Below are 71,773 nucleotides of genomic sequence, written 5' to 3'. Positions count from 1 at the left end.
TGTTTGTGTCTACGTGTGTGTGTGTGTGTGTGAGTGAGTGTGTGTGTATGTGTGTGTGTGTGAGTGAATGAGTGTGTGTGTGTGTGTGCTCATGTATATGTTAGAGGCCAGACAGTGATGTTTTCTTCTTCAGTTGTCCATTTAATTACTAGTTTGATTTTCACGTGGGCTCAGGGGATCCAAACCGAGGTCCTTGTGCTTGTGCGGCAGATACGTTTCTGACTGAGCTATTCCCCAGCTCCTCTTCAACTTTAACTTTTTAAATATATAAAGTAATGGATTTCATATGTCATTTTCATACATGTCATACTTCACTCCACTGCTACCCCGTTTCTCTCTGTAATGAGGATTAAACTTATGGTCTCATTTATGCTAGTCTAGTGTCATTCCACTGAGCCCAAGATCTCACTGCTGATGGCCAGAGTCCTGGTACCTGGTACAGTGGTATGAATGAGAGTGACATCATAGACTCATGTGTCTGAATGCTTGGTCCCCAGTTCGTGGAACTGTTTGGGAAGAATTAGGAGGTGTGGCCTTATTAGGAGGTGTGGCCTTATTAGGAGGTGTGGCCTTTGGAGAAGGCATGCCATTGGGGGTGGACTTTGAGATTTCAAAAGCCCAATCATTCCCATTTAGTGCTCTCTCTCTCTCTCTCTCTCTCTCTCTCTCTCTCTCTCTCTCTCTCTCTCTCTCTCTCGTGTTTGTGGATACGGACTTGAACTCTCAACTACTGCTCTAGCACCATGACTGCCTGCAGGCTGCCATGGTTTCTATCTTGATGATCATGGACTCAAGTGCCCCAAGACACTCTTTGTGCTGTAAGCAGCCTTTGTCGTGGGGTCTCTTCACAGCAATAGAAAAATAACTAAGACATCAGGGGAGTGTTCTACCGCTGTGGTACATCACCAACACTGTTCTCATTTTGTTTTGTTTTTTTGAGACATGGTTTCTTTTATTGCTTTGGAGCCTGTCCTGGAACTCACTCTGTAGACCAGGCTGGCCTTGAACTCACAGAGATCCACTTGCCCTTGCCTCCTGAGTGCTGGTATTGAAGGCATATACCACCAATGCCTGGCATCACCAACACTTTTAAGGATTTAATTGGACATAAGTTCTTGCTAAGTTTTTTGTGCAGGGATTGGTGCTTACCTCAGCCTTCCTAATGCAAAGATGAGAAGCATAGGTGGCCATGCCCATCCTTAGGCCTCACTTTTTTTTTTGGTTTTTATGAGACAGGGTTTCTCTGTATTGTTTCGGAGGCTATCAGTCCAGCCCAGGCTCGAACTCACAGAGATCCGCCTGCTTCTGCCTCCCGAGTGCTGGGATTAAAGGCTTGCGCCACCACCGCCCGGCAGGCCTCACTTTCTTAACAAGACTTTACGAGAGAGAGAGAGAGAGAGAGAGAGAGATGGAGTGAGGGAGAGGAGGCAACAGTCTTCTTGTGAGGTTCAGCCAATGCCTGTCTGATGCTGGCAGCAGAGCTATACTCCAGTGACTGAGGAAAGATAAAGGTTAGGAAACCATGTTGATGTCAGACTTAGAGTCTATCCTTTTCTGACTTTGGCAGGGTGCCACAGTAGACTTCAATGACACCAGGACCTTGGTCCTGTCAAGCCAGGTGACCTGGCACTGAACTTGGGTCATCATTACAACTCAGGTTCCCAGTGGGAGTCATGAACTTGCATTTCTGAAGTAACTGTCACAGTCCTCACACTTTGGGGGAGGTATATAGCCTTCACCTAGTAAAAAACTAAAGGACATAGATGTAATGAACCTTCATCTGAGGCCACATAATGGATTAGAACTACATGGTACTCATGATAGCTACTTCCCAAGCATGACCATCACATGCTTGAAATGTGCCAGGTGTGGTAGCACAGACCTATAGTCTCAGCATGGGGAGGCTGAGAGGAGAACATTATTGTTATACTCCAGTGTCTGAGGAGAAAAGTCAGGAAACCATAGTGGTTTCAGGCAAGTGTCTGTACTTTTCTGACCTTGGCATGGTGCCATAGTAAACTTCAATGACACCAGGACCTTAGTCCTGCTAATGGGATGATCTGGCATTGAACTTGGGTCATCATTCCAACCCAGGATTCCCAGTGGGAGTCATGAACTTGCATTTCTTAAGTAACTGTCACAGTCCTCACACTTTGGGGGGGGTATATCACCTTCACCTACTAATAGACAGAAGCACATGTTAGGAACCTTTATCTTAGGCTACATAGTGGCTTGGCCTGCATCAGACTGGGATACAGAGGGAAACCTTGTCTAAGACAAAGAAACAAAGAGACCAACCAGTGAGCGCATTTCAAATGTGATATAGTTAATCAAATATTAACTTAAATAATCTCAGTTTTGAAATTAACACCCAACTATTGGAAAACTTCAGCTATTCTTGTAACATCAGGTTCATGGAGTTCCTATTTTCTAGCATGGGGATTCATGATCTCTAAATACAAATCCAACATTTTATAAGGGGAGTAAAAGAAAGACAAATAACAAAACATCTTTGAAGAAAATTTAGGTTTCCGATTAAGACAGGCTCTCATTGCCAAAATGCACACCAGATTTCAAGCACAGCATGAAGAAACAACTTCAGAAGTTGAGATAAGTTGACCAATAAAGGCTACTCAGAGCTGTAAAGTAAGACCTAAAACCAACAGCTGGGGATAGTGCCATAAATCCCTAAGTTGTAGCTGAGTTAGTAGAGTTGTGGCTTACATAGCATACCTGGAACTCTGTGTTTAATTCTCGATGCTCCTTAATATGACCACGGTTACTCACACTTGTATTCCCAGAACCTGGAAGATGGAGGCAGGGGGATCAAAACTCAAAGTCATCCTTGGTTACAAAGGGAATTCAAGGTCAAGCAGGCCTACATTACACTTGTCTCTAAAAGAAGGAAGACATCACAGTGCAATATTAGCATTGACCTACTTATCTATCAAGGGGACCATATGCGTGAAGTCAGCCTTGGCAACTGAACCATGATGCTGATGATGGTTTTGGGTCCTTGATAACTGAAATTTCTTCTTTGAAAATATTTGAGAACACTCATTGTAACTGAAAGTGTGATAATTGTGTATTTCAAAATGACCTTAAGTTCCTGCTCCATTTCCAGAGTGAGGGGATTGCAGGCATATGCCACTTTACCCACTTTATGCCATGTTGAGGATGAAATTCAGAACTTGGTGAATTCTGGGCAAAGACTCTACTGACTTAGCTGCATATCCAGCTAATTTTGTCCTATGATGCCACTGTAATTTGAAACATTTCTGTAGAAGCCGGTGTTGTTTACAAGGTCCCTTCTCAGTTTCTCCCCCCTCTTCCTCTGCAGGGGAGTCAACACAACCTTCCCGTTCCTCATTTGTCACCAATTCTGCTGTGGATATCAGGATAAGAAACAAGTCACCAGAGACAGAGGACAAAGTTCTCATCTAAGCCATAGACATATACAACCTTCCATGATCCACATACATGAACTATACAAGCTTATACCAATTCATATTTTCCCACATGAATGATGAATAATAAAGTCCACATAGTGAATGGTTATAGGAAAGATTGTCAGTAAAATAAAACTTGGGGATTATTGGTATGGAATGAATGTATTTTTCATGTGAAAGGGCATAAGGGTTGTGTGTGTGTGTGTGTGTGTGTGTGTGTGTGTGTTTGTTGTGGTAGGAGCAGAGCAGAAAGCCATAGCTTGAATATTATCTCTAAAACGCATATTGAAATTTAAATGTCCTTATAACAATGCCAAGAAGAGAGGTCTTTAATGTGTGATAACGGCATAAAGTTTTTGCATTTGTTACAGGTTGATGGTGAATGTTATCTCAAACGTGTTTCTGAACATCTGGTCCACAGCAGGTAGTTCTGTTTTGGGGAATTAAGGAATCGTTCAGAGGCGAGGCCTGCCTGGTGGAATTGGGTGACTTACAATGCACTATCCTTAGATTATATGATGTCTTAGACCTGGGCCAGATTCCTGCTTGTCTCTTTCTCTTGTTTCCCATCTGCCACCGTTATGTGACCAGCCATGAGCTCCCCTATCAAGCCTGGGGCTCCAAACGACAAGGATTCCAGCCTTTGAGTAACAGGGCCATGTTTATCCTAACAACCCAATTTGGGACCATTTTTCTGCATTTGTTGCTTTTCTTGCCACCATGGACAAATTCCTCCTTCAGAGCAATTGAAAGGAAAGATGTCTTTTCTGTGAGTCTCTTGGCAGATTCAGTGTAGCCCTTGGGGCTTTGGTCCAAGAATGGGAGCTTGTGTTTATTCTTATGTATGGCAGATGGAAGAGATGGTGGAGGATAAAGAGGAGGAAGAGGATTCTCTCTGTCCCTGTCTCTCTTTCACACACACACACATACACACAGATACATACACAGACACAGAGAGAGAGAGAGAGAGAGAGAGAGAGGATCAGAGAACTTCTTACTCTGTGAAGATAGCAGTAGAATAGAATCATCTGTCTTTAGTCACAATGATCAGAGAATATTTTCGTTAGGGTTTCTAATCTGCGGCAAAACACCACGACCAAAAGCAACAGGGAAGGAAAGGTTGTATTTTGTTTGCATTTCCTCTTCGCAGTTCATCATCCAGGGAAATAAGGGCAGGGACCTAGACCTGGAGCTGATGCAGAGCCTAGAGAGGGTGCTACTTCCTGCCTTGTTCCTCATGGCTTGCTCAGTCCACTTTCTTATAGAACCCAGGACCCCAGCCCAGGGACAGCAGCACCTGCAGTGGACTGAACTCTGTCAATCATTATTAATCACTAATAAAAATTGCCCTGCAGTGTGATTTTATGCATGCATTTTCTCAGCTGAAGCTCCTTCCTCTCCAATGACCCTAGCTTGTGTCAGGTGAACATAAAAGCAGCCAGCACAACACCCAGAGCTTCCCACCGCTCCTCTGCAGGTTTCAGCCTCTCTCTCCTCTGGCTCCACAGCCTCTGCCCTCCTGAATCTCATGCCTCTCCTCCTCTCTCTTCTTTTCTTTCATCTGTGGCTGTCAGGGACTCTGGAGAAATCACATCTGCGGCCCTTCAAGGACATGGGTTGGGGGCTGCATAGACACACAGAGACACACAGAGGGCCATGGGACAGTCTTCTTGTCACTTCAATGTAACCACGTTCACATATGAAGCTAAGCACACGCAGAAGGACCTCCACCATTGAAGACTGTATCTGCAAACACACCCCACACGTGCAAGAGTAGACTCGCTAATATGTCTAGACTCAACCGCAGAAACACACAGCCTCACAGTCATAATAGAAATGACCTTTCACATATGAAAAGTGTACAGTGCACACACTCAGGTCCATGCCTGAATAAATAATCTGATAAGTCTGAGCTGACATGTGTACACTCACCCCAAGAAATAGATATTCATCACTCCCAATGCCCTTTTGTCCTATGTATCTGTTTCATGGTGTCCCTGCCAACATCTAGGGTGGGGTTAAGAGGATAGGGAGTGAACAGATCACTGGCAGACTAAGCAGGAAGTATAGGTGCTCACACTCCTGGACAGGAGGCGGGAAGAGCTGAGGTTGCATAACTGGGTGGAGAGGCGGGTTCAGCATAAAAGGTCCTGCTGGAGTGTGCAGTGAAGTAGAAGGTGTTTAGACGAGGACCATGGAGCCTAGTGTCCTGCTCCTCCTCGCTCTCCTCGTGGGCTTCTTGCTCCTCCTGGTCAGGGGCCACCCAAAGGCCCGTGGCCACCTTCCTCCAGGACCCCGCCCTCTGCCCCTCTTGGGGAACCTCCTGCAGATGGACAGAGGAGGCCTCCTCAACTCCTTCATGCGGGTGAGACTTATGTGGGGATTTAGTGTGGGCTTACCTCTGCTTTTGTCTATGGAGATCTCTCATTAGGATGAGGAACGGACTCCTTCCAGGCCGTAGGTTCAGGTGGGAAGTTCGCTGAGTGTAAGGTGAGATGCTGGTTGGTAGTGGATGGTGCTCAGATTGACAGGCTTGTCCTCGCTATGCTGGAATCATGTGGGGCGCTGCTCTTGGAGTATGGAAAGTATCCAGGTATTGAGATCTAAGTGTGTAGAATTTCACTCCAAGGGGCCCGTCTGTTGCACAAAAGAAAGGAAAATGTCAGAGGCATCAACAACAGGTTTTGCTCCTGTCAACAAAAGAGAGAGCCAAGATTAGCTTGAGGTGTCCAGGGACAAAGGCAGAGCAGGAGGAGGGGTGAGTAGGGCGTGCTTATCTGTTTCTTCCAGCAGCTAGCATTGTATTTTCCAGTCTGCATTTATTTTCATGCTTGGGACTTAATGCTTAATTAGCACTGTTTATTAATAGTTAATCATCATGCATCCACGGTCCCACCTTCCATGAGAGAGCTGAAGCAGGGGCTGTAAGTCCCACGCCTCTGTCTCTCCCTTGGTTGAGGAGATCTCTCTCTGGAACCTTGCATTAATTACCACCTGACTTTTAAAAGATTCCGCCCTCCCCATCAACGGCAAATTTAGTTATTTTAATTTACATTGTGAGACAGGGTCTCCCTGTGTTTTTTAGGTTGGCTTCCAACTCATGATTCCCCTGCCTTAGCCTCATGAATGCGATGATAAATCCTTTTGTTTCCCCCCACTGAATTTAATTAGGCTCATTCAGAGTGGGCTATCTGTGACTGACTGCTTGAATATCACTAACCACAAGAGAAAGGATGCTTCTAGGCTCTGTGGTCAGTAGTGAAGGTTGGTGAGGAAAAGTTGAGATGCTGACCTCCCTCCATAAGGATGGGTGGAGCCTATTTTCTCATGAGCATCTCATGAGTGACTACACCACCAGAGACTCTGACACCTTCCCCCAGCTCCACTAACTGCCCACAGAGAGGGTCTGTCGTACTGGGACAATGCTGCATCTTTCCTCTCATTACAGATGGTTGTGAGCCACTGAGTGGTTGCCAGGAATTGAACTCAGGACCTCTGGAAGAGTAGACAGTGCTCTTAACCTCTGAGTCATCTCTTCAGTCCCATGGGGACAATGATCTTAATGACATGAACACACAGGGTCTATGAAATGTGCAGTCAGCAGGAAATTAGAGCTGATACAAGCTCTGATGTGATGGTTGGCTGCCTTTCTATCTATATATTTTGAACAATGTAAAATCCCATGTTCCACCACATAGCATGATGGGGGCAGAGTTGGGGAGCAGGGCTCCATCCCTGACACCCAGGAGCTGACAGTCTGGTTTGAGTGCAGAATAAACACACAGACATTAGTTAGATAAGTCACCTGTTCACCTGGATGATACAGGCAAAGCAAATGGCTTTCCTCCCTAAGGCTGATTGCTATTTCATGTGTGTGAGTGTTGCCTGCATGTGTGCATGTGAGCCGGGTGCTTGGTGCTCAAAAGAGGCTGGGGTCCCCTGGAAATGAGTTAGGATGGTGTGAGAACCATGTGGGTCCTGGAAACTGAACCCATTCCTTTGCAGGAACTTCATCTTTCCAGCTCCAGGCCTAGTTGAGTAGTAAGGTCATTTAAGGGTCTATAGGGGTCTCCATAAGAGGTAGGATCTTATGAGATTCCCAAAGACTCTGGAGGAAGAATAAATGGGGAAAAGCTGTTTCTGAGGTGCAATGGGGGAAGCCTGGAAGGAACAGTCCCAGGTGAAAGAACATGATGTCATGGTGGAGAGGTAGGTGTTGAATTTTGGGGTCTTGGGGAGGAACCAGCTTGACTGAAGTCAAGAAGGCTAAGATGTGAAATAGTCCACCTAGGCCAGAGAGAAGGGGTCTCCTGGTGACTCTGTCCTTTGTTGTTAGAACACTAGACAAGAGGCTCAGTCTTTTATAAAGTAAAGAGGTTTATGTCCTGGAAAGATGGATCAGTGTAAGGATGCTTGCTGCTTTTCCAGAGGACCCAGTTTGGTTCCCTGCACCCATATCTAACAGCCAACAAGACTTTCAACTCCAGCTCCAGAGAATCTGATGTTTCCTCTAACCTCTGGGAGTACCCACACCCATGTGGCACACACACACACACACACACACACACACACACAAACATACACACACACAAACATACACACCCACACACAAACACATATATGCACAAATACATAGACATACGCAGACAATGAAAATTAAAAGCAAGGCTGTTTATTCAGCTTATAATTATGAACAGACACTCCAACATTGGGCACTCCTTTATCCAGCCTCTGGTGCGAAGCTTTCTCATGTGTCACAATGCAGTAGAGGACAGAAAACGTCTCCCATGCAGAAGAGGCTAACCACAGAGCATGGTCTATAATAACCTATTCTCTGAAAATGCAGCCCTCTCTATGAGACCAGCATTAATCTACTCTGGGCATCTGCCCCAAAGACCCAACTAGGCCCCAACTCCCAAGGGCTCTGCCACCTCTCAACACAACCACACTGGGAACCAAGTCTCCAGCAGAGAGCCCACTTTAACCATGTTCAAGGCATGTGCCATGGAACAGGCAAGGAGACAGAGCAGCTCCAGATGATGGCTCTGGATTCCAAGTGGGATTGATGTCCCGGGAGCAATCAGCTCTGCTCTCTCAAGTGTGTTGCCAATGAGCTCAGAGCATGACTCAAATTCACCTGTTGAAGACCATATCAGCTCCATGAGTCCCAGCTCAATTCCAAATTGCTTGTTGTCCCCACATGTGTTCTGGGAAGGTTTACTTGCAGCTCATAAAAAAATCTACTGCCTAGCCAGCTGTGTTGTTGGAAGTGAGTGTGGGCTTTTTTCATGTGTGTTGTGTTTTTTTCTTAAAGATTTTTAAAAATTTGCTTCCCATGTCAATCCCAGCTCTCTTCCCTCACCTCCTCCCATGCTCCCCCACCAGCTCCCGCAACCCCCTTTCCAATTCCCACTCTGTTCCCCAGGGAGGGTGAGGCCCTACGTTGAGGATATCCAGTCTGTCATTTTGTTCAGGGCAGGTCCTAGGTGCTCCCTCAAGGGTCCAGGCTGAGAGAGCATCCCTCACTGTGGGATGAACACCCAAAGTCCATTTGTATGCCAGGGATAAATACTGATCTCCTCAAGGCCCCATAGATTGTCTAGGTCTCCCCACTGATACCCACATTCAGCGGGTCTGGATCAGTCCCATGCTGGTCTCCCAGCCATCAATCAGTTTGGGGTCCAAGAGTTCTCCCTTGTTCAGGTCAGCTGTTTCTGTGGGTTAAACAAGCCCAGTCTTGACCCCCTTTGCTCATCAATCCTCCCTCTCTGTCACTGGGTTCCAGGAGTTCAGCTCAGTGTTCATCTGTGGGTGTCTGTGTCTGCTTCCATCAGTCATTGGTTGAAGGTTCTAGGATGACATATTAGGAAGTAGTTGATATCATCATTAGGGAGGGGCATTTAAGGACAGTTTGACAGATCTCTGGGGAGACAGTTTAAGCATTATCTTAAAGCTCCTAGTACAAGTCTTAGTTTCATATGTGGAAGCCTGTGTCTACTCTAAAGCTCCTAGCACAAAGTCTAATTACTGTATGGGCAGCAGGGGAAGAGCTCTAGCAGGGAACCATGCCAGAGGCATCCAGGCCTAGAGAGCTTCTCCAAATAAGGGCAGGTAGAGAGCAGGACATCCCACGGGGGGGGAGTCCTCCATGTTGTCCAGCCTGGAGAGAGCTGCCAGACCATGGTAGACCACAGCCTCCAACCAGCAAGGCTTCCCCACGGAAGAGGGACTAGAAAAGCTGCGGATGAGAGTTCAGCACCATGGTTAGGGGAGGAGAAGCACAGAGTGGTCATTCCTCCCTAGTGAGATCTGCTTGTATTGGTGTAAGTGAATCAGCCTTCCCCTGGGCAAGTCTCTTGGCTGGGTGATTGAGAGGTTCAGTTGAGTTGACTCTTAAGGGAGGAGTCAGTCTTTGGAGAAGGTATTAATATCCTGTCTCCACTGAGGACCAGAGGGATGAGGGAGGAGGGCTGAAGGATGATGGATGATGGATGAGGGAGAAGGGATGATGGATGAGTATATGCTAAACTGCTTTTAAGGCTCGTTAACATTCTATTAAGAATGGGACTCTAGCTGAGCAGTGGTGTTGCACACCATTAATCCCAGCACTTGAGAGGCAGAGGCAGGTGGATCTCTGTGAGTTTGAGGCCAGCCTGGTCTACAACAGCCATAACTGTTACACAGAGAAACCCTGTCTCAAAAAAAGAGAAAAAAATGGGGTCTCTAAACAATTTTAGATGGGCTGAAAACTGGTGATGGAACATTTCCAAAGCTGTGGATTGATTTTAATCACATGTATCTTCATAAAGAAATGCTCATTTAGGAGAAGACATAAGAAGGACCAGGGACTGGTGGTGGTGGTGGAGGAGAGGTGGAAAGAAATGCAATTATTGTTGTTGTTGTTACTGTGTGCCTGTTTGAGAGTATGTGGAAAGAAATGCAATTACTGTTGTTATTGTTACTGTGTGTCTGTTTGAGAGTATGTGGAAAGAAATGCAATTACTGTTGTTATTGTTACTGTGTGTCTGTTTGAGAGTATGTGGAAAGAAATACAATTACTGTTGTTGTTGTTACTGTGTGTCTGTTTGAGAGTATGTGGAAAGAAATGCAATTATTGTTGTTGTTGTTACTGTGTGTCTGTTTGAGAGTAGTGCATTCTGTGTGTAGATGCATGCACCTGTCCTAAGGAGGCCGGATGGGGGCACTGGTTGTCCTCTTTCACTCTCTGTCTATTCCTCTGAGGCAGGGTCTCTCTCTTAGCCTGGGTCTGGCATTCTCTCAGCTGGGCTGGAAACCCTGGCATTCTCTCAGCTGGGCTGGAAACCCTGGCATTCTCTCAGCTGGGCTGGAAACCCTGGCATTCTCTCAGCTGGGCTGGAAACCCTGGCATTCTCTCAGCTGGGCTGGAAACCAGCAAGCCCCGTCATCCTGTCTCCACCTCCACTTTGGAGCTGTGTTTACAGATGTGCTTGGGACGCCAGGCTAATCACTGGGGGACTGGGGTACAAATCCCAGTCATTGTGATGTAGCACTAAGTGCCAGGCCACTGAGCTACCTCTCCAGCTTCAAGTACACCTTAAAAATGATTTCTTTTAATTTTGTGTGTAAAAGTGTTTCACCTGTACAAATGTCTTATATCATGTGTGTGCCTGGTGCCTGCAGAGGTCAATAGACAGCATTGGATCCCCTGTAACTGGAGTTGAAGATACTTGTGAGCTACCACGTGGGTGCTGGCAACCAAAAACCCAGGTCATCTGCATGAGATCTTAAACTCTGAGACATTTCTCAGCAAGTCCAGTTTTAAATTTCAAGCTATGATATTAAGTTGATCACCAGCCTTCCTAATGCTCCAACCCTGTAATACACTTCCTCATGTGGTGGTGACGCCCAACCATAAAATTATTTTCCATGCTACTTCATCACACATCTATTGAAGTTTTCTTAGCACTATTTCATAAATAACAGTAGGCACTGACCAGTTTCATAGCCTTTCATTTCTGTTAGCTGCTCTGCAATCTAGAGTGAGTTAACATTTACAAGAGGATGAAGGTGGGTTACTTCCAAATACTGCCCCACTCTCCTCAAGGGCTCTCAGCACTGGAGGGTTGTGACATTCCTGGGGCCAATTCCCTGTAGATGCATAGACGGTCTCATTGCAAGGTATTTCCCCAACTGTCTGTACTGTAGTCGTGGCTCACACTGAGTACCACGTCTAAATAAATGACAATCACTTCCCGTCCCATGTAAACCAGTGGGTGGGTCACAGCTATTGTCTTGAATGGTGTCAGGAGGCATTGAACAGGTTGAAGCTGGGTCACAGAAGCATGCTTCTTGACTGAGATTCCAGAGCTGTCCAGACTGAAGGTTATGGGCAATTGTATATCTGTATTTACATCCATCTGTCCATCCATCCATCTATCTATCTATCTATCTATCTATCTATCTATCTATCTATCCACATCCATATAATATCCATATCAGTGTTTGTATCAATATCTGTATCCGGTTAAGACCTCTCCCCTTACCAGTATGGATTTACTTCAAACACCCAAGAAATAAGAAAAAAATCTTTCTTAATGCACGTCAGTTTCTGGCCAACCTCCTAGAGACTCTCCTTAAAAGAGAAAATTTTAACAGCATCTGTAGGTCTTAGGCCCTATCAATTCCCGCGTTCTATCATCTGTAAATATGTTTTAGGTTCGTTCCATTAGACTTGGAGGTGTTAAATATATGTTACAGAGTTAGGAACAGGAATGCTGGCTGTTTCAGATAGATGGAGAGTTCTCTCAAAGTTATTGTCACCATTACTTTAAAAGTAGACCAGTGTTGTTCCTTTTGAATCATGATGTCTGTGTCTCAGTCACTGTTCTGTTGCTGTGAAGAGACACCATGACCAAGGCAGCTCCTATAAGGGCGCATTTAGTTGGGGCTCGATTATAGTCTCTGATGTTTAGTTCATTATCATCGTGTTAGGAGCATGACAGCAGGCATGGCAGGTACTGGAGCAGTAGCTGACAGCCACATCCTGTTCCTTAGCCAGAGAGAGAAACTCTGTTCTGTAGGCAGAGAGAGAAACTCTGGGCTTAGCATGGGCTTTTAAAATCTGAAAGCCCACCCCAAGTGAGGTACTTCCTTCAACAAGGCCACACCTCCAAATCCTTCTAATCTTTTCAAATAGTGCCAATCTCTGCTGACTAAGCATTCAAATATGTGAACCTACGTGAGTCAATCTTATTCAAACCACCACCCTCAGTGCCATCTGCCCTCCTGGCAGGATCACACCCTTCCTGACATGAGAACCATCACTCCGCGGTGGTTGTTACCCAGTGCTATTCCCTTTGAGCCTCTCAGTAGAACCATGTTCTTTGACATGGGAATGGAGCCTAATTTGCAACAATCTTTTTTTTTTTTTGGCTTCTCTGTATTGTTTTTGGAGGCTGTCCTGTAACTCACTCTGTAGACTAGGCTGGCCTTGAACTCACAGAGATCTGCCTGCCTCTGCCTCCCAGTGCTGGGTTTAAAAGCGTGTGCCACTAATGCCCGGCCCAATTTGCAACAATCTTAACAAAAATATGAACATAAATATGGTCTCAGAAGCCTAAAGTGCAGCAAGCCTAAGTTACGTCCAAGGTACAAGTGATTCTTACAGTTTCTAACATCTGATTCATTTACTCCTCATCACCAAGTCATATTAGAGGCAGCACTGCTTTAACCTTGTGTGGTTCAGCATTTCCTAAGGAAGTTTGTCTTTGCTGAATCCATTGTAACTGCAAATTAATAGCTCAGTTTTCCTATATCACACCTATATCTTGTTTATTTCTTTGAGACAAGCTTTCATGTAGCCCCAGGAGGGCCTCCAGCTCAATAGCAACCAGAGATGATCTCAAGCTCCTGGTCCACCTCATTTACTTGCCTAGTGTTGGTCCTATAGTATGAGTCCAAACATACAGCCATACTGTAATACAGCACTGTTCAGGACATCCAGCATCCATGAAGACCTTCATGCTGGTGGTTTACCCTGAAATTGCTAGGTTCTCAGAAGGAGAAGGGTGGCCAGGAGAGGGGTTCCTACTTACCAATCTGTGTCTAGGTGTTTTCACAGTCTGTACTAACTAACCAAAACCCTGGTGCCCTTATGTTTCACAGCTTCGAGAAAAATATGGAGATGTGTTCACAGTGCACCTGGGACCAAGGCCCGTGGTCATGTTGTATGGGACAGAGGCCATAAGGGAGGCTCTGGTGGACCAAGCTGAGGCTTTCTCTGGCCGGGGGACAATTGCAGTGGTTAGACCTGTCTTCAAGGACTACGGTAGGAGTCTCAAAGGTTGGGATGAGGTGGAATGGAGAATGTGCACAGAGGAAGGAGCCAGGCTTATTTGAACTTCCTCTCTACGTCACCCATTATGCCCCGACTTTCTTAGGTGTGATCTTTGCCAATGGGGAACGCTGGAAGGACCTTCGGCGATTCTCTCTGGCCACCATGAGAGACTTTGGGATGGGAAAGAGGAGTGTGGAGGAGCGGATTCAGGAGGAGGCCCAATGTTTGGTAGAAGAGCTGCGGAAATCGCAGGGTGAGTCCCGGAGAAAGGGCATTAAGGAAGATGGAGAAGCAGGAACATGAGTGCACAGCCAGAAAGAGTTAGAGACACACATGGGCAGAGAAAGATACACACCAGACACACACAAACATGTGTGAACACACAGACACACACACACACACACACACACACACACAACATTGGGGAGATGATGCGGGGGAGAGAGAAATATAGCAAGACAGAGAAAGAGATATTAAGTTCACAGTGTCCAATCATAACTCAGAGACATAGATTGAGTGATTCGCATGCTGGCTACTTATGATCAGAGAAATCAATACCCCGGATAAGAATATGTGGCAGTCTGGCATGATGGCACAAGCCTGTATTCCAGTACTCATGGGGCTGAGACAGGAGGGTCAAAAATTCATAGGTAGTTTGGAACATCATGAAATGTTGCCTAAAAGATAAAAAGTGGTTGATGCTGTGGGTGGAACTGAGGCATGCTGGGCTTGCCCGACACACACACAATTCCCATTCTGCTCCCTAACACCATAATGTTGGCATAGAGATACATACCAGTCATCTTGTTATAAATAAAGTACAGGTGGGAGTTTGGATGCTGACTGAGGTCATCCTTGATTTTACATGGTATACAAGGCCATCTTAATTATATCAAATAGTCTCAAAACCTTGTCTATGTCCAAAGCGGGTGTTGGAAACAGGAAACTGTGGTTTTATCTTGTGAGGGTCCTGATGGTGTTTTACCTTGTGGCAGTCATAGCACTTCTGGGTTCTTACAGAAACTTTAACAGAGGTGCACAGGTGACCAAGTTTGTTTCTAGCACCTCAGGCCTCCACCCTGGAGTTTATCCTAAGGTTTCTCAGGAGACGCTGAGATGTCCATGCAGAGGCTGGAAGGGAGCAGAAAGAATCAAGGTCTAAGAAGAGAGAAGAGAAAGAAGCTTAGATGGAGTATGAGGAACCAAACACAGCAGAAAACACTGGGGAGCAGGAGTGAGGGGAGCAGAGGGGCAGGAGAGAGAAGAGAAAGACTAAAATGCAGTGAGACATTTATACAGGAAACCAGAGAGACAGATAAAGACTGACAAATGCCAGGGAAAGATCTGCAGAGGAATCAGGGACAACAGACAAGTGAGACCAGAGAGAGGGACAACAATGGCCCAATATTGCTGGGCTGCCAACATCCCTCAACCATGAGAGCCCATGGTGGAACCCAGAATTCAAAGGCAGCAGGCACCAAGTGATGATGGTTCTTGGACACCACAGAGCCTGGAATCAGAGAAGGAATGAGGAAAGAGTTCTAAATCCACATAAGCAACCAGTGGGAGATAGCTGTGTTAGCTCAGAGTCAGAGTGTTGTCCTTGGAGGAGGTGCAGGGTGGGGACTAACTTACACATGCTCTCCTTCACAGCTCCCTGGTGTGACTCCTGGTCCCAGTCATGAGTAGCTGTGTTACCTTGGAGGAGTTAACTACTGCCTTTGTGTATACTAATTGCATTGCATCCAGGGTACAATATTGAGAGGAAACTAAATAAAATGGTGTGTGCCCTCTTGAGTGCAGGAACTGGTGCATCTCATGTGCAAATGAGGTAGCTTCTGTTGCTATTATATCAGTAGTGAGTGGTGAGGACAACTTTACAGAGATGAAGCCAAGGCCAAATATTCCTCATGATGCCATGTCTCCTGTCCTGTCTCTTCATCCTTCAGGAGCCCCCCTGGACCCCACCTTCCTTTTCCAGTGCATCACCGCCAACATCATCTGCTCCATTGTCTTTGGACAACGCTTTGACTACAAAGACCGTCAGTTCCTGCGCCTGCTGGACCTGTTCTATCAGAGCTTCTCGCTCTTCAGCTCGTTCTCCAGCCAGGTCAGTGTGTGGGGAGAGAGGAGCATCCAGGGCAGAGGAAGACCAGGCTGCTCTGTGGGTGCAGAAGGGGTGTGCTAGGATGGAAGAGAGGCAGAGACAACATGGAGAGGGAAGGAGGTTAGGAGCAGGAGTGACAGAGGAATGGGGAACAGGGTGGAGACCACATGGAGACAGAGGGAGTCTGAGGCCTGGAGGAAATGAGGGGGAGTGTTTATCAGGGTGGAGAGACCTGAATGCAGAAATACAGAGCCATCCAGACATGAGAAAATGATTATATGTGGATGTGGCTGTAGCTAAGAGGGTAGGGGACTCGTCTATCATGTTTAAACTCCTGGGTTCATCTCCAGCACAAAATAAGGCAGGCATGGTTGATACCCATATGCAATCCCAGTACACGTGAGATCAGAATTCAAGACCATCTGTGGATAAGTGTTGAGTTTTAGAACAGTCTGGACAGGAGGCCCTGATTGAAACAGAACAGACATAAATTTGATGGCTTAGGAAAGACGGATGGAGAAGACAGGACAAGTGTGGAGAAGGATTCATGGAAACAGACTGACCGCATGCCCTGTGTGCATGTGCACGAGAGGGAAGGAAGGAAAAGAGAAGACGTGGACAGGAGGGCAGGAAAACACAGGGGGAAGTGCAGAGGACAGAGGAGAGAGCGCAGATCCTCATGAAACATGGGGACCTAGGAACACATCCTGCTTCTCGAGAGCTGACAGCTCCAGGTGACCTTCTGGACCCCTCTTTCCTGCAGGTATTTGAACTCTTCTCTGGCTTCCTGAAATACTTTCCCGGTGCCCACAAACAAATCTCCAAAAACCTGCAGGAAGTCCTTGACTACATTGACCACAGCGTGGAGAAGCACAGTGAAACACTGGATCCCAACAACCCGAGAGACTTCATCGACACCTACCTCCTACGCATGGAGAAGGTAAGTCCCGCATGATTGAGAGGGGGATGAGTGAGGGTGAATCCTGAGAATGTGAGAAGAGGAAATGAGGGCAGCGGATGGGAAGGAGAGACAGGAAATGGAGTGGAGGAGATGCAGAGCATCTGGAAAATGAAGAAAAGAGAAGGGAGGAGAAATGAAATAAGGGGAAAGAAGACTGTGGAGGAAACACAGGGCAAGGACAAAAAGCAGAAAAGAACTCAGAGGAGGAAAGAAACCATGATAAACTACCAGAGAGCAGTGTAGAGAGAGCAGACAGAACACACAGGGACCAGGTGACATTGTCAAGGTCTAAGAAATGCCGTGTGGTCCATAGAGTGAGACTGACAGACAGTGCCCAGGATGTGTGTCATCTCCCTGCAAGGCTGCAGTCACCCTGACCCTCCCTTCTCTCCTCTCTGGAACCAGGAGAAGTCCAACCCACACACGGAGTTCCATCAGCAGAACCTCATTATCTCCGTGCTGTCTCTCTTCTTTGCTGGCACTGAGACCAGCAGCACCACACTCCGCTATGGCTTCCTGCTCATGCTCAAGTACCCCCATGTTGCAGGTGTGCCCCAGGCAGCCAGTTGGGGAGCTTCTAGCTCCCTTTTGTCTGTGGAGGTTTGTGTGAACAAGAGAGACCTGGGTCTCTTCCACCTGGAACTCTGGAGGTTTGGTCTACTTCTAAACTAGGGCAGTGCTCTGGGCAGTGTGTGAATGAACCCTTAGCTGAGCTGTTTTCCACTGTTCTCTCCTATCATTGAAAGGTTGATTCATCCATCCATGCATCCATGCATCCATGCATCCATGCATCCATGCATCCATGCATCCATGCATCCATGCATCCATGCATCCATGCATCCATGCATCCATCCATCCATCCATGCATCTATCCATCCACCCATCTTTCCATCATCTATTCATTCATCTTTCTGTCCATGCACATCTTCATCCATCTACGTATCCTGTTTGTTCACCTACCTATCTGTTCAACCACCAACCCCCCTGTCATCCACCCATCCCTTCATTCATTTTCCCATCCATCTCAACATCTGCCTATCCAAACCCCTGTTTACTCAGCCATCCTTCCATATACCCACGTACAAACACGTATTCACAAACACACACACACACACACACACACAGCCCTCTAATACCGTCCCTTGACCATATATCAATCCATTGTCCAATTGATACTACAATTACCCAACCAGCCATTTCATTCAGTTATTTAAGTTGATCAACTTAGTTTTTGCTTTGTTCAGTAGAATTGAATGAATTATCCACCAATGATTTATTCATGCACTCATGTGTCCTTCTGTCAACAGGGTCATTTCTTAATCCTTTCATTAACTGGCCTTTGAATTCATCTTTCATTTGCTTATCCATTCCTCCATTTATCCACTAATTGAATCGTGTGTTGACTAATAAGTGGAATACATAATCCAGTGTTTAGTCTGTTCATTTCATTAACTCCTGAATCTGTGCATTTATTAATTGATTTATCCATTAATTTTCTTCTGTGTTCATTTTTACATCCATCCATTGATAGATACATTTGCTAATCTACCAACTTCTCTATTATATTCCTGAGGGTACAGCCTTGAGTTCTTAATATAATGTGAAGTTATGGTACATGTGCAAGTTAGAGTGTGTGCACGTGTGTACATGCATGTTTGCATATGTGTGTGTGCATATGTGTATGTAAATATGTATGCATGTGTGTATGTTGTATATGTACATGTGTTTATGTGTGTATGTATGCATTTGTGAGTGTATGTGTGTGTATGTGAATGTGTGTATGTATACATATATGTGTAGTTATGTGTGTGAATGTGTATGTGTACGTGCATGTATGTATGTGTGTGTATATGTGTGTATATATATGTGTGGATGTGTGTTTGTGTGTGTGCATATGTGTGTACCCAGAGACAATTCATTCCCTTGCAAAGGTGAGAATTTTTACTACTTTTATCCCTAACACTCCCACATCTAAATGATTGCTATGAAGTTTCCCTATGCAGTAGCCCTTTGCTGTATGTTTTACTTACTTTTTAAAAAAAACCTCGATGAAATGAGGTTGAAGTTACATAGGAGAGTCTTAATTTAGTTTTAAACATGGACACAGAGAGACTTTTGCATAAGGATAGGACAGTTTTATGCCATGAAGTACAGTGCAATTTTCAGGAGAGTCTCTTTGCTGGATTCTTTCCTGGCTTGTTGGCTCATAGAATAAGCATCGTTGCTACAAAACTGGGAGATCAGATTCACCGTTCCCCTCTTCTGTGCAGAGAAAGTCCAAAAGGAGATCGATCAGGTGATCGGCTCACACCGACTTCCAACCCTCGACGACCGCACCAAAATGCCATACACCGAGGCCGTCATCCACGAGATTCAGAGATTTTCAGATCTTGTCCCGATTGGTGTGCCACACAAAGTCACCAAAGACACTTTGCTCCGAGGATACCTGCTCCCCAAGGTGAGACTGGCTGTCACTCCACATCTCTACTCCATGAGCCTCCTGCATTCTCCTTGATCCCAGGACCAGCATGGTGTTCATTTCCCAGCATTCCTGGTGTATTATTGATGGTTTGACTCTGCATATGTGAGTCAGGGCATGCTAACACCTTTGTATCTTGTAATGTCTCCTAGGATACTGAAGTGTACCCCATCCTGAGCTCAGCTCTCCATGACCCACAGTTCTTTGAACAACCAGACACCTTCAATCCTGACCACTTCCTGGATGCCAATGGGACACTGAAGAAAACTGAAGCTTTCATGCCCTTCTCGACAGGTGAGACTCACCTGTGCTCTCTTTCTCAGTCACTAGAGGGCAGACTCATCCTACAGGACACAGACAGGACTAGGTCCATGTTTCCTGAGTCTATTCCAGCTGCTCTGCCTGAACCATCACATCTGCCCTGGCTACAGCCCCACAAGGGGACTCTTGAACTAAAGGTTATGAGGACTTTGGGGAAGTATTTAAGGTCCTCTAACCCTGTGCAAATCATTTTCTTAAGAAACGGCAGCAAGAACAACTGACATAATCTATGAACAGTGCTATGAACTGGGTAGGGTCTTGATGGCTGGGAGACACTGACTTTAGCTGTGAGCACTGGTGACATGGGGCATGTCTTCACACTTGTCCCTGTTTGCATACTCTAGTTAATTTTTAAGAGACATCAAAATTACCATTCCTGATGGATAATATCCTGAACCAGAGAAAGTTCAGAGTTCCAGCATCCGTCAGTGTCAGCACGTGGTTTCTGTAGACTCGAGGGAGCTGGGCATGGACACAGACCCTGATGGGTGCCATGCTGGGGTAGTTGTCAGCCTGGGGTAGGTCAGCTGCTTCAGTGACTGAGATTTGTTCTTCACTGATATTAATCTCAAGTTATTGTGTAGTTTTATTGCCTGTTGTGTTAGGTTAGTGTGCCACATAGAAGCTCTCTTTGGCAAAATTTAATTCAGTTTAATGGACTCTATTGGATGTAAACATGGAAACTTAGTGTTCAGGTTTTTTATCTTTTAGAGAAAGAGGAGTTCTACAAACAATGCTTTAGCCTTTGTTGCCCCTCAACCCCAACTGGATCCTCATACTAGGGGTGAAACCCAGGGCTGAGTGTGTTAAGCAAGTTCTCTTCAAAAGAGCCCACTCCTCCAGTCTTTCCCTGTGCATTCTAGAAGACCCTTGTAAGCCAGTGGGAGTGTTACAGTTCTGGAGCTGCAAAGGTGTCCTGACTTATCAGGAAGCCAGGGTAAACTTAGAGCCACCATAGGACAGTTCTGGAGGCTGGTGCTGCAATAGGACAGCTCAGCCCTGGAGGGAAAGGTGTCCTGATTTGTTGGGAAGTCAGGGATACCTGAATCTGGGGTGTGGTGGGGGATTGCCTCCCACAGGATATAGAAATCTATGTCCTCTCCTAGAGAGAGCAGTTACAGTGTATCTCTGCTCTGTTCCCCTGAGGGAACCCCCTAGCAGAGCTCTCTGCTTCTTCAGCTGAGGCCCAAGAGGTTACTTCTTGTGTTAAACCCTGCTAAAGATGCTTCTGCCCGAATGTAGCAATCTCCCCTGGCTCTGGTGAAACGTTGTTACCTTTTCTGCTCAACCTTCAGAATGGCCCTGAGGGAATCCCTGCAAGGATTTTCTGCTCAGTCCCCTAAGGGAAATCAGCAAGAGTCTCTTCTGCACCGGTGAATGAAGATCTTCACCCAAGACTCTTTTGAGAAAGAGGTTTGTTAGGGAAGGAGGAATCCAGGAGAGTGGCTGCCTCTGCCATGTTGGGAAAGGACAGCCAGCAACTCAACAGGCAGGGGGCTTACACAGGGCTTCTTAGGGGTGGAGTTTTCCCAGGCAAGATTTTCTTCTTAGGGATTGGTTAGTTTTTCAGATCAGTGATTGGCTAGTTTTCCTGCTCAGGGATTTAGTTTTTCAGTTCAGGGACTGGCTAATTTTCCTGTTCATGGATTGGTTGATTTTGTGTTTCAGTTGGTCAGGGGCAGAGTTGTTGGTTCTGTATTCAGGGCCAAACTGTGTTTCTTTCACTGCCCTGTTTGTTTTTTGTTTTTGTTTTTTTTAGCTTTTTGGTTCTAGTTGCGGCCAGGGCATAACTTTCACTGGCTCTGGTTCTAGGGCCAAGGTGTGTATCTTTAACTCTGGTTTCAGAGTCAGGCTGTGTTTCTTATACTCTAGGTTCAGGACTAAAGTGTTTCTTTCACTGCCTCTGGGTTCTTGGTCAGTGTGGTAGATTTCATGCTCAGGGATTGCATGGTTTCTTTGGCTGTCCCTCTTACTCTACTGTACTTCCCTTCTGAGCCTCTCTGAGCTCTGTCCTCATCCCCTAAATGCGGGATTTTAGGCAAGTCCTCTCCAGGTGATCTGGATCACAGCTAAGAATTGTCTAGTCTTGAGTGTCCAAGTGACTTCAGTGACCCTGGGCAGTATAATGGGCTCCTTTCATATTTCATCTTCAGAGTTGCAGACATGTAGGGCGTGAGATAAAAGCAAATTGTGCATATAACAGACACAAGTTTGGAAGGACAGTGATGTGGAGAAAAGGGACATATGAAGAGGACATGTGTGACTAGGTATAGTCAGACAGAGAGGACGGAGGGGCTGGGATGTTAGCTAGGAAGTTAGAAAAAGTAAACAGAAAAGAGATAAAAGACACACAGTGATGATGGCTATACACACAGGGTTCAGGGGATTGAACTCTTGTCCTCAGGATTGATGGCAGGCTCCTTTCCACACTTAGACATTGGTGCTGGCTCCTGAACCAGTTCTTTAAGGTTTTAGGAATCTCTCAAAGTGTCACTTGAATTGCAGGTTGAGAGTCAAACCTTCTCATTCATTGCAATGGGCAGAGTGTCTGGTTCTAGGGTGGGACAGTCTGAAGGTTGTTTACTGCCCTGGGGCTCACATGTCTCATCCTCTGTGCCCACAGGAAAGCGCATTTGTCTTGGAGAAGGCATCGCCCGCAACGAATTGTTCCTTTTCTTCACCACCCTCCTCCAGAACTTCTCTTTGTCCAGTCCCGTGGATGTTAAGGACATTGACCTCAGTCCCAAGGAGAATGGCTTTGGCAGAGTACCCCCAACATACCAGATCTGCTTCTTGTCCCGATGAGTCATGTGAGGTGACCAGATGTCTCTACTCATGTTCTAATGTCCCCATGTCTCTGCCTCTGAGAGACATGATGGAAACCAGGTCCCAGATCACTCCTCACCTCATCCACCTTATGTAACTAATCCAAAGCTCCGAGGTGTGCTCTTCTGCCCTGTGAGTGGTACTGGAGAAATCAATCAATTGATTGTGTGAACACAGAGACTTCTGGAGGCCACGTATCACACTGAGTCACTCCCATATTGCTCTCAACAGCCTCCATCCCAGGTATCAGTTCCAGGTGCACCATGAAGTAATCTAATGGACTCTGTATGTGGCATGAATTCTGCATATATGGACTTGCCTCATATGTATGTATGGTTCACATAAATGGAATCACACAGTGTGTGACTTGGTGTGTGGTGTCTTTACTTCACATAGCATTATCTAGTTTCTTATGCTTTGATTCCCACAGTCACACACCTTCAAGTGCCTTCATCATGGTCTTTCTCAGCAAAAGCACAATTGCCTTGGTTCATGTGTTCTGCCAGCAGAAGGTATGTCCCTGGTTTAGAATGGACCTTCCTGCTTCTAATAATCCTATAGGAAATCTGTCACAGGAGTGTCCAGCAGCCTGGGTTTAGTTGGTGGCAGATATGGTCAAGCTAACACTCAAGAGCGGCCATCACAGTGCCCAGTCCATGGTCTCCCGGCTAGTCTTACAGGTGACCTCTTGATGCCTGGTAACTAAGGCTCCTTCCGGAAGGGCTTCTTGCTGCAGTCTCTGTCCCATCCACGACAGGTTGTGCAGGGTCACCCTGCTGCTTTGTTTCCACTCTGCTGTGAGAACCTGGAACCCCATGCGGGTGACACTGGGTGTTCACTATAGTGGAAGAGTAACCAGTAAGTATGTAAAGAACTCAATGAAGTGACCCCAGCCGTGTTGGGTACCTGCTCCCTTTCATCAACCTTGTCCCCTCCTGGCCTCTTGGCCTGGCTTCCCCTTCTCCCCTCCCCCTGCTCGTCACATGGCCCAGCACATTCTGGGCTCTCCCAGATGTCCCTGCCTCTGGCTATGCTCTACAATAAACTTCCTCTGCCACCACACTTGGAGCCCTCATGTCCTTGCCATTTATTGTTTCCTTCATTCATCTGGAGCTGAAGCCTGGACCAGCCACATCCTTTCTTTTTTCATTCAATTATGAGTTGCTTTGGTATGAGTCTGACCTTCCACAAGCAACATATAGATCCTTAGTTTGGATCCTGGTTTCAGCCGACCCTAGTATAGAGGCATGATGGTGTTGAAGGGACCAGAGCCTCACCCAGACCCCTGCTTTGGCAGCCATGACCGGCTGCAGAAAAGTCCCAGCAAGATGTAGGCCCCTGACTCAGAAACATGTGATGAGCTCCAGACCTTGCAGGACCTTCTAGTCAATAGGAAGCCAGATGCCCTCCATGTGGTGAGGAACTAATCATATGTCAGCTGGTGGACTCTGGAATGTGGAGCTAGCAACTGCCCTGGGAGTGCCTGTAGGCATAGCATCTTTTCTGCAGCTTCAGCTGACCAATCAACACAGGACAGGTTACCCAAGCTCCGAGGTGCACCAATCCTGAGACTGTTGCTATGCAACTAGTGGACGCCCTTACCCTATCCCAATATATTCCTTGTTCCACTAGTACTCAAAGTCCTTCTTGCTCCATCTGCTATGTTGGGCCGACAGAGAACATGAGTTAATAAGTCAACTTGGTAATTAGTTAAAGATTCTTTGTTTTTGCATCACGTCGGGTCTCTTGATGATTTTGAGGTTCAGAGTTGGGCACAACAGTGGGAGTGACCTTGCTGGGGTGGTGAGACTGTGTGGTAGGGTCGTTCACGTGCTAGCAAGCAAAGAGAGCATGCTAGCACCAAGCCCACCACTGTTGACCTGTTTCTACCAGCCAGAACCCAATGCCTAATGGCTTCATATCCTTCAAAATACCCCACAAAGGACTGGAGAGACAGGTTAGGTTAAGAACACTGGCTGCACCTCCAGAGGACCTGAATCCAATTCCCAACATCCATGTGGTGGCTCACAACCATCTGGAACTCTAAGCCCAGGTGACCCTGTGCCATCTTCCAGTCTCCAGGGGCAATGCATGCCAGTGGTTTACATGTATACTTGCAGGGAAAATCCCCAAACACATTGCATAACAATAAATAAATATTAGAAAATGCCATAACATTGAAATTTCAAAACTTTAGCAAATCCATTCAAGCATTATGCTGACTTGCCCCTGTCACCTGAAGAATGCACTCAGGCAGTGCCCTGGTCATCTCAGGGATCCATTGTTGTGTAGTCTGCACGCAGGTGCAAAGGACCCCTTTAAAACGCAGATCCCTGTCCAATTATGCTCTCTCTTTTCCTGCTCTCTTTCCTGCTCTCTCTTTCCCTCTCTCTTTCTTGCTGTTCCCCTGGGACAGAAATTACTTTTCCTGTCTCTTCTCTCCTCTCCTCTTTTCTTCTGTGTCTGTATCTGTCACTCTTTATCTCTTTTGTCTTCCTTCCCCCTCCTCTCCCCTTTCTAATAAAACTTCTTACTTAAGGCCTGTCTACCCACATGTTTGTCCCCCACTTCAATCAACTGTGCCTGCCATGGAATCCACCAAATTCCCCCACAAGCTTTATCATGACACATGGGAGGACACTTCAGGCTCATGACATCACGGTAAGTCATGAGGTCCCATCTCATATCGCCCTACAACATGAACACACTTGGTTTGTAAGAAGAAAGACAAGAGAGGTGAACTTACTTTGAGAGACTCTTACCTTGAGGTGTAGAACACACATGTCCCTGTTGGTCCAAACATCCCTGAGTGTTGCAGGAGCTTGTAGCCCTCCAGAGGGTTCCCCAGGTATAACATCCCTGAGTGTATAGCAGCTTGTAGCCGTCAGCATGGTTCCACAGGCATATCCTCTTTACCTCTCAAGGGAACCAACTGTGCCCAGAAGATAAGGTGGCATCCGGAGACTCCTGGTCCATCTGGTGCCTTCACTGGGCATTACCTCACCTGGGAGCACCTGCACCTCCTTCTGCTCTTTATATATTTGTTTATTTTTATTGCATGTGTATGAATCTGTTTATTTGCATGCCTGGTGCCTGCCAAGGTCAGTACAGGCTATTAGATTCCCTGGAATTAGAGATGGAACTGGTTGTGAATTGCCACATAGATGCTGGGAGCCCAACCCAGGTCCTAGGGAAGAGGTGCTCTTAACCACTGACCCATCTCTGCAGTCCATTCTCACACTTTAAAACACAGGACTGAGGCGAGCATGGAGAGCCCTTTGCTACAAGACAACAAACAACACAATAGTTGCAAGCTGAGTGCCATTGTCACTGCTGGGTTATAGAAAAGGAAACAGAACACCAGAGAGTTCAAGGTGCTTGCCCAAGCTCACCGAGCTCATTACTGTTGGTCTAGAATCTACATGGCAAGCAGTGAATTGTTACATTGTTGCAGTGACCAAAAGCTGCCTGAGAAACAAACTAAACGGAGAGGCAGTTTCAGCACACCGGAACTAAACGGAGAGGCCGTTTCAGCACACTGGAACTAAACGGAGAGGCCGTTTCAGCACACCCGAACTTCATGTTAGGATGAGAGCAAGGGGCCGGAGGAGAGCAGGGCATGACATCTTAAAGGACTCACTCCAGGAGCTGTCTCGTCCATCCTGGTCCCATCTCCTTAAGTCTCTGGGACCTTCCAAATAGTGCCACTAGCTGACTGCCAAGCTCTCCCTACATGAAGCTCTGCCCCATCCCCTCGATTCTTTTTTTGAGGTGAGGGCATTTCCCATGTAAATCCTAACATGTACAAGCACACATACACATAATCTAATTAAAAATGCCTAGCCAGGTGATGATGACACACACCTTTAATCTCAGCACTTGGGAAACACACACAGGAGGATCTCTGTGAGTTTGAGTCCAGCCTGGTCTTCATAGTGAGTTCCAGGACAACTAGGGATATCTAGTATGACCCTGTCTTGAGAAACAAACATACAACAAATACACAAAATGTCAGTGTGCCTGTGAACTTGAGGAATGCTGTGTTTGCACCCTCACCTTGCCTGTGAGTTTTTCAGCAAGTCCTCTCCTTCCCTGTCTTAGTTTGTCAGCTGTAAATCCAGAGGGGTGGGTGTTAGGAGGTCACATGGGGTGTGGCTGAATTCCTGCTGGTCTGGTACCAGAATGTTAGCAACTAACCCTAATCCCCACTGGGCTACATCTGGCCTAGAGAGTTAGCACCCAACTCTAATCCATCTTTTGTATAGCAGACACCCTTTGTTTCTCTTGTTCCCCTGTGGAAATCTTGACTGAGAGTTTCTCCAGGACCCAAAGCCTATGCAAACCTTGGTTCAAAAACCTGGAAAACTGTGGCACCTGATGAATCCAGACTCTGCACATGGCATTGTCTTTTTGGAAGCCTAATTCAAGTTGTAATCAAGTGGCTACAATGTAAATATAGAGAAAGATAAAAATGCCCTGAGTGAGGGGAAAGCGCTTCAGTCCATTGAGGTTGGGGACCCTTGAAGCCTCAGAAGGCTGAGTTCATTCCTAAAGTTTCTCTGTGCCTTCTTTCCACAGAGCCTGGTGAACCCATACCTGCTCTACTGAAAGAAGAACACCAATCTCTGGAGTTCTTACATTCCACACGGATGCAAACAAGTCAGATAAGGCAGGCTATAAATCAGGAAATGTAAGTAAAAGGAAGTTGTACGCCATTCTCATGGTTCTTACAGACTTTATAGAACCACTCAATATAGTTACAAATACTCCATATACAGAGAGAGTTGTCTTACATATTGAGACTGCAAAATATGTTTCTGATGATACAGAATTAACCTCATTGTTTCTACAATTATAGGAAACCATCAGAAATAGGGCTTATCCTATATGCATAACACACATCAGATCCCATAAGGGTCTGACAGGTCCTCTAGAACAAGGCAATGATGAGATTGATCATTTATTAATAGGAAGTGTGTTGGAAGCTTCAGAATTTCATAAGAAACACTTTGTTAACTGCACAGGCTTAAAGAAGGATTTTTTCATCACTTGGCAACAAGGCAAGGGAATAGTAAGAAACTGCCCCACCTGTTCTTTCTATAACCAAACTCTTCTACCAGCATGCAGTAATCCCAAAGGTATTTGCAGGAATGAAATTTGGCAAATGGATGTATTTCACTTTCCAGAATTTGAAAGTTTTAAATATGTACACCATACCATAGACACGTTCTCAGGCTTCCAATGGACTACTGCCCTCATCTTTGAAAAGGCTGATTTTGTTATCACACATCTCTTGGAGATGATGGCTGTTATGGGTATACCTACTCAAATAAAAACTGACAATGCTCCCGCATATGTCTCCAGCAAACTGGAACAGTTTTTCAAATATTATAACATAAAACATGTAACTGGTATATCTTACAATCCTACAGGACAAGCAGTGGTTGAGAGATCTAATCACACCTAAAAGAAATGCTTCATAAACAGCCAGGGGGAATAAAGACCCCCCCAAACACAGACTAAATTACATAATTCTTTTTTTTTCGAGGCAGGGTTTCTCTGTATTGTTTTGGAGCCTGTCCTTGAATTTGCTCTGTAGACCAGACTGGTCTCGAACTCACAGAGATCCGCCAGCCTCTGCCTCCTGAGTGCTGGGATTAAAGACATGCACTACCAACGCCCGGCTCAGATTACACAATCCTTTACTAACGTTGAACCTTCTTAATTCTAATGAGAAAGGACAAACAACTGCAGAAAGACACTGGACTACAGAAAAAACTTGTGAACTAAGTCAGCAGGTGTATTTCAAGGATGTTATGACCTCAGTTTGGAAACCAGGACATGTGTTACGTTGGGAAGGGGTTTCGCCTTTGTTTTCAAAGGAGAAGAAAAACTTTAGAACCCATCAAAATTGATCCAGATTCGATCCAAACAGGAGAAACCTCAGGAGGAAGAATGCTGACAACTCATCCACAAGGTCATATTCTGCTATGCATAAGGAGACCTCAAAAAGGGATGAGAAGTGTTCTGTTTTTGCCTTCTCAGGGACATCCATCTCCAAACAACAAAAAAATACTGAATTGTTGCACCTTTCCCCACGGGGTTCTGTTGACTGCTTGTGACTAGGAACATTTAGCTAAATACTTCTACTCCCCTCCTCCCAGTAAGGCCTGTGTGCAAGTTCCTGTTTTTCATGCATCCTTATTGTCTAAATGCTAATTCCTGTTTTTGGCCCACCCTTTGCCGAGCATGGAAAGCCTTGCCTAGTAACGCTGCAGGAGACCAACTTTCTAAGATCCTACTGGGACCGTCTGAACCCTATTCCCAGTTTGTGGACCGGCTCCTACAACTTGCAGGAGATACTGATAATGCTATGCCTTTAGTAAGACAATTAGCTTTTGAAATCACTAATAAATACTGCAAGGAGGCTTTATAGCCTCACAAAACCAGGAGCCTCGATGATTATATTCGCATTTGTAGAGATATAGATGGATATCACATTATAGGACAAGTTATCGCTGCTGCTATGCAAGGAAATAGAAAGGTCAGTGAGGGGCCTAGACCTAAGACATGCTCTGGAAGCAAACATGCGACTTTCAGAAAAATTGTCCTGCTAAGGACTCTGTTGCACCCCTTCATTCAGGGCCAGGACTTTGTGCCCCCTCTGTAAAAGAGGATATCATTGGGCCAGAAATTGTCGATCTAAGACTATTGTACAGGGCTACCCTCTGCCACCTTCAGGAAATGGGAGTCAGGGTCCGCTCCAGACCCCTTACTCCCAGGTGTATGGAGCCCTGGATACACCTGTTCCCTGCCCTATTCAGGTCCTACCTCAGAGGAACCCCTTTGTATCCAGAACCTTGTCAGAGGTACCCCATGTAGCACAGGACTGGACCTCTGTTCCTCCACCAGAGCAATTTTGACTCCTCAGACGGGACCCCAAGCTTTAGGCATGGGAGTCAAGGGCTCTTTACCACAGGGCTCAATTGGGTTGATTTTAGGAAGGAGTAGCGCTCTACTTAAGGGAGTTAGAGTCATTCTGGGAGTTACTGATGAAGATATAGAAGGAGAGATCAAGATAATGGTGGAAGCTGGCAAGGGAGTCACTGTTACACCCCAAGGAGCTAGAATTGCTCAATTAGTTTTATCCCCTAAGTTTACAACTAATAATCCCTTCCTTAAACCTCTAAGAGGACAAGGAGGGTTTGGATCTACAGGACCTATGGCTTGTTGGTTATCCACTATGGAGTCCAGACCAATGATGACCCTTACTATTGAGGGACAAACCTTTCAGGGACTTGTAAATTCTGCTACATCCGTCATTTCTCTTAACCACTGGCCCCAGGCTTGGCCCCTACAAGAATCAGATAGCAGCTTACAGGACATAGGCATAGCAAAGCCACCTAGTAAAAGTTCCCATCTATTAACTTGGAAAGATGATGAGGAACACTCTGGTATATTTCAGCCCTTTATCTTACCTCACATCCCGATCAGTCTCTGGGGCAGAGATATTCTAAAGGCCATGGGGGACGTACTGACCATATCCCCTGTACAACATATGCTTAGGGAGCAAGGCTATTGCCCAGGCAAAGATATTGGAAAGAGTCTACAGGGCGATCCCCTGCCTGTGTCTGAAACCCCCAGTGCAGAGATCTCCTGGAGACTGGAGATGATTGGAAAATTTTTAGTGGGGGTTGTTGTTCCACAGCCTCAAATACCTCCAATTCCTATCACTTGGAGAAATGATGACCCCTGTATGGATGAAACAATGGCCCCTATCCAAAGTAAAGTTGGAGGCTGCTCTTGCTTTGGTTCAGGAACAACTCGATGCAGGTCATATTGTCCCATCTACCTCTCCCTGGAATACCCACAAATTTGCTATCAAGAAAAAAATCAGGAAAGTGGAGGCTATTACAAGATCTGAGATGGGTTAATAAGACGATGATGCTCATGGGTCCCACCCAGCCAGAGCTGCCAACCCTATGGCCATCCCTAAAGACTGGCACCTGCTTGTGATAGATTTAATTGGTTTTTCTTTTTTTCTTTTTAGATTTAAGTTTAAATTAGAAACAAGGTTGCTTCCCATGTCAATCCCAGGTCTCTCTCCCTTTCTCTCCCCTCCTACCATGCCCTCCGACCAATCCTCCCAATACCTCCTCCTTTCCACAGGGAGGGTGAGTCCCTCCATGGGGGTGTCCATAGTATGACATTTCATCCAGGGTAGGGCCTAGACCCTCCCCCAAATGTCCAGGGTGAGAATGCATCTCTCATTGTGGGATGGGTGCCGAAAGTCCATTTGTATACCTGGGATAAATACTGATCTACTACCCAAGGCCCCATAGATTGCCTAGGCCTCTACACTTCAGTCCCATGCTGGATTCCCAGCCATCAGTCTGGGATTCAAGAGCTACTCCTTGTTCAGATCAGCTGTTTCTGGGGGTTAAAGCAGCCCAGTCTTAACCCCTTTGTTCATCATTCCTCCCTCTCTGTCACTGGGTTCCTTGAGTTCAGCTCGGTGTTTATCTGTGGGTGTCTGCCTCTGCTACCATCAGTCATTGGTTGAAGGTTATATTTCCCAGACTCTCTGGCCATGGGATTATGGGCTGGCACTCCCCTGATCTATATCTAAAATCCATATATGAGAGAGTACATACCATGTTTGTCTTTTTGTGACTGGGTTACCTCATTCAGGATTGTTTCTTCTAGTGCCATTCATTTGCCCGCAAATTTCAAGATTCCATTGTTGTTTTCTGCTGAGTAGTACTCCATTGTGTAGATGTGCCACATTTTCTCTATCCACTGTTCAGTTGAGGGGCATCTAGGTTGTTTCCATGTTCTGGCTATTACAAATAGTGCTGCTATGAACACAGTGGAACAGATGTCCTTGTTGTATGAATGTGCATCTTTTGGGTATATGCCTAAGAGTGGAATTGCTGGGTCTTGTGGTAGGCTGATTCCCATTTTCCTGAGGAATCTCCACAATGATTTCCAAAGTGGCTGTACTAGTCGGCACTCCCACCAGCGTGGAGGAGTGTTCCTCTTTCTCCACATCCTCTCCAGCATAAACTGTCATTGGTGTTTTTGATTTTAGCCATTCTGACAGGAGTAAGATGGTATCTCAGAGTTGTTTTGATGTGCATTTCCCTGATGGTTAAGGATGTTGAGCACTTTTTCAAGTGTCTCTCAGCCATTTTAGATTCATCTATTCAGAATTCTCAATTTAGTTCTGTAGCCCACTTTTTAATTGGATCCTTTGGTGTTTTGGAGACTTGCTTCTTGAGTTCTTCATAAATTTTGGAGATCAGCCCTCTGTTAGATGTGGGGATAGTGAATATCTTTTCCCATTATGTGGACTGCCTTTTTGTCTTGGAGCCTGTGTCCTTTGCGTTACAGAAGCTTCTCAGTTTGAGGAGGTCCCATGTATTAATTGTTGACCTCAGTGTCTGTGCTATTGGTGTTATGTTCAGGAAGTGGTCTCCTGTACCAATTCGTTCAAGGGTACCATCCACTTTCTCTTCTAAGAGGTTCAGTGTGGCTGGATTTATGTTAAGGTCTTTGATCCATTTGAATTTAAGTTTTGTGCATGGCGATAGACATGGATCTGTTCCCATTCTTCTACATGCCAGCATCCAGTTATGTCAGTAACATTTGTTAAAGATTCTTTCTTTTTGCCATTGTATATCTTTAGCTTCTTTGTCGAATATCAGATGCTCATACATGTGTGGGTTAATATCAGGGTGTTCAATTCGATTCCATTGATCTATCTGTCAATTTTTGTGCCAATACTAAGCTGTTTTCAGGATTACAGCTCTATAATAGAGCTTGCAGTCAGGGATGGTGATGCCTCCAGAGGTTGCTTTGTTGAATAAGGTTATTTTGGCTATCCTGGGTCTTTTGTTTTTCCATACAAAGTTTATTCTATTTCTTTCAAGGTCTGTGAAGAATTGTACTAGAATTTAATGGGGATTGCATTGAATCTGTAGATTGCTTTTGGCAGGATTGCCATGTTTTACTACGTTGATCTTACCTATCCAAGAGCATGGGCGATCTTTCCATTTTCTGATGTCTTCTTTAATTTCTTTCTTTAAAGACTCAATGTTCTTGTGATACAGGTCTTTCACTTGTTTGGTTAGTGTTCCCCCACGTTGTTTCATGTTGTTTATAGCAATTGTAAACGGTGATGTTTCTCTGATTTCTTTCTCAGCCCTTTTATCGCCTGTGAATAGTAGGGCTACTGATTTTCTTGAGTTGATCTTGTATCCTGCCACTTTGCTGAAAGCATTTACCAGCTGTAGGAGTTCCCTGTTAGAGTTTTTTGGATCACTAATGTAAACTATCATATCATCTTCAAATAGTGAAAGCTTGACTTCTTCTTTTCCAATTTGTATCCCTTTGATCTCCTTTTGTTGTCTTATTGCTCTAGCTAGAACTTCAAGTACAATACTGAAGAGATATGGAGATAGTGTACAGCCTTGTCTTGTTCCTGATTTTAGTGTAATCATGTTAAGTTTCTGTCCATTTAGTTTGATGTTGGCTGTTGGTTTGCTGTATATAGCCTTTATTATGCTTAGGTATGCTCCTGTTATCCCGGATCTCTCCAAGACCTTTATCATGAAGGGGTATTAAATTTTGTCAAAGGCTTTTTCAGCATCTAGTGAGATGATCATGTGATTTTTGTTTCTCAGCTTGTTTATATGGTGGATTACATTGATGGATTTTCGTATGTTGAACCATCCCTGCATCCCTGGGATGAAACCTACATGATCGTGGTCTGACGTTCTCTTTCTTAGTTGTGTCTTTGTGTGGCTTGGGGATCAAGGTTATTGAAGCCTTGTAGAAAGAGTTTGGCAAAGATCATTCTGCTTCTATTGCATGGAATACTTAGAGAAGAATTGGTATAAGCTGTTCTTTGAATTTCTAGCAGAATTCTGTACTCAGGTCATCTGGACCTGGGCTTTTTTTGGTTGGGAGACTTTTGATGAGTTTATCTATTTCCATAGGGATTATAGGTCTATTTAAATTACTTATGTGTTCTTGATTTAATTTTGGCAAGTGAAGGCTATTCAGGAAGTTGTCCATTTCTTTTAAATTTTCGAATTTTGTGGAGTACAGGTTTTCAAAGTATGACCTGATGATTCTCTGTATTTTCTCAGTATCTGTTGTTATGTCTCCCTATTCGTTTCTGAGTTTGTTAATTTGCATGTTCACACTCTGCCATTTGGTAAGTTTGGATAAAGGTTTTTCTATTTTGTTGATTTTCTGAAGGAACCAACTCTTTGTTTCATTGATTCTTTGTATTGTTTTCCTACTTTGTACTTTATTGATTTCAGCCCTCAGTTTGATTATTTCCTGGTATCTACTTCTCCTGTGTGAGTTCCCTTCTTTGTGTTCTAGAGCTTTCAGCTGTGCTGTTAATACTCTAGTGTAAGTATTCTCCAGTTTCTTCATGTGTGCACTTAGTGCTATGAACTTCCCTAGCAGCACTGCTTTCAAAGTGTCCCATAAGTTTGGGTATGTTGTGTCTTCATTGTCATTGAATTATAGGAAGTCTTTAATTTCATTGTTTACTTCTTCTGTGACCCAGGAATTGTGCAATTGTGCATTATTCAATTTCCATGAGTTTGTAGGGCTTCTGCAATTTGTGTTGTTGCTGAATTCTAATTTTAACACATTTTGGTCTGATAGGATGCATGGAGTTATTCCATTTTTTTTGTACCTGTTGAGGTTTGCTATGTTGCCAAGTATGTGGTTGATTTTTGAGAAGGTTCCACGTGGCACTGAGAAGAAGGTATTTTCTTTTTTATTAGAATGGAATGTTCTATAAATGTCTGTTAATGCCAATTATGTCATAACTTCTATTAGTTCCTTTGCTTCTTTGTTGAATTTCTGTCTGGTATTCCTGTCTAGTGGTGAGAGTGGGGTGTTGAAATCTCCCACTATAAGTGTGTGGGGCTTTATATGGTTTTTGAATTTTAGTAATGTTTCTTTTACGAACGTGAATGCCTTTGTATTTGTGGCATAGATGTTCAGAATTAAAACTTCATCTTAGTGGATTTCTCCTGTGATGAGTATGAAATGACCTCCTTCATCCCTTTTGATTGATTTTATTTTAACATCTAATTTGTTAGATATTAGGATTGCTACCCCTGCTTGTTTCTTGAGCCCATTTGATTGGAAAATCTTATCCCAAACTTTAACTCTGAGGTAATATCTGTCTTTGAGGCTGAGGTGTGTTTCTTGTATGCAGAATCCATTCTGTTAGCCTGTGTCTTTTTGTGGGCGAGTTAAGACCATTGATATTGATGGATATTAATGACCAGTGATTGCTCATTCTTTTTTTATTTGGAATGCTTGTTGTTGTTGGAATTATATGTGGAATTCCACCCCTTTTTCTTTTGGCTGTTGGTAATGTGGGATTATCTAATGCCTATGTTTTTCTGGTTGTAGTTAACTTCCTTGGGTTGGAGTTTTACTTCCAGAATGTTATGTAGGACTGGGTTATTGGATACATATTGTTTGGATCTATTTTTGTCATGGAATATCTTGTTTTCTCCATCTATAGTGATTGAAAGCTTTGCTGGGTATAGAAGTCTGGGCTGGCATCCATGGTCTCTTAGTGTTGGTGGAATGTCTATCCAGGACCTTCTGGCTTTCAGAGTTTCCATGGAGAAGTCAGGTGTAACTCTGATAGGTTTACAATTATATGTTACTTGACCTTTTTCCTTAGGTGCTCTTAATATTCTCTTTATTCTGTATGTTTGGGGTCTTGATTATTATGTTGTGAGGGCCTTTTTTTGTGGTCCACTCTACTTGGTGTTCTTTTAGCTTCTTGTACCTCCATTGGCATGCCTTCCTTTAGATTGAGGAAGTTTTCTTCTATGATTTTGTTGAATATATTTTCTGCCCCTGTGAGGTGATTTTCTTCACGTTCTTCTATACCTATTATTCTTAGGTTTGGTCTTTTCATGGTGTCCCATATTTCCTGGGTATTTTGTGTTACAGATTTGTTGGATTTAAGATTTACTTTGGTCAGTGGATCAATTTTTCCTAGTGTATCTTCAAAACCTGAGATTCTCTCTTCCATCTCTTATATTCTTTTTTTTTCTTTTTCATCTCTTATATTCTATTGGTTATGCTTGCTTCTGTAGTACCTGACCATTTGCCCAGGGTTCTATTTCCAGCCTTCCTTCAGATTGTGTTTTTTTATTGTCTCTATTTCAGTTTTCAACTCTTGCACTGTTTGAACTGTTTCTTGCAATTTTTGCTTTGTGTTTTCCTCCATTTTTTGTATTTTTGGCTTGTTTTTTCTTTCTTTTCTTGCATTTTTTTGGTTTGCTTTTTCTTCCATTTCTTTGAAGGATTTTCACATATGCTCTTTGAGGGCCTCTATCATTTTCATAAAGTTGTTTTTAAGGTCATTCTCTTCTGCTTCATTTGCATTGGAATGTTGGAGTGTTGCTGGTATGGAGTCTCTAGAATCTGGTGGTGTCATATTTGTTTTTCTGTTGCTGACTGTATTTTAGTACTGTCTCCTTCTCATCCCTTCTTCTAGTGGGTCCAGAAAGAGCCTCTTCCTGTTGTGATGTTTAGGGGACCAGAGTTCACTTTTAGTGGGTGCAAGCAAGTTCAATACTCTGGTAGTTCTCCTCTTCCTGTTCCTTATCCTGGTCCAGTGTGTGGAGAAGAAGACCAGGAAACTGGGGTTCATAGGCTCCCACTGGGAGGGAAGGCTCACTGGAGGTCTCCAGGCACTGGTCCAGTGGTTGGAGAAGAAGACTAGGAAAGTGGGTTGGGTAGGCTCTCAACAGGAGGGGCTCAGTGGCAGCCTCCTGGCACTTGTCCTGGTCCCGTTGGTGGAAAAAAAGACCTGGAATCTGGGGTGTGAAGGCTCTCGCCGGGAGGAGAGGCTCAATGGCAGTCCCCAGGCTGCTGGACACTCCTGTGACAGATTTCCCATCAGATTATTAGAAGCAGGAAGGCCCACTCTAAACCAGGGACATAACTTCTGCTGGCAGAACACATGAACCAAGGCAATTGTGCTTTTGCTGAGAAAGACCATGATGAAGGCACTTGAAGGTGTGTGACTGTGGGTTGCAAAGCATAAGAAACTAGATAATGCTATGTGAAGTAAAGACACCACACACCAAGTCACACACTGTGTGATTTCATTTATGTGAACCATACATATTAGGCAAGTCCATATATGCAGAATTCATGCCACATACAGAGTCCATTAGATTAGTCACGGTACACCTGGAGCTGATACCTGGAATGCTGGCTGTTGAGAGCAATATGGGAGTGACTCAGTGTGATACGTGGCCTCCAGAAGTCTCTGTGTTCACACAATCAATTGATTGATTTCTCCAGTACCATTCACAGGGCAGAAGAGCACACCTCGGAGCTTTGGATTAGTTACATAAAGTGGACGAGGTGAGGAGTGATCTAGGACCTGGTTTCCATCAGTTCTCTCAGAGGCAGAGACATGGGGACATTAGAACATGAGTAGAGACATCTGGTCACCTCACATGACTCATCGGGACAAGAAGCAGATCTGGTATGTTGGGGGTACTCTGCCAAAGCCATTCTCCTTGGGACTGAGGTCAATGTCCTTAGGATCCACAGGACTGGACACAGAGAAGTTCTGGAGGAGGGTGGTGAAGAAAAGGAACAATTCGTTGCGGGCGATGCCTTCTCCAAGACAAATGCGCTTTCCTGTGGGCACAGAGGATGAGACATGTGAGCCCCAGGGCAGCATACAACCTGCAGACTGTCCCACCCTAGAACCAGACACTCTGCCCATTGCAATGAATGAGAAGGTTTGACCCTCAGCCTACAATTCAAGTGACAACGTCAAGAGATTCCTAAAACCTTAAAGAACTGACTCAGGAGCCAGCACCAATGTCTTAGCAAGGAACGCAGCCTGCCATCAATCCTGAGGACGTGAGTTCTGTGCTCTGAAGCCACATGGTGCAAGGAGAGGACCAACCCCACAGTCTGTCCTCTGACATAAACACATGCCATAGCACACATGCATATGCAAACAGCCACGTACGAATGGAAGAAATAAATTTTAACATATGTGACAGTTCGTTAGTGGATGTCTCCTGGTCACTTCTGACAGATTCCTAACTTTTGTTTGGTTATCAGAGTCCTGTGTTCCAGATCTGTAAGACCCCACCTAGAGCAGGCACAAAGTGTGTATGTGTCCACATGTGTAACACAGCATCTTTAGTGTCCCTGCTTTCTCGTGTGAGGGATTGGTACCCATCTCATTGGGCTGCCCTGAGGGTGAAGTACTGATTAGAAAACTCCTAGATTATCATCTGGGTGGTGTCAAGGGTCCGATGTGAGGCAGACATGGAGGCACATGATGGGAGTGCAGCACTTGGGGGACTGAGCTTTCAGAACAGCCTGGACCACACAGAAGGAGCACTGTGTGTGCATCCTCTGTCTCTCCCCTTCCTCCTGCTGCTCCCCACCCACACTCTCCTCTCAGCCAGCCCTTGTTCAGCTTGAGATCAACAAGTTCCCAAACACAGTTGTTCCTGCAATTGAGATGGGCGGGGCCCATGGTAAGGCATCTATGACACCCACTGGCTTCTCAGGGGCGTGAGGAGCCTGTGTTGGTTTCTCACCTCAGGCATCGAGCACCACAGAGAGAGGAATGGGAGCCTGAAAGCCCGGGTAGAGGCTCCACCACCTGCCCTGTACCTCAGTGAGTCTTAATCTGCAACTGGATGCCTCAGGCTGCCAGGTGGAAGAGGAATTTTCCAGCAAAGCCTGTGCCTTCCAGTTTTTGAGAAACTGTACCTGTGTATGGGGGTATAGGGAAACCGCACTATGCCCTGGGAATCCCATTTACAGAACATAGCTTTCGTGAGCTTGGAATTTCATGGAGCATTTCTGAGATGTTCTCCCAGAACTGGTTTTGTGACACAGATTTTTCCAGAGCATCTTTTAATGAATTATCTCACTTGCAATGTCCCAAAGCCTGGAGCTGGAGACTTGGACCCCGTTCCTATCTCTTTGGCTCTAATATCCTCTTGGTTTGCCCGTTTGCTCACTCCTTGCTGGTATCCCACGGCAGTCTACCTGAGCCTGTGTCTGTATCTGCCATCGCTGTGTCTTTTCATCTCATCTTTCCTGTGTACTTTTTCTAACTCCTAGCTGGCATCCTAGCCCCTCCTCCCTCTCTGTCTAACCACATCTAGTCACACATTCCTTCATGTCCTCTTCTTACGTCCCTGTTCTCCACACCACTGCCCTTCCGAACTTGTGTCTGTTATACGGACAATTCACTTTTATCTCATGCCCTACATGTCTACAACGCTGAAGAGGAAATATGAAAGGAGCCCATTATACTGGACAGACGTGGAAACAACATTGAGCCCAGGCTCACTGAAGTCACTGGCTACTCAAGACTGGACAATTCTTAGCTGAGACACAGATCACCTGGAGAGGACTTGCCTAAAATCCCTCAGTGAAGGGATGAGGACAGAGTTCAGAGAGGCTCAGAAGGAAAGAACAGTAGAGTAGAAGGGTCAGCCAAAGAAACCAACCAACCCTCAGTATGAAATCTACCACACTGACCCAGAACCCGGAGCCAGTGAAAGAAACACGTTAGTCCTGAACTTAGAATATAAGAAACACAGCCTGACTCTGAAACCGGAGTCAAAGAAACACACCTTGGCCCTGGAATCAGAGCCAGTGAAAGATACATGCCCTGGCCACAAACTAGAGCCAAAATAGTAAAATCAAAACAAAGCAAAAAACAAAAAGATCAGTGAAAGAAAAACAGTTTTGCCCTGAATACAAAGCCAACAACTCTGCCCCTGACTTACTGAAACACAAAACCTACCAATCCCTGAGCAGCAAAACGAGCCAATCCCTAAACTGGAAAACCAGCCAATCCCTGAACAGAAAATAATTTGCCTGGAACAACTCCACCCCTAAAATGCTCTATATAAGCCCCCTGCCTCTGGATTGCTGGCTGTCCTTTCCCACATCGGCAGAGAAAATCACTCTCCTGGATTCCTCTTCCCAAATAAATCTCTTTCTCAAAAGAGTCTTGGGTGAAGGTCTTCATTCACCAGAGCAGGGAAGAAACTTGCTGATTTGCCTTAGGGGAACAGAGCAGAGATAAACTGTAACTGCTCTCTCTAGGAGAGGACCAAGTTTGCTATATCCTGCAGGAGAACATCCCCCACCGCACCCCAGCTTCAGGTATCCCTGACTTCCCAACAAATCAGGACACCTTTCCCTCCAGGGCTGAGCTGTCCTATTGCAGTACCAGCCTCCAGAAATGTCCTATGGGGGCTCTAAGTATACCCTGGCTTCCTGATAAGTCAGGACACCTTTGCAGCTCCAGAACTGTAACACACTGGCTTACAAGTGTCTTCTAGAATGCACCAAGAAAAACATTGGAGGAGTGGGTTGTTTTGAAGAGAAATTGCTTAATACACATTCAATTCTGGGTTTCACCCCTAGTATGAGGATACCTTTGGGGTGGAGGGACAACAAAGTCTAAGACATTGTTTGTAGAACTCCCCTTTCTCTAAAAGATAAGAACCCTGAACACAAAGTTTCCATGTTTACATCCCAAAGGGTCGACTAAACTGAATTAAATGTTCCAAAGGGAGCTTCTGTATGTAACTAAGCAACCAAACACAGCAGGCAATCAAACTACACACTAACTTGAGATAGTATTATTTCAGTGAAGAACAAATCTCAGTCACTCAGAGCAGCTGACCTACCCCAGGCTGACAACTACCCCAGCATGGCACCCATCAGGGTCTGTGTCCATGCTCAGCTCCCTCGCGTCTACAGAAACCACGTGCTGACACTGATGGGTGCTGGACTCCGAACGTTCTCTGGTTCAGGATATTATCCATCATGAGTGGTCTCTTGGATCAAATAAATGCCAGTAATTTTGATGACTCTTAAAAATTAACAAGAGTGTACAAACGAGGTCAAGTGTGAAGACATGCCCCATGTCACCAGTGCTCACAGCTAAAGTCAGTGTCTCCCAGCCATCAAGACCCTACCCAGTTCATAGCACAGTTCATAGATTATGTCAGTTGTTCTTGCTGCCGTTTCTTAAGAAAATGATTTGCTCAGGGTTAGAGGACCTTAACAACTTCCCCAAAGTCCTCATGACCAGGAAGCTCCTTTAGTTCAAGGGTCCCCTTGTGGGGCTGTAGCCAGGGCGGATGCGATGGTTCAGGCAGAGCAGCTGGAATAGACTCAGGAAACATGGACCTAGTCCTGTCTGTGTCCTGGAGGATGAGCCTGCCCTCTAGTGACTGGGAAAGGGAGCACAGGTGAGTCTCACCTGTTGAGAAGGGCATAAAAGCTTCAATTTTCTTCAGTGCCCCATTGGCATCCAGGAAGTGGTCAGGATTGAAGGTGTCTGGTTGTTCAAAGAACTGTGGTTCATGGAGAGCTGAGCTCAGGATGGGGTACACTTCAGTGTCCTAGGAGACATTACGAGATACAAAGGTGTTAACATATCCTGACTCACATATGCAGAGTCAAACCATCAGTAAGACACCAGGAATGCTGGGAAATGAACACCATGCTGGTCCTGGGATCAAGGAGAATGCAGGAGGCTCATGGAGTAGAGATGTGGAGTGACAGCCAGTCTCACCTTGGGGAGCAGGTATCCTCGGAACAAAGTGTCTCTGGTGACTTTGTGTGGCACACCAATCGGGACAAGATCTGAAAATCTCTGAATCTCGTGGATGACGGCCTCGGTGTATGGCATTTTGGTGCGGTCGTCGAGGGTTGGAAGTCGGTGTGAGCTGATCACCTGATCGATCTCCTTTTGGACTTTCTCTGCACAGAAGAAGGGAACAGTGAATCTACTCTGCCAGCTTTGTAGCAATGATATTTTATTCTATGAGCCAACAACCCAGGAAAGAATCCAGCAAGGAGACTCTCTGAAAAGCGCACTGTATTTCATGGTACAAAACTGTCCTATCCTTAAGCAACTGTCCCTCTGTGTCCATGTTTAAAACGAAATTAAGGCTCTCCTCTGTAGCTTCAACCTCATTTCAGCCCGGTTTAAAAAAGTGATTAAAATATACAGCAAAGGGCTACTGCATAGGGACACTTCATAGCAATCGTGTTCGTGTAGGAGTATGAGGGAGAAAAGCAGTAAAATTCTCACCTTTGCAAGGGAATCAATTGTTTCTGTGTACACACATATGCACACACCAGCACACATCCACACACATATATATACATACCTACAAACATATCCACACATATACATGCATGCATACAAACTTAAACATGCATACACACAAACACACATATATTCACAAACACACATGCATATACCCACATATACATACATGCACATACATTCACACATGCATGCATACATACAAACATATATACACATATACACATAAAAACACATGCGCACATACACACACACATTCTAAGTTGCCCGCACACCATAAGGTTACATTGATTTTTATATTAACAACTCAAATCTGTATCTTCAGAAATGTAACAGTGAAGTAGGTAGATTAGCAAATATATCTATCAATGGATAGATGTAAAAATGAACACATGAGAAAATTAATGAATGAATCAATTAATAAGTGGACAGATTCAGGAGTTAATGAAACGAACAGACTAAACACTGGATTATGTATTCCACTTGTAAGTCAGCACATGACTCAATTAGTGATAAGTGAAGGAATGTATAAACAAATGAAAGATGAATTCAAAGGCCAGTTAGGGAAAGGATGAAGGAATGACACTGTCGATAGAAGGATACATGAGTGTATGAATAAATCACTGATGGATAATTTATTCAAGTCTACTGATCAAAGGAAAAACTAAGTTGATTAACTGACATAACTGAATGAAATGGTTGGTTGTGTAATTGAAGAATCAAATGGACCGTGGATTGATATATGGTTGAGTGGATGGGTATTAGCGGTGTGTGTGTGTGTGTGTGTGTGTGTGTGTGTGTGTGTGAATAAGTGTTTATGCGTGGGTAGATGGAAGGATGGCTGAGTAAACAGGGGTTTGGATAGACAGATGTTCAGATGGATGGGAAAATGAATGAAGGGATGGTGGATGACAGGGGGGTTGGCAGTTGAACAGATAGGTAGGTGAACAAACAGGATAAGTAGATGGATGAAGATGTGCATGGATGGAAAGATGAATGAATACATGGATGTAAAGATGGAAGGCAGGAGGAAGAAAGGAAGGAAAGAAGGGTGGAAGGATGGTTCGGTGGACAGATGGAAGGATGGACAGATGGACAGATGGGTGGGTGGATGGATGGATGGATCAACCTTTAAATGATAGGAGAGAACAATGGAAAACAGCTCAGCTGAGGGTTCATTCACACACTGCCCAGAGCACTGCCCTAGTTTAGAAGTAGACAGAGCCTTCAGAGTTCCAGGTGGAAGAGGCCCAGGTCTGTCTTGTTCACACAAACCTCCACAGACTAAAGGGAGCTAGAAGATCCCCCAACTGGCTGCCTGGGGCGCACCTGCAACATGGGGGTACTTGAGCATGAGCAGGAAGCCATAGCGGAGCGTGGTGCTGCTGGTCTCGGTGCCAGCAAAGAAGAGAGACAGCAGGGACATAAGGAGGTTCTGGTGATGGAACTCCGTGTGTGGGTTGGACTTCTCCTGGTTCCAGAGAGGAGAGAAGGGAGATTCAGGGTGACTGGAGCCTTGCAGGGAGATGACACACATCCTGGGCACTGTCTTTCAGTCTCACTCTATGGACCACACGGCATTTCTTAGACCTTGACAATGTCACCTGGTCCCTGTGTGTTCTGTCTTCTCTCTCTGCTCTGTGATAGTTTATCATGGTTTGTGTCCCAGGCTCTATTCCTCTGTGGTCTTTTCTGCTTTTTATCTTTGTCCTCTGTTTCTTCCACAGCTTTCTTTCCCCTTATTTCATTTTTCTCCTCCCTTTTCTTTCCCTCATTTTCCAGATGTTCTGCATCTTTTCCACTCCATTTCCTGTCTCTCATTTCCTCTGCTCACATCCTCAGGCTTCACCCTCACTCATCCCCTCTCAATCATGCGGGACTTACTTTCTCCATTCGTAGGAGGTAGGTGTCGATGAAGTCTCTTGGATTGTTGGGATCCAGTGTTGCCCTGTGCTTCTCCACACTGTGGCCAATGTAGTCAAGGATTTCCTGCAGGTTTTTGGAGATTTGTTTGTGGCCACCGGGAAAGTATTTCAGGAAGCCAGAGAAGAGCTCAAACACCTGCAGGAAAGAAGGGTCCAGAAGGTCACCGGAGCTGTCAGTTCTCAAGAAACAGGATGTGTTCCTAGGTCCCCATGTTTCATGTGGATCTGCGCTTTCATGTACACAGGGCATGTGGTCAGTCTGTTTCCATGATTCTTTTGCCACACTTGTCCTGTATTTTCCATCTGTCTTTCCTAAGACATCAAAGTTTTTGATTTTTTTCTATCAGGTTCTCTTATCTTTCAGACTGTCCAAAAACTCTATTTATCCAATGATGACCCTGAACTATGATCTCACATGTACTGGAATTGCATATGGGTATCAACCATGCCTGCCTTATTTTGTGCTGGAGATGAACCCAGGAATTTAAACATGATAGACAACAGCTCCACCCTCTTACCTACATTCACAGTTACCATATCATCATTTTCTCATGTCTGGATGGCTCTGTATTTCTGCATTCAGGTCTCTCCACCCTGATAAACACTCTCCCTTTTTTCCCTCTAGGCCACAGGATCCATGTTGTCTTTCTTCCATCCTAGGACACGCCCTTCTGCACCCACAGAGCATCTTCCCCTTCCTCTGCCCTGGATGCTCCTCTCTCCCCACACACTGACCTGGCTGGAGAATGAGCTGATGAGTGAGAAGCTCTGATAGACCAGGTCCAGCAGGTGCAGGAATTGGTGGTCTTTGTAGTCAAAGCGCTCTCCAAAGACAATGGAGCAGATGATGTTGGCGGTGATGCACTGGAAGAGGAAGGTGGGGTCCAGGGGGGCTCCTGGGGGATGAAGAGACAGGACACGAGACATGGCATCACGAGGAACATTTGGCCTTGGCCCCATCTCTGTAAAGTTGTCCTCGCCACTCGCTACAGATATAATAGCAACAGCTGCTACCTCATTTGCACATATGATGCATTCAAGAGGGCACACGCCATTTTATTTAGTTTCCTCTCAATATTGTATATTGGATGTAATGTGATTAGTATACACAGAGACAGTTGCTAACTCCTCCAAGGTAACACAGGTACTCGTGACTGGGACCAGGATTCACACCAGGGAGCTGTGAAGCAGAGCATGTGTAAGTTAGTCTCCACCCTGCACCTCCTCCCAGGGCAACACTCTGACTCTGAGCTAACACAGCTATCTGCCACTGGTTGCTTATGTGGATTTAGAAGTCTTTCCTCATTCCTTCTCTGATTCTAGGCTCTGTGGTGTTCAACAACCATCAGCACTTAGTGCCTGCTGCCTTTGAATTCTGGGTTCCACCATGGGCTCTCATGGTTGAGGGATGTTTCCAGTTCAGCAATTTTGGGCCATTGTTGCCCCTCTGATTCCTCTGCAGATCTTACCCTGGCATTTGTCAGTCTTTATCTGTCTCTCTGGTTTCCTGTATAAATGTCTTACAGCATTTAATCTTTCTCTTCTCTCTCCTGCTACCCACTTTCCTCCCCCTCTGCTCCCCTCACTCCTGCTCCCCAGTGTTTACTGCTGTGTTTGGTTCCTCATGCTCCATCTCAGCTTCTTTCTCCTCTATTCTTGGACCCTTGATTCCTTCTGCTCCCTTCCAGCCTCTGCATGGACATCTCAGCGTCTCCTGAGAATTCTTAGGATAAACACCAGCGTGGAGGACTGAGGTGCTAGAAACAAACTTGGTCACCTGTGTACCTCTGTTAAAAAGTTTATATAAGAACCCAGAAATGCTTATGACTGCCACATCAGGACACCCACATGAGAAAAACCTCAGTTCACTGCTTTCAACACCCGCCTTTGACATAGACAATGATTTGAGACTAATACAATCAAGATGGCCTTGTATACCATATAAAGTCAAGCATATAAACTCCCACCTCTACTTTATTTATATCAAGATGACTGGTATGTATCTCTATGCCAACATTATGGTGTTAGGGAGCAGAATGGGAATTGTGTGTGTGTCGGGCAAGCCCAGCATGCCTCAGTTCCACCCACAGCATCAACCACTTTTTACTTTTGAGGCAACATTTCATGATGTTCCAAACTACCTATGAATTTGTTACCCTCCTGTCTCAGCCCTCTGAGTACTGAAATACAAGCTTGGGCCATCATGCCAGACTGACACATATTCTTTTTTTTTTTTTACGAGACAGGGTTTCTATGTATTGTTTTGGAGGCTTTCCGTCCAGGCTGGCCTCGAACTCACAGAGATCCGCCTGCCTCTGCCTCCCGAGTGCTGGGATTAAAGGCATGCGCCACCACCGCCTGGCTCTGACACATATTCTTAACCAGTCATTGATTTCCCTTATCCTAAGTAGCCATCGTTCGAATCACTCATTCTATGTGTCTGAGTTATGCTTGGACACTGCCAACTTCCTATCTCCTTCCCTGTCTTTCTGTATTTCTCTCTCCTTCCCATCCTCTCCCCAGTGTGTGTGTATGTTTGTGAGTGTGTGTAGTGTATGTCTGTGTGTGGTGTGTGTGTGTATCTTTCTCTGCCCATGTGTGTCTCTAACTCTTTCTGGCTGTGCTCTCCTGTTCTGCTTCTCCATCTTCCTTAATGCCCTTTCTCCGGGACTCACCCTGGGATTTCCGCAGCTCTTCTACCAAACATTGGGCCTCCTCCTGAATCCGCTCCTCCACGCTCCGCTTTCCCATTCCAAAGTCTCTCATGGTGGCCAGAGAGAATCGACGAAGGTCCTTCCAGCGTTCCCCATTGGCAAAGATCACACCTAAGAAAGTAGGGGAATCATGGGTGACTTATAGAGGGAGTTCAAGTAAACCTGGGTCCTTTCCTGGCTCTTGTCTTCCCTTCTAGCAGATTCTCCTCTCTGTGCCTATTCTCCATCCCACCTCATCCCAAACTTTGAGCCTCCTACCATAGTCCTTGAAGACAGGTCTAACCACTGCAATTGTCCCACGGCCAGAGAAAACCTCAGCTTGGTCCACCAGAGCCTCCCTTATGGCCTCCGTCCCATACAGCATGACCACAGGTCTCGGTCCCAGGTGCACTGTGAACACATCTCCATATTTTTCTCGAAGCTGTCAATCATAAGGGAATCAGGGTTTTGGTTAGTCAGCGCAGACATTGTTGTTACACTGTGAAAACACCTAGACACAGACTGGTAAGTAGGAATCCCTCCCCTGGCCACCCTTCTGCTTCTGAGAACCTAGCAATTTCAGGGTAAACCGCCAGCATGAAGGTCTTCATGGATGCTGGACGTCCTGAGCAGTATATCTGTGCATGTGGGTCTCATACTATAGGACCAGCACTGCATAAGAAAATGAGGTGAACCAGGAACTCAAGATCATCTCTGGCTGCTGTTGAGCTGGAGGGCCACCTGGGGCTACACGAAAGTGTATGTCAAAGAAATAAACAAGATATAGATGTGATATAGGAAAACTGAGAGTGTTGAACTGCAGTTACAATGGAGTCAACAAAAACAGGCTTGCTTAGGAAATGCTGAGCCGCACAAGGTAGAGTTCGTTTAAAGCAGTGCTGCCTCTAATATGACTTGGTGATGAGGAGAAAACGAATCAGATGTTAGAAAGTGTAAGAATCACTTGTACCTTGTAGTTCAGGCTTGCTGCACTTTAGGCTTCTGAACATATTTCTGTTCACATTTTTGTTAAGATGGTTGCAAATTAGGCTCCATTCCCATGTGAAAAAACATGGTTCTACTGGGAGGCTCAAAGGAAATAGCACTGGGTAACAGCCACCATGGAGTGATGGTTCTCACGTCAGGAAGGGTGTGATCCTGCCAGGAGGGCAGATGGCACTGAGGGTGGTGGTTTGAATAAGATTGACTCACCTAGGTTATGATGTTTGAATGCTTAGTCAGCAGAGATTGGCACTATTTGAAAAGATTAGAAGGATTTGGAGGTGTGGCCTTCTTGGAGGAAGTGTGCCACTTAGGGTGGGCTTTCAGATTTTAAAAGCCCATGTTAATCCCAGAGTTTCTCTCTTTGCCTAAGGATCAGGATGCGACTCTCAGCTACTGTTCCAGTACCTGCCATGCCTGCTAACACGATGATAAAGAACTAAACATCAGAGACTATAATCAAGCCCCAACTAAACGCTTTCTTATAGGAGCTGCCTTGGTCATGGTGTCTCTTCACAGCAACAGAACAGTGACTGAGACACAGACATCATGATTCAAAAGGAACAACACTGGTCTGCTTTAAAAGTAATGGTGACAATGTCTTTGCTGGAACTCTCCATTTATCTGAAACAGCCAGAATTCCTGTTCCTAACTCTGTAACACAGTTAACACCTCCAAGTCTAATGGAACCTAAAAGTTATTTACAGATGATAGCACGCAGGAATTGATAGGGCCTAAGACCTACAGACGCTGTTAAAATTTTCTCTTTGAGGAGAGTTTCTCTAGGAAGTTGGCCAGAACCAGTTGTGTGTTAGGAAAGAGTTTTTTTTCTTATTTCTTGATTGTTTGAAGTAAATCCTCACTGGTGAGGGGAGAGGTCTTAACCTGATGATGCTTCAGATACAGATATTGATATAAACACTATCTGGGTATGATCCAGATCTGGGCAGATGATAGGTAGATAGATAGATATATAGATATACACATAGATACATAGATAGATATAGATATGTATGTAAATGCAGATACAGATAGTTGGCCATAATCTTCAGTCTGGACAGCTTGGAATCTTAGTCAAGAAGCATGCTTTCTCTGGCCTAGCTTCAAACTTCTCAATGCCTTCTGATACCATTCAAGACAATAGCTGTGACCCACCCACTGGATTACGTGGGAAGGGAAGTGATTGTCACTTAGTAGTGGTACTCAGTGTGAGCCATGACTACAGTACAGACAGTTGGGGAAATACCTTGCAATGTGACCATCTATGCGCCTACAGGGAACTGGCCCCAGGAATGTCACAACCCTCCAGTGCTGAGAGCCCTTGAGGAGAGTGGGGCAGTATTTGGAAGTAACCCACCCTCATCCTCTTATAAACTTTAACTCTCTCTAGATTGCAGAGCAGCTAATAGAAATGAAAGGCTATGAGAATGGTTAGTGCCTGATGTTATTTATGAAATAGTGCTAAGGAAATTTCAACAGATGTGTGATTTACATGTGTTGATGTCTTGAGACAGGCTCCTACTATGTAGGCCAGCTGAATAATGTATTTTAAGTTGTCTCAAACTTGTCATTCTCCTGCCTCAGTCTCTGAAGTGCTGGGGTTGTAGCTGTGAGGCACACCTAGCCCTGAGTGCATTTCTTCTAAACATTTTCAGTCCACAGCTGGTTGAATCTTTGAGCAGAGAATCTGCCTTTGTGGACAGTCAGCTATAATTTCTGAAGCTGATTATAAACATACAGATTAATTTCCCCTCCAAGTGCTTTACAACAACAACAATTCATGCACCTGTGAACCCAATTAATGAACCAGATTATCCTAGAAGGAAACCTTCTTGATAAAACATTTATCCAGATCAGAAAGGGTGAGTCCACACCGCGGAATCTCAAGCATCACTGAAATAGCAACCTGCCTATCAGATGAATGATACTAATCATCACCAACTTAATGTTGGCATGAAAACAGCTTCTGCTTACATTGGCTGTTATCTAGATACAGTCTGGGCACAGGTCAAGTCAACCCACAGAGTCAGTATAGTGAGAAGGTCGTAAACATGAGACATAAGTCAGGGCCAATTTTATTGTGAGCTGATCCACACATGGATGATAAGAATGTGTTCATTTTGGAAAGTCACTGAGCTGTGCTCTTTTAGAGCAGTGGCCATCAACCTGTGGGCCTTGCCCCCTTTGGAGATTGACTGATCAATTCACGGGTCACCTAAGACCAACAGAAAACACATATACTTACATTTTGATTGATAACAGCAGCAAAATTACAGTTATGAATTTGCAAGGAAATAATTTTATGGTTGGGGGTAACCACCACATGAGGAACGGCATTAAAGGGTTGCAGTACTAGGAAGGCTGATGATCAACTTCAACAACATCATAGCTGGAAAGTTAAAACTGGGCTTGCTGGAGAAATGTCTCAGAGGTTAAGATCTCATGCAGAGGACCTGGGTTTGGTTGCCAGCGCCTACGTGGTAGCTCACAACTATCTTTGAATCCAGTTGCAGGGGATCCAATGCTGTCTATTGGCCTCTGCAGGCACCAGGCACACACATGGTACAAGACATGGGTGCCATCAAAACACTTTTACACAAAATTAAAAGAAATCATTTTTAAGGTGTACTTGAAGCTGGAGAGGTAGCTCAGTGGCCTGGCACTTGGTGCTACATCACGATGACTGGGATTTGTCCCCCAGTCCCCCAGTGATAAGCCTCCCCCAGTGATTAGCCTGGAGTCCCAAGCACATCTGTAAACACAGCTCCAAAGTGGAGGTGGAGACAGGAGGATGACGGGGCTTGCTGGTTTACAGCCCAGCTGAGAGAATGCCAGACCCAGGCTAAGAGAGAGACCCTGCCTCAGAGGAATAGACAGAGAGTGAAAGAGGACAACCAATGCCCCCATCTGGCCTCCTTACGACAGGTGCATGCATCTACACACAGAGTGCACTACTCTCAAACAGACACACAGTAACAATAACAACAGTAATTGTATTTCTTTCCACATACTTTCAAACAGACACACAGTAACAATAACAACAATAATTGCATTTCTTTCCAAATTCTAGGCAGCCACTTGCAGACCTTCCTCCACCTTGGGACCTGTCCCCTCTTCTAAGTCCTGATACAGAAAACCATGACTTTTCCAAAACTTCCTTTCTGCCTCTTGTTCCTTCGGATATCAGTCAAAGCTGAGCATGATATACCTGACACTCTGAGCCTTCCCTCTCTGCTCTGAAGCTCACCCGCTCATTCTTCACCATGTGTCAGTTTACAAATGGCATCGATTCCTCTACGTCTGTCATCCGTCTTCCTCTTCCAGCAGCTGCCAAGATTTACCCTTTGCCTGCCCTGGTGTTTTTCATCTCATACTCTAATAAGTTTGACCCTGAGCTCCCTGAGTCTGTTTCTAACACCAGTTTCCATGGTAACAGCAGGCTTGCTTGAGGTTCTGGCACTATGTGAGTAACATGGGACTCTACAGAAGGAGAGGATAAAACAGGTGGTCACATTCCAGGACTTCAGGATCCATCTGAGAGGGACCCCAGAACGTGACTCTAGCCACCCCAACAGCTATCAGAGCAGTTGGAAATAGACCCCAGATCTTTTCTTGAGCTGCAAGTAAACCTTCCCAGAACACACAGGCATGTGGGGACAACAAGCAATTTGGAATTGAGCTGGGACTCATGGAGCTGATATGGCCTTCAGCTGCTGAATTTGAGTCATGCTCTGAGCTCATTCACAACACACTTGAGAGAGCAGAGCTGGTTGTTCCCGGGGTCACCAAGGGACATCAGTCCCACTTGGAATCCAGAGCCATCATCTGGAGCTGCTCTGCTTCTTGCCTGTTCCATGGCACATGCCTTGAACATGGTTAAAGAGGGCTCTCTGCTGGAGACTTGGTTCCCAGTGTGGTTGTGTTGAGAGGTGGCAGAGCCCTTGGGAGTTGGGGCCTAGTTGGGTCTTTGGGGCAGATGCCCAGAACAGATTAATGCTGGTCTCATAGAGAGGGCTGCATTTTCAGAGAATGGGTTATTATACAACAAGGCATGGTCTGTGGTTAGCCTCTTCTGCATGTGAAACGTTTTCCGTCCTCTACTGCATTGTGACACATGAGAAGGCTTAGTACCAGAGGCTGGATAAAGGAGTGCCTGATGTTGGAGTGTCTGTTCATGATTATAAACACAATAAATAGCCTTGCTTTTAATTTTCATTGTCTGTGTGTGCTTGTGTATATGTGTGTTTGTATGTGTGTATGTCTGTGTATATGTGTGTGTGTGTCTGTGTATGTTTGTCTGTATGAGTGTGTGCCTGTGTGTTTGTGTATATGTGTGTCTGTGTGTTAGTCTGTGTGTGTGTGTGTGTGTGTGTGTGTGTGTGTCTCATGGTGTGGGTACTCCCAGAGGTCAAATGAAACATCAGATTCTCTGGAGCTGGAGTTGCAAGTCTTGTTGGCTGTCAGATATGGATGCAGGGAACCAAACTGGGTCCTCTGGAAAAGCAGCAAGCATCCTTACACTGATCCATCTTTCCAGGACACAAACCTCTTTACTTTATAAAAGACTGAGCCTCTTGTCTAGTGTTCGAACAACAGAGAACAGAGTCACCAGGAGACCCCTTCTTGCCAGCCTGGTTGGATAATTTCACATCTTAGCCTTCTTGCTTCTGTCGAGCTGGTTCCTCCCCAAGACTCCAAATTCAACACCCACCTCTCCACCATGAAATCATGTTCTCTTTCAACTGGGGCTATTCCTTCCTAGCTGCCCCCATTGGCCCTCAGAAACAGCCTTTTCTCAATTTCTCTAGAGTCTTTAGGAATCTCATAGACCCTATCTCTTATGGAGACCCCTATGGACCTTTAGAAGATCTTAAGACCCAATTGGGACTGAAGCTGGAAAGATACAGTTCTTGCAAAGGACTGGGTTCAGTTCCCAGGACCCACATGGTTCTCACACCATCCTAACTCATTTCCAGGGGACCCCAGCCTCTTTTGAGCACCAAGCACCCGGCTCACATGCACACATGCAGGCAACACTCACACACGCGAAATAACAATCAGCCTTAGGGAGGAAAGCCATTTGCTTTGTCTGTGTTCTGTATCATCCAGGTGAGCAGGTAACTTATCTAAATAATGTCTGTGTGTTTATTCTGCACTCAAACCAGGCTGTCAGCTCCTGGGGGACAAGGATACAGCTCTATTTCCAGACTCTGCTCCCATCATGCTATGTTGTGAAACATGGGACTTGACTTTGTTCAAAATGTATAGTTAGAAAGGCAGCTAGCCATCCCATCAGAGCTGATCTAGGCTCTAATTTCCTGCTGACTGCACATTTCATAGACCCTGTGTGTTCATGCCATTAAGATCAGTGTCCCCATGGGACTAAAGAGATGACTCAGAGGTTAAGAGTACTGGATAGTCTTCCAGAGGTCCTGAGTTCAATTCCTGGCAACCACGCAGTGGCTCACACCCATATGTAATGAGGGGAAAGATGCAGCATTGTCCCAGTACAACAGACCCTCTCTGTGGGCAGTTAGTGGAGCTGGGGGAAGGTGTCAGATTCTTTAGTGGTGTAGTCACTCATGAGATGCTCATGAGAAAATAGGCTCCACCCATCCTTATGGGGGGAGGTCAGCATCTCAACTTTTCCTCACCAACCTTCCCTCCTGACCACAGAGCCTAGAAGCATCCTTTCTCTTGTGGTTAGTGATCTTCAAGCAGTCAGTCACAGATAGCCCACTCTGAATGAGCCTAATTAAATTCAGTGGGGGGAAACAAAAGGATTTGTCATCGCATTCATGAGGCTAAGGCAGGGGAATCATGAGTTGGAAGCCAACCTAAAAAACACAGGGAGACCCTGTCTCACAATGTAAATTAAAATAACTAAATTTGCCATCCATGGGGGGAGTAGAATCTTTTAAAAGCCAGGAGGTAATAAATACAAGGTTCCAGAGAGAGATCTCCACAACCAAGGGAGAGACAGAGGAATGGGACTTACAGCCCCTGCTTCAGCTCTCTCATGGAAGGTGGGACCATGGGTGCAGATGATGATTAACTATTAATAAACAGTGCTAATTAAGCATTAAGTCCCAAGCGTGAATCATCAGTGCAGAGTGGAAAATACAATGCTAGCTGCTGGAAGAAACAGATAAGCACGCCCTACTCACCCCTCCTCCTGCTCTGCCTTTGTCCCTGGACACCTCAAGCTAATCTTGGCTCTCTCTTTTGTTGACAGGAGCAAAACCTGTTGTTGATGCCTCTGACATTTTCCTTTCTTTTCTGCAATAGACGGGCCCCTTGGAGTGAAATTCTACACACTTAGATCTCAACACCTGGATACTTTCCATACTCTAAGAGCAATGCCTCACACGATTCCAGCATAGCGAGGACAAGCCTGTCAATCTGAGCACCATCCACTACCAACCAGCATCTCACCTTACACCCAGCGAACTTCCCACCTGAACCTACGGCCTGGAAGGAGTCCGTTCCTCATCCTAATGAGAGATCTCCATAGACAAAAGCAGAGGTAAGCCCACACTAAATCCCCACGTAAGTCTCACCCGCATGAAGGAGTTCAGGAGGCCTCCTCTGTCCATCTGCAGGAGGTTCCCCAAGAGGGGCAGAGGGCGGGGTCCTGGAGGAAGGTGGCCACGGGCCTTTGGGTGGCCCCTGACCAGGAGGAGCAAGAAGCCCACGAGGAGAGCGAGGAAGAGCAGGACACTAGACTCCATGGTCCTCGTCTAAACACCTTCTACTTCACTGCACACTCCAGCAGGACTTTTATGCTGAACCCGCCTCTCCACCCAGTTATGCAACCTCAGCTCTTCCTGCCTCCTGTCCAGGAGTGTGAGCACCTATACTTCCTGCTTGGGCTGCTGGTGATCTGTTCAATCTGTATCCTCTTAACCCCACCCTAGATGTTGGCAGGGACACCATATAACAGACATACAGGACAACAGGGCATTGGGAGTAATGCATATCTATTTCTGGGGGTGAGTGTACACATGTCAGCTCAGACCTATCTGATTATTTATTCAGGCATGGACCTGAGTGTGTGCACTGTACACTTTTCATATGTGAAAGGTCATTTCTATTATGACTGTGAGGCTGTGTGTTTCTGCGGTTGAGTCTAGACATGATAGCTAGTCTACTCTTGCACGTGTGGGGTGTGTTTGCAGGTACAGTCTTCAATGGTGGAGGTCCTTCTGCGTGTGCTTAGCTTCATATGTGAATGTGGCTACATTGAAGTGAGAAGAAAACTGTCCCATGGCCCTCTGTGTGTCTCTGTGTGTCTATGCAGTCCCCAACCCATATCCTTGAAGGGCCGCAGATGTGATTTCTCCAGAGTCCCTGACAGCCACAGCTGGGAGAAAAGAAGAGAGAGGAGGAGAGGCAAGAGATTCAGGAGGGCAGAGGCTGTGGAGCCAGAGGAGAGAGAGGCTGAAACCTGCAGAGGAGCGGTGGGAACCTCTGGGTGTTGTGCTGGCTGCTTTTATGTTCACTTGACACCAGCTGGGGTCATTTGAGAGGAAGGAGCTTCAGCTGAGAAAATGCATGCATAAAATCACACTGCAGGGCAATTTTTATTAGTGATTAATAATGCTTGATAGAGTTCAGTCCACTGGAGGTGCTGCCATCCCTGGGCTGGGGTCCTGGGTTCTATAAGAAAGTGGACTGAGCAAGCCATGAGGAACAAGCCAGGAAGCAGCACCCTCTCTAGGCTCTGCATCAGCTCCAGGTCTAGGTCCCTGCCCTTACTTCCCTGGATGATGGCCAACTGTGAAGAGGAAATGCAAACAAAATACAACCTTTCCTTCCCTGTTGCTTTTGGTCGTGGTGTTTTGCCACAGACATAGAAACCCTAACGAAAATATTCTCTGATCATTGTGACTAAAGACAGATGATTCTGTCCTCCTGCTATCTTCACAGAACATGAAGTTCTCTGACCCTCTCTCTTGCTCTCTCTCTCTCTCTCTCTCTCTCTCTCTCTCTCTCTCTCTGTTTGTGTCTTCTTCCTCCTCTTTATCCTTCTCCTTCTTCTTCCATCTGCCATACACAGAATAAGTACAATCTCCCATTGTTAGACCAAAGCCCCAAGTGCTACACTGAATCTGCCAAGAAACTCTCAGAAATCTCTTCTCTCAGTTGCTTTGAAGCAGGAATTTGTTCATGGTGATAAGAAAAGCACCAAATGCAGAAAAATGGTTCCAGAATTGTGTTGTTAGGTTAAACTTGGCTCTGTTACTCAAAGCCTGGAATCCTTGTCAGTTGGGATTCCAATCTTTATATGGGAGCTTGTAGCTGGTCACATGACAGTAGCAGGTGATAAACAAGAGAGAAAGAGACAAGCAGGAATCTGGCCCAGGTCTAAGACATCATATAATCTATGGATAGTCCATTGTACGTTACCCATTTCCGCCAGGCAGGCCTCGTGTCTTAAGGATTCCATAACTCCCCAAAAGAGAGCTACCTGCTGTGGACCAGATGTTCAGACACATGTTTGGGGCAACATTCACCATCAACCTGTAACATAAATGCAAAAGCTTTAAGCCATTATCACACATTGAAGACCTCACTTCTTAGCATTGTTATAAGGACATTTACATTTCAACATGGGTTTCAGAGATAACATTCAAGATATAACTTTCTGCCTTGCTCCTACCACAACTCTCTCTCTCTCTCTCTCTCTCTCTCTCTCTCTCTCTCTCTCTCTCTCTCTCTCTCTCTCTCTCTCCCCCTCTCTCACACACACAAACACACACCATACACACACAAACACACAGACACACACACCCCTTATACCCTGTCACATGAAAAATGCATTCATTCCATACCAATAATCCCAAGGTTTTATTTTACTGACAATCTTTCCTACAACCATTCACTATGTGGACTTTATTATTCATCATTCATGTAAGAAAATAAAAATTGTTATAAGCTTATATAGTTCATGTATGTGGATCATGGAAGGTTGTATATGTCTATGGCTTAGATGAGAACTTTGTCCTCTGTCTCTGGTGACTTGTTTCTCATCCTGACATCCACAGCAGAATTGATGACAAACGAGGAACGGGAAGGTTGTGTTGACTCCCCTGCAGAGGAAGAGGGGGGAGAAACTGAGAAGGGACCTTGTAAACAACACCGGCTTCCACAGAAATCTTTCAAATTACAGTGGCATCATAGGACAAAATTAGCTGGAGATGTGGCTAAGTCAGTAGAGTCTTTGCCCAGAATTCACCAAGTTCTGAATTTCATCCTCAGCATGGCATAAAGTGGGTAAAGTGGCATATGCCTGCAATCCCCTCACTCTGGAAATGGAGCAGGAACTTAAGGTCATTTTGACATACACAATTATCACACTTTCAGTTACAATGAGTGTTCTCAAATATTTTCAAAGAAGAAATTTCAGTTATCAAGGACCCAAAACCATCAACAGCATCATGGTTCAGTTGCCAAGGCTGACTTCACACATATGGTCCCCTTGATAGATCAGTAGGTCAATGCTAATATTGCACTGTGATGTCTTCCTTCTTTTAGAGACAAGTGTAATGTAGGCCTGCTTGACCTTGAATTCCTTTTGTAACCAAGGATGACTTTGAGTTTTGATTCCCCTGCCTCCATCTTCCAGGTTCTGGGAATACAAGTGTGAGTAACCGTGGTCATATTAAGGAGCATTGAGAATTAAACACAGAGTTCCAGGTATGCTATGTAAGCCACAACTCTACTAACTCAGCTACAACTTAGGGATTTGTGCCACTATCCCCAGCTGTTGGTCTTAGGTCTTACTTTACAGCTCTGAGTAGCCTTTATTGGTCAACTTATCTCAACTTCTGAAGTTGTTTCTTCATGCTGTGCTTGAAATCTGGTGTGCATTTTGGCAATGAGAGCCTGTCTTAATCGGACACCTAAATTTTCTTCAAAGATGTTTTGTTATTTGTCTTTCTTTTACTCCCCTTATAAAATGTTGGATTTGTATTTAGAGATCATGAATCCCCATGCTAGAAAATAGGAACTCCATGAACCTGATGTTACAAGAATAGCTGAAGTTTTCCAATAGTTAGGTATCAATTTCCAAATTGAGATTATTTAAATTAATATTTGATTAACTATATCACATTTGAAATGCGCTCACTGGTTGGTTTCTTTGTTTCTTTGTCTTAGACAAGGTTTCCCTCTGTATCCCAGTCTGATGCAGGCCAAGCCACTATGTAGCCTAAGATAAAGGTTCCTACCTGGTACATTTCAAGCATGTGATGACCATGCTTGGGAAGTAGCTATCATGAGTACCATGTAGTTCTAATTCATTATGTGGCCTCAGATGAAGGTTCATGACATCTGTGTCCTTTAGTTTTTTACTAGGTGAAGGCTATATACCTCTCCCAACGTGTGAGGACTGTGACAGTTACTTCAGAAATGCAAGTTCATGACTCCCACTGGGAACCTGAGTTGGAATGATGATCCAAGTTCAGTGCCAGGTCACCTGGCTTGACAGGACCAAGGTCCTGGTGTCATTGAAGTCTACTGTGGCACCCTGCCAAAGTCAGAAAAGGATAGACTCTAAGTCTGACATCAACATCCTCAACATGACATAAAGTGGGTGACATGGTGTATGCATACAATCCCCTCACTCTGGAAATAGAGCAGGAACTTAAGGTCATTTGTAAATACACAATTATTACACTTTCAGTTACAATGAGTGTTCCCAAGTATTTTCAAAGAAGAAATACCAATTACCCAAAACCATCAACAGCATCATGGTTCAGTGGCCAAGGCTGACTCCACGCATATGGTCCTTCTGATAGATCAGCAGGTCAACACTAATATTGCACTGAGATGTCCTCCTACTTTTAGAGACAAGTGTAATGTAGGCCTGCCTGACCTTGAATTCCCTTTGTAGCCAAGGATGAATTTGAACTTTTGATCCCCCTGCCTCCATCTCCCAGGTGCTTGTAATACAAGTGTGAGTCACCGTGGTCATATTAAGAAGCACTGAGGATTAAACACAGAGTTCCAGGTATGCTGGGTAAGCCTCATCTCTACTAACTCAGCTACATCCATGGGCCCCATAATTTCTTTATTGTTGTTTTGTTTCATTTTCTTTGGGAAAAAAGAGTCTCACTATGTAGCTCAGGCTGGCTTTGAAATCCTGGTCCTTCTGCCTTTACCTCCCAAAATGTCAGGATTAGGAATTCGTGCCACCATTCCCAGATATTGGTTTTAGGTCTACATTACAGTTCTGAATGGCCTTTAACGGTCAACTTGCCTCACCTTCTGAAGTAGCTGTGTTTGTAAGCTAACATCACCATACCTGGATATGTTTTGTTGTAGTCGTTTCTTCATGCTGTGCTTGAAATCTGGTGTGCATTTTGACAATGAGAGCCTGTCTTAACTGGAGACCTAAATTGTCTCCAAAGATGTTCTTTTGTTCTTTGTCTTTCTTTTACTCTTCTTATAAACTCTTGGATTTTTATTTGGAGATCACGAATCCTCACACTAGAAAAGGGGAATTCTATGAACCTGATGTTACAAGAATAGCTGAAGTTTTCCAATAGTTGGGTGTTAATTTCAAAACTGAGATTATTTAAGTTAATATTTGATTAACTATATCACATTTGAAATGCGCTCACTGGTTGGTCTCTTTGTTTCTTTGTCTTAGACAAGGTTTCCCTCTGTATCCCAGTCTGATGCAGGCCAAGCCACTGTGTAGCCTAAGATAAAGGTTCCTAACATGTGTTTCTGTCTATTAGTAGGTGAAGGCGATATACCCCCCCCCAAAGTGTGGGGACTGTGACAGTTACTTCAGAAATGAAAATTCCAGACTCCCACTGGGAATCCTGGGTTGGGATAATGACCCAAGTTCAGTGCCAGATCATCCCATTGACAGGACCAAGGTCCTGGTGTCATTAAAGTCTATTGTGGCACCATGCCAAGGTCAGAAAAGTACAGATACTTGCCTGAAACCACTGTGATTTCCTGACTTTTCTCCTCAAACACTGGAGTATAATAATAATGTTCTCCTCTCAGCCTCCCCATGCTGAGACTATAGGTCTGTGCTACCACACCTGGCACATTTCAAGCATGTGATGACCATGCTTGGGAAGTAGCTATCATGAGTACCATGTAGTTCTAATTCATTATGTGGCCTCAGATGAAGGTTCATGACATCTGTGTCCTAGAGCTTTTTAGTAGGTGAAGGTAGATACCTCCCCGAAAATAGGAGGATGTGACAGTTACTGCATGAAATGAAATTCTGTAGCACCTACTGGGAATCCTGAGTTGGAATTATGACCCAAGTTCAGTGTCAGGTCACCTGGCTTGACAGGACCAAGGTCCTGGTGTCATTGAAGTCTACTGTGGCACCCTGCCAAAGTCAGAAAAGGATAGACTCTAAGTCTGACATCAACATGGTTTCCTAACCTTTATCTTTCCTCAGTCACTGGAGTATAGCTCTGCTGCCAGCATCAGACAGGCATTGGCTGAACCTCACAAGAAGGCTGTTGCCTCCTCTCCCTCACTCCCTCTCTCTCTCTCTCTCTCTCTCTCTCTGTCCAGTAAAGGGAAATAAAGTCTTGTTAAGAAAGTGAGGCCTAAGGATGGGCGTGGCCACCCTGCTTCTCTTCTTTGCATTAGGAAGGCTGAGATAAGCACCGATCCCTGCACAAAAATCTTAGCAAGAACTTATGACCAATTAAGACCTTAAAAGTGTTGGTGATGCCAGGCATTGGTGGGTCATTGTTCCTCCTCTGGCACACTGATAGCCAATCTGTCAGCGACATTGGTTGAAAATGTAATTCCTCCTCTAGATTGCTTTCATAACTGTTAAAAAGCATTTTAACGTATGTGCAGGTCAGGGCTTTTCACTGAGGTAAGGATGCCAAGGTTTCAGCCAGGGTGGTTGGCAAGTCTTAACAAAAGCATGTTGCAGATTAAAACCAACCATCTCATGGCCACACCCCAAAAAGAAGAGGAAGGACCCGGGTCTCACTACTCACAAAGAGTGGGCAACAACAGACATGGAGCCCCCCAAATAATACCACCTCTTAATGTCCCCAAACCTCCCAGTAGCATCACAAGGGGTCCCAGCCTTTAGACATACTCTGTAGCTATTTCTTCTAACTTGAAACATTCTATCCTAGAAGGAGGAAGGAAACACAGAACTGGTATGCAAAGACACAAAGCTCAAAAACCTCAAAAAGTTGCAAAACTCACAGAGGCCTCCCTGAAGCGATGGAGGCAATAAACAACACTGTTGGGAGGGAGGTGCTCTGCAGTGTAGCCGCCTGCATGTTGTGCACGGAGTGTCAAGGATGCAGCTTTGATGAACCATTGCCTATGCTGGGTGGTTGGGGTGATACCACTGCCTTTGGATTGCCTGAGATCCTGTGAGCAACCTCCAATAAAATCACTGGTTCACCAAGCTACAAGGCTTAACAACGTTTGTGTGGTTCCAATAGACATCTGTTCACGACTCCCGAAGGGACGTCTCATGACAGAGAACCACACTATAGCAAGCAGGAGGCAGGTCTGCAGCAGATTCCTATAGACAGTCTCCTGGCAGATTGATGAGTTTCCTTCATTCTTCGCTGTATAATGGGTCTCTGGTGTATTTTTAATGAACAATATGTGTAGTGCCATTAACAGGGGAAACATTAGAATGCAGTAGTTGCTTCTCACTGTATCTAGGGTCACACCAGACTGTAACAGTTGTTTGTTGAAATCAGTGTCAAGAACAGGGATTGTTTTCTATGATTTATAGAGTTGATTATCTGAGGAGGTTATCGATCTGTTGCATGACTTTAGTTAACAGACTCTCCAGACACTTGGAGCAACTTGCATTATTAGAGTGCTGCAAACAGTGCACAGTAAGGACTAAAGGGGTGTGTGTGATGATTGCCTTCAGAGGACTACAGAATAGATCGAGGGAACTTTGGAATGAGGAACCTGTACTACCCAAAAAACAACCTTGCTGTGACAATCATATGCTTCTAAACAGAGATACAAAGTTCGGCCCCTCAGAGGCTGGGCATCCTGGCTGCTGAAGAGTCTAAATTGCATTCTGGAGTGACCCACCTTTGAACATCCCAAGCAATACAGAGCACCTGGCAAATACATGCATGGGAACTGCTTTTACCTACAACGTAACATTTTAATTTATATCTAATGATTACAAACATTGATTGGCATAAATCTTAAAGTAATTCATTTTTCCATATGGTTTTGTCCTCTTTTTTCTTTCACCCTGTCTTCTTTGGCTTAAGTATTTTTCATGATTCTATTTTGTAACCTAGCTTACTAACCATAGTCATTATTACTCCTTCTAGGCACAAAGTATAAATCTTCAATTTATCGGCGTCTTTATGCCCACATTTGGAGTACTAGTGGATTACTCATTTCATAGTATTCACATTTAACTTATCACAGCCAGCCTTCTAGAGATGTGGTGTCACCTCCCGTGGCACTTGAGAACCCTACTATACAAGAGAGCACCCTGGATCCCCAGGCTATTTAGTTCATTCATTTTACTGTTAAACATATTATGAACATCATGCAGAGAGAGGACTGGAGAGATGGCTCAGAGGTTAAAAGCACTGGCTGATCTTCCAGAGGACCTGAGTTTGATTCCCAGCAGTTACATTGTGGTTCACAACTTTCCAGTAACTCCAGTCCTGGGGCACTGATGGCATCTGTGCAGCGCACAGACATACCTGCAGGCAACCACTCATACACATAAAACAGAGGATTTTTAAAAGTCAAATTTCTCCATGGAGAAGTGCATCTCTCACCCCTCACCAAAAACTTCCCATTTGCCATAATCAGAGATCATTTCAGAAAGGCACCCATAGTGGAATGCAGAGATCAACTGACTGTGGGCTGCCTGTCCCCAGTAAATAAACTTACTAAACAACCACTTTTATAATTCCCTTAGGCTCTGGGAACTTCCTAGAAACATTGTAAGAGCCTGGTTAACAAGCCATTGGCTTCTATCAACTACAGAGTCACGACTCGGCAGGGCCCCATGATGCAAAACCTCCATGGTGCTCAGCCATTAGATGTATCTGTCCCCTCCTGTGGGGTTGTGGGCCACTGGTTGCCACATTGTAAGACAAGATACACCTGCAACTCACAAGAGAGAGAGAGAGAGAGAGAGAGAGAGAGAGAGAGAGAGAGAGAGAGAGAGAGAGACCATGTGTCTTGAAGGGGTTGGTGTCTTTCTCCTTTCCCTCTCTTCTGGAAAAACCATAGACAGAGATGAGAGGAACGGAGAAGGTATGAGCTGTGACTCATGGACTCCTGTGTCCCTCTGACTGAGGTGGTCACTCTCTCCCTCTCTGGTTCTGCCTATGTCCCTCACTGTCTGAGTGTCCTTTGGGGCATGACGCTCTGTTTTCCTTCTCTCCCCATCCTCTGTATCCAAACTCCTGCCTTTCTTCTCTCCTCAGCATCTCTGTCCTTCCTCAATCCTCTGACCTCAAGGAACTGAGACTTTTCTAGTGCAGCTGCTGGCTAGCAGGAAGGGGTCCTGTCTCCTTTATCATGGGAAGCCTGGATCCAGCCCATCTCAGCAGGACTCTGCCCTAACTCCCTGCTGTGTGGGTTCTGTGGCCAATGGGTTCACACTGTTGCTTCCTTCTCTGTTTAAATGAGCAATCCACAGCTTGCAGAGGTAAACAAACCTCTGCTACTGACAGTCCTGATTGGGGTGGAGGAGGTCAGATAGAGACAGTGCTGTGTCTGAGTCTAAAGGTCAAAGCTTCCAGAAGCTGGCACACAGAAACCCCTCTGACCCTGTGGGGGAGGAGCAACAGCACACCCGGATCTTCACACACTCATGCACTGGCCAGATGCCACCATGGACTTTTATGAACCTAAGGTCTTGCTCTTCTTACTGGGCAATTCAGGTCCTCATTCCACCCCTGGGTAGCAAGATGGGAAAGCGTTGTACACAGGATAATCCGCTTAGACCTCAGGCTGACAGTATTGTGTTCCTGAACAAATTGTACTTGAAAGGTTTTTAAAAAGCAAAAAAAAAAAAAAAAAAAAAAAAAAAAAGAAGATGCAAATTTGAATGATTGGGCAGGGGGAGGAGCTGTCCTGAGCACATGAATGTGATTAAAATATTAAAATACATGGCAAGTAAGAACTAATCTTTTAAGTGAGGAAACAATACCTAATGTGCTGCTGTCCTCCGCTGTTTTACCAGTGGACAAAGAAAAGCACAGAGTGGCTGACACCCTGCCTCTGGGCTGAAAGGTTCAGGCATTACTCTGGCCTGCCCTTTTACCTGGCAGGATGTGCTCAGGCAACAGTCTGGCCAGCCCAGGGTTCCGTGAGAACCAGGCAGGTGCAAAGGACCCCTTTAAAGGACTGACCCCTGCCCAGTTACGCTGTCTTGCTCTCTTACTCTTTAAAGGACTGACCCCTGCCCGCTTACGCTCTCTTGCTCTCTTACTCTCTTACTCTCTTGTTCTTGCTCTTGCTCTTACTTTCTTTCCCTCTTACACTCTTACTCTCATCTTACTCTGTCTCTCTCTCTGTCTCATATCTTATCTCTCTCTCTCTGCTCTGTACGGGTTGGTTACCTCTCACCGCCCCCTTTTCCCTCCCCGTCCACCAATAAACTCCACGTGGGATCGTTGAGTCGTGGTCTGTGTCTCCTTACTGGATGAACCTAAACATTTTAACAACATGGGCCACTATACTCTAGAGGTAAAGACAGGTATCAAAGCTCATCAGTCTGGTTCAGAGCCTGATAATGGAGAAGGTCAGACAGACAGACAGACAGACAGACAGACAGACAGACAGACAGAGGAGAGTGAGAGGTGAGGAGAGGCAGTTCTAGGGGTTCCTTGGGCAGATAAGCAGCAAAGAGACCAGGCTAGTGACAATACACAGATATCTTGAACAGGGGATGGGGCTCAGTTGAGGGAGTAACTGCCGATCATACACGAAGTCCTGGGTTTTATCTCCAGCAAAGCATAGCCCAGGCATGGAGGCTACATAGTGAGCCCACGTGGGGCAGCCTGAGCTAAGGACACCCTGTATCAAAACAAGAAAAGTAACAGACTTCTCCTCCTGCAGAAGGAATGCTGCTAATGGGAATTAGAAATGGCCCACTGAGCCTGAGGGAGCAGCCACAGCATCTTCCCAGATTCGGCATCTCAGCTACTCTTCCACTCCTGGATTCACCCCACCTCCCCATGCAGGTTCCCAGGGCCCTCTCTAGGAAGTGCTCCTGTCACAGGGAGCACTGGATTTTCAGTCTGAGGAACCCAAGTCCACACCCCAGTCTGCTTGCTTGGCTTGCTTTGCTGAAGACACCTAGTCATCTGTGAGCCCTAAATTTTGTCATCCTGAAATTCTAGGGAGGCCGAGGTGTACAGGTGCATCTTGGGATGGAAACCAGTGCGGGGTGCACGAGGAGGGAGGTTGAAGAGGGACTGAGAGCAGCCCAGCGAGCTGACTGAGCTGGGGTAAGGATGACTTGTCAGCTTGCATGCTGAACCCCTGGAACTGGAGACAGATGACGTTGAGCCTCCAGGGTGCTCAGCCACCAGGTGTATCTGTCCCCTCCAGTGGGGTTGTGGACCACTGGTTGCCCCATTGTAAGACAAGATGCATCTGCAACTCACTGGCTGTGCTGGGTAGGCACAGCTAGGCTCTTGTTGCAAAAGGAGAAGGTTGCAGGAGCCCTGCTGGGAGAGAGCAGACCTCATAGGCCACTCTCTCACACCCTGTGTCCCTAGGGCTGAGTAGGCCCTAGAGTTTGGGGGACATGTGCCAGGAGGACACCTGTGAGGGCTGCCCTGGGCGAGCAGCCATGGTCTTCTGTGCCAGCGCCTCCTACAGGATCTCACAGCTCTCTCGTTGCTCCACTCCAACGTTCATGGCCCCAACCAGTCCACGACCTGCTTCACTTCAACCTGAGATGTTCTAGATAGTAGTGGAGTTTTTAAGAGGAGCCCGGACTTCCTGTCCTTCTCTGGGCAGTGTCCACGCTGTGTGCCTTTGGGGAGAACGCCAATCTTCTCTGTTCTTTCTTCTTAAGCATAAGCCAGTTCCTGTAGTCATGGTACCAGCACCATCTTCTTTTTTCATTTGTTTGTTTTTGGTGTTTTTGAGACAGGGTTTCTCTGTGTACCCCTGAATGTCCTGGAACTTACTCTCTGGTAGACTAGGCTGGCCTTGGACACAGAGATTCACCAGTCTCTAACTCTGAGTGATGGAATTAAAGGTGTGTGCCACCATTGCTTGGCTGACAGCACCAACCCTCTTTTTAGTTTCGTTTTAGAGAGACCTTTTGATCTCCTGTGGCCAGCGAGCTGAAGTTGCCTGCAGAGAAAACCCAGAGTCACTTCCAATGTCTCCCTGAGACCCTGCCCTAGATCTCAGGGAAGCAGGATGCCAAGCCATGGCTCCCATACACGTTTTTGCTTGAGGGTCAAGGAATGTTCAGAAGGCACAGCTTGACCCTGTCTCTTAGGTAACTCAGTCCCCAAGCAAAGGGCACCTTGCACAGAAAGTGACTTGGAAACTGGTTTCATAATATCTGTCCTCTGCTGCCCCTGTAGGCGGTGACTTTATTGAAAGAATGTTTTAGTTTCTCTTCCTGCCCTGGTTAATTACTGACAATCATTCTTTCAAAAATAATCCCAGTATAGTCAATTATATGGTTCCTAGTTGCAGTCTAGTTTGATTTTACAACATGTGTTCCCTTTAAGGAAAAATGGGGTTATTAATTTTGTAGAGTTCACAGCACAAGCAGGTCATGTCTTAGAAGCGTGGCCTCTTCCAAAACACAGAGAGACATCCTAAATTAACTGTTAGTCTTATGTCAGATGATACTGAAAATGTTTTGTGGACATTCGATCCTGTGATGTTTTTCATATTTTTTATTTTGTATTCCAGTTATTTATTGTGTGCCAAGATAAGCAGGTGGAGGGCAGAGGACAAACTGGGGGACCATAGTCTCTCCTTTCACCTGTGTGTGTCTGAGGGCTTGAACTCAGGGAGTCAGGCAGGCTTGGCAGCAAGCACCCATACCCCCTGAGCATCCAATCAGCCTGCTTTCATAGCTTTTAAGAGATCAGCACTCAGACCTCCATGTTACAGATGAGGAGGGTGAGGTCAGAGAGTACGGAAGTCAGATTACAGTGTTCTTGTCTCAGTCCTGTGCTGTGTTTTCTTTTGCTGAGTGGTGGCCGTTAAAAACACTAGAGACCGCTATGCAGAGGTGAAGAGAGACACCCACATTTCTAGCACTGAGGAGGAGACAGGAGGAGGAAGAGCCCAAGAGTACCCTTGACTATGAAGCAAGTTGTAGGTCATCCTGGGCTACAGGACACCCCACCAAAGGATAAAAAACCATTGCCAGGAAATGCCTTGTTCTCACAGCCGTTTGGAAACAGACCACAAGCAAGATACAGGATCCCACAGTATCTCAAAGAGAAAAGAGTGTGTCTAGGTGATGATGAAGGTGGAGATGGGTGGGAACACAGAGGGGAAGCCTCCTTAACATGGTGATGAATGGAGTGAAGGCCTAAGGGACTTGATGGTGGGAAAGACTTGGACCTTTTAGGAAAAGTATTCTTCAAAGAATGAAGAGTCAACACAAAAGTCCTGAGATGCGGGCCAGAGCCGTGGTGTGTCCAGGAAGTGAGTGAGCAGGGAAGAGAAGGGGAGGGGGTAAGACAGAAGGACTGAAGGCCTCTCTCAAAATCAGCAAGTGGTAGGTAGGCTGCAGGCTGTAGACATGAATGGGGTCCATCAGACTGCAGAGCCCACTTTCGTTTGGAGATGGGGGGTCTCATGGAGCCAATATTAATCTCAAGCTTGCTATGTAACTAAGGATGGCTTTGAACTCCTGCTTCTACCTCTCAAGTGCCCAGATTACAGACATGAGCCGCCAACCCCTGCTTACAGGTGCTGGGCTTTATCCATGATAGATGAACATTCTCCCACCCAAGCCCCTACCCCAGCCCTGAGCTCAGTCTTCCAAACAAGACACCAAAGTTTCCTCTTTACCCTGTGCAAACCCCATACTCACATATGTCCAGTGATTTTTCACATTTTAGTGTCATAATCTATCTTGAAAGCGCTAGAGGTTTGTAATGTCATCCCTGCTTAGCATTCTGATGGGACAGTTCTAGGAGGCGCTGGAGACAGCGACTCATGATGTACTTGCTGCAAGTTCACACAACAAGGGTAAGAGAAGGAACAAATGCTGGGTCCCTGTGTTGACACTCCTATGGGTGGGTCTCACAATAAGCCTTGATCTGCTGGGGTATTTGTCTTGAAGCAAAGTCTTGAGGACAGAAAATGTACTCTGGCCTCTCAGCCCTACCTGAGGCTCACTGGACTCAGCCATGGAATCTTCCAAAATACATCAGCTGTCACTCTGCCTTCCTAGGACACCATGCTTTAAGAGGTCTTGATCCCAAGAGCGCTGTCTGCTGGTATCTTGCTCAACTCTTTAGGAGACAGTCAGGAGAGCCTGGCATGGCAGTCCAACACTGTAACCCCAGCACAGGGATGTCAGAGGCAAGAGGATCTTCCTTGAGTTTGAAGTCAGCTAGGGCTACATAGTTAAATGCTGTCCAATAACAGGGGGGAAGGCAGGAAGACAATTCAGTTATGAGCAGGTACCTGAGTTTGGTTCCCAGTGCAATTCGGGGCCTGTTTCCGGGCCCGTGTTCCAGTGCCTAGGGATCTCCATTGAGCCCTCCCTCCTGGTGGGAGCCTATGCACTCCAGATACCTGTTCTTCTCCTCCACCCCTGGGACAAGGCAATTCAGGGACTGTTTCTGGGTTTGTGTTCCAGTGCTGAGGGACTGCCATTGAGCCTCCCCTCCCCATGGGAGCCTAAGAACCCTAGTTTCCTGGTTGTCTTTTCCACCCACGGGACAAAGCAATTCAGGGACTGTTTCTGTGCCTGCACTCCAGTGCCTGGGAAGCGCCATTGAGGGTTCCCTTCCTGTTGGAGCCTATGCACCCCAGATTCCTGGTCTTCTCCATGCAAGATTCTATACCAGCAAGACCTGGACACCCCAATGCAGATGAAGCAGAAGGGAATGACCTTAAAAACACCTTCGTAAAAATGATGGAGGCCCTCAAAGAGGATATGAGGAAATCCCTTAAAGAAATGGAAGAAAAAACCAAATAAAAAACAAACAAATGCAAGAAAGGAAGGAAAACACAAAGGAAAATTTACAAGAAACAATTCAAACATAGAAAGGATTGGAAGCTGACATGGAGATAATAAAAATAAACCACAATCTGAAGGAATTCTGGAAATAGAAAAACTGGGGAAATAGCCAGGTATTACAGATGCAAGCATAACCAACAGAATACAAGAGATGGAGGAGAGAATCTCAGGTGGTGAAGACACACTAGGGGAAATGGATTCATCAACCAAAGAAAATCTTAAGTCTGACAAATCCCTAACACAAAATATCTAGGAAATATGGGACACCATGAAAAGACCAAAACTAAGAATAGTATTGGAGAAGGTGGAGAAACCCACCTCAAAAGAGCAGAAAACATATTCAATAAAATCCTAGAAGAAAACTTTCCTAATTAGAAAGTTCAGTGCCAATGGAGGTACAAGAAGCTTACAGAACACCAAATAGAATGGACCACAAAAAGTCCCTTCCCCACATAATAATCAAGACACCCAAGCATTCAGAGTAAAGAAAGAACACTTAGAACAGCTAAGGAAAAGGGTCAAAAACCATATAAAGGCAAAGCTATCATAATTACACTTGACTTCTCCATGGGAACTCTGAAAGACAGAAGGTCCTAGATAGATATTCTATCAACACTAAGAGACCACAGATGTCAGCCCAGACTATTATACTCAGCAAAGCTTTCAATCAATATAGATGGAGAAAACAAGATATTCCATGACAAAACCAGGTTTAAACAATATATATCCACTAACCCAGCCCTACAGAAAGTTCAGAAGGAAAACTCCAATCCAAGGAAGTTAACTAAAACCAGAAAAACATAGGCAATAGATAATCCCACTTCACCAACAGCGAAAAGGGAAAAGGGGTGGAAATCCACATATATTTCCACCAACAACCACCATTCCAAAACAAACAAGAATGAGCAATCAATGGTCATTAATATCTCTTAATATTAATGGTCTTAGCTCACCCATAAAAAGGCATAGGCTAACAGAATGGATTCAAAGACAGAACCCATCCTTCTGCTGCATACAAGAAACATACCTCAGCCTCAAAGATAGATGTTACCTCAGAGTAGAGGGTTGGGAAAAGATTTTCCAATCAAATGGACCCAAAAAACAAGCAGGGATAGCAATCCTAATATCTAACAAACTAGACTTTAAACTGAAATCAATCAAAAGAGATGAAGGAGGTCATTTCATATTCATCATAGGAGAAATCCACCAAGATGAAGTCTTGATTCTGAACATCTATGCTCCAAACACAAAGGCATCCAAATTTGTAAAAAGAAACATTACTAAAAATCAAACCACACATAAAGCCTCACACACTTAGTGGGAGAATTCAACACCCCACTCTCACCACTAGACAGGACTACCAGACCAACACATAACAAGGAAACAAAGGAACTAGTAGAAGTTATGACACAATTAGGTTTGACAGACATCTATAGAACATTCCATCCAAACACAAACGAACATACCATGCCACATGGAACCTTCTCTAAAATTGACTACATACTTGGTAACATAGCAAACCTCAACAGGTAAAAAAAAATTTGGAATAACTCCATGGATCTTATCCGACCACAATGAGTTAAAGTTAGAATTCAACAACAACCCAAATTGCAGACCTTACAAACTCATTGTAATTGAATAATGTGCAGTTGCACCACTCCTGGGTCAAAGAAGAAATAAAAAAGAAGTTAAAGACTTTCTAGAATTCAATGAGAATGAAGACACAACATGCCAAAACTTTTGGGACACTCTGAAAGCAGTGCTAAGAGCAAAGTTCATAGCACTAATTGCCCACATGAAGAAACTGGAGAATATCTCTGCTAGAGAATTAACAGCACAACTGAAAGCTCTAGAACAAAAAGAAGCAAACTCACCCTGGAAGAGTAGATGCCAGGAAATAATCAATTTGAGGGCTAAACTCAATAAAGTAGAAACTAGGAAAACAATACAAAGAATCAATGTAAGGAAGAGTTGGTTTTTGAGTAAATCAACAAGATAGACAAACCTTTATCCAAACTCACCAAATAGCAGAATGAGTACATGCAAATTAACAAAATCAGAAATGAAAAGGGGTATATAACAAGGGACACTGAAGAAATCCAGAGAATCATCAGGTCATTCTTTGAAAACCTGTACTCTACAAAAGTCAAAAATTTGAAGGAAATGGACAAATTTCTGGATAGATATCACCTGCCAAAATTAAGTCAAGAACAGATAAGCAATTTAAATAGACGTATAGCCCCTAAGGAAATAGAAATAGTCATCAAAAGTCTCCCAGCCAAAAAACAGCCCAGGTCCAGATGGCCTCAGTGAAGAATTCTACCAGAAATTCAAAAATCAGCTTATACCAATTCTACTCAAAGTATTCTATGCAATAGAAGCAGAAGGGTCTTTGCCAAACTCTTTTTTATGAGGCTTCAATAACCTTAATACCCAAGCCACACAAAGACACAACCAAGAAAAAGAACTTCAGACCAATTTCACTCATGAACACTAATGCAAAAATACTCCATAAAATACTGGCAAATTGGATCCAAGAACACATTAGAAAACTCATTCACTATAATCAAATAGGTTTTATCTCAGAGATGCAGGGATGGTTCAACATATCCATCAATGTAATCCACCATATAAACAAGTTGAGAAACAAAAATCACATGATCATCACACTAGATGCTGAAAAAGCCTTTGACAAAACCGAACACACCTTCACAATAAAGGTCTTAGAGAGATCAGGGATAACAGGGACATACCTAAACATAATAAAAGCTATATACAGCAAACCAACAGCCAAACACAAACTAAATGGACACAAACTAAACTCAACGTGACTCCTCTAAAATCAGGAACAAGAGAAGGCTGTCTGCTCTCTCCATACCTCGTCAATATTTTACTTGAAGTTCTAGCCAGAGCAATAAGACAACAAAAGGAGATCAAGGGTATAAAAATTGGGCGGTGGTGGTGCATGCCTTTAATCCCAGCACTCGGGAGGCAGAGACAGGCGGATCTCTGTGAGTTCGAGGCCAGGCTGGACCGACAGCCTCCAAAACAATACAGAGAAACCGTCTCGCAAAACCAAAAAAAAATTGGAAAGGAAGAGGTCAAACTTTCTCTATTTGCAAATGATAATGATAGTTTACATAAGTGATCCAAAAAACTCTTCCAGGGAACTCTTACAGCTGATAAATACCTTCAACAAAGTGACAGGATACAAGATCAACACAAGAAAACCAGTAGCCCTACTATATACAGTCAGTAAAAGGGCTGAGAAAGAAGTCAGAGAAATATCACTTCATACAATTGC

The 71,773-nt window shown here is 45.1% G+C and overlaps 2 protein-coding genes across 2 annotated transcripts; one reads left to right on the top strand and one right to left on the bottom strand.

Moving 5' to 3' along the window:
• The first annotated feature begins 5,612 nt into the window (after positions 1-5,612).
• LOC121135526 (cytochrome P450 2B1-like) lies at positions 5,613-22,822 on the top strand. Its single transcript, XM_040734485.1, has 9 exons — positions 5,613-5,814; positions 13,596-13,758; positions 13,871-14,020; positions 15,717-15,877; positions 16,638-16,814; positions 17,241-17,382; positions 19,106-19,293; positions 19,467-19,608; positions 22,259-22,822. The coding sequence occupies exons 1-9, from the start codon at positions 5,644-5,646 to the stop codon at positions 22,438-22,440; spliced, it is 1,476 nt and encodes a 491-aa protein (XP_040590419.1). The 5' UTR covers positions 5,613-5,643; the 3' UTR covers positions 22,441-22,822.
• A 13,792-nt stretch (positions 22,823-36,614) lies between these two features.
• LOC110339777 (cytochrome P450 2B1-like) lies at positions 36,615-54,020 on the bottom strand. The gene is made up of 9 exons (XM_040734561.1): positions 53,828-54,020; positions 46,545-46,707; positions 46,248-46,397; positions 44,308-44,468; positions 43,532-43,708; positions 42,977-43,118; positions 41,108-41,295; positions 40,793-40,934; positions 36,615-37,173 (listed from the first exon to the last, which is right to left on the bottom strand). Exons 1-9 carry the CDS (start codon positions 53,996-53,998, stop codon positions 36,992-36,994), a joined length of 1,476 nt encoding a protein of 491 aa, XP_040590495.1. The 5' UTR covers positions 53,999-54,020; the 3' UTR covers positions 36,615-36,991.
• Positions 54,021-71,773: the final 17,753 nt, after the last annotated feature.

Source organism: Mesocricetus auratus, unplaced genomic scaffold, assembly GCF_017639785.1.
Source record: "Mesocricetus auratus isolate SY011 unplaced genomic scaffold, BCM_Maur_2.0 Super-Scaffold_100038, whole genome shotgun sequence".
NCBI classification, from domain to species: domain Eukaryota; kingdom Metazoa; phylum Chordata; class Mammalia; order Rodentia; family Cricetidae; genus Mesocricetus; species Mesocricetus auratus.
This window is presented reverse-complemented; position numbering and strand designations above follow the sequence as displayed.

What these genes read in the sequence shown, in the direction of transcription:
- LOC110339777 (XM_040734561.1), bottom strand. Translation starts at nt 53,998, where the DNA reads ATGGAGTCTAGTGTCCTGCTCTTCCTCGCTCTCCTCGTGGGCTTCTTG. An exon ending in ACCTCCTACGAATGGAGAAA is followed by an intron (nt 43,119 to 43,531) that starts GTAAGTCCCGCA and finishes CTCTGGAACCAG; the next exon opens with GAGAAGTCCAACCCACACAC. An exon ending in CAAGTACCCCCATGTTGCAG is followed by an intron (nt 41,296 to 42,976) that starts GTGCGCCCCAGG and finishes TCTTCTGTGCAG; the next exon opens with AGAAAGTCCAAAAGGAGATC.
- LOC121135526 (XM_040734485.1), top strand. Translation starts at nt 5,644, where the DNA reads ATGGAGCCTAGTGTCCTGCTCCTCCTCGCTCTCCTCGTGGGCTTCTTG. An exon ending in TCCTCAACTCCTTCATGCGG is followed by an intron (nt 5,815 to 13,595) that starts GTGAGACTTATG and finishes TATGTTTCACAG; the next exon opens with CTTCGAGAAAAATATGGAGA. An exon ending in TCAGCTCGTTCTCCAGCCAG is followed by an intron (nt 15,878 to 16,637) that starts GTCAGTGTGTGG and finishes TCTTTCCTGCAG; the next exon opens with GTATTTGAACTCTTCTCTGG.